General features: G+C 35.9%; 1 protein-coding gene and 2 long non-coding RNA genes across 26 annotated transcripts; 1 reads left to right on the top strand and 2 right to left on the bottom strand.

Moving 5' to 3' along the window:
• Positions 1 to 1,018: 1,018 nt before the first annotated feature.
• Positions 1,019 to 6,734, top strand: LOC110008322 (uncharacterized). Its single transcript, XR_002283114.2, has 2 exons — positions 1,019 to 1,199; positions 5,845 to 6,734. It is a non-coding gene; the product is annotated as an uncharacterized LOC110008322 (long non-coding RNA).
• An 864-nt stretch (positions 6,735 to 7,598) lies between these two features.
• Positions 7,599 to 8,151, bottom strand: LOC148779800 (uncharacterized). Its single transcript, XR_016044665.1, has 2 exons — positions 8,064 to 8,151; positions 7,599 to 7,957 (listed from the first exon to the last, which is right to left on the bottom strand). It is a non-coding gene; the product is annotated as an uncharacterized LOC148779800 (long non-coding RNA).
• A 20,621-nt stretch (positions 8,152 to 28,772) lies between these two features.
• On the bottom strand, positions 28,773 to 64,316 carry LOC148779799 (uncharacterized). Of its 24 annotated transcripts, none has more exons than XR_016044646.1 (7): positions 63,836 to 64,316; positions 63,398 to 63,634; positions 62,405 to 62,463; positions 39,770 to 39,841; positions 38,883 to 38,946; positions 37,650 to 38,148; positions 28,773 to 29,005 (listed from the first exon to the last, which is right to left on the bottom strand). XR_016044646.1 is itself a non-coding variant. In XM_088852139.1 (7 exons), the coding sequence occupies exons 2-6, from the start codon at positions 63,440 to 63,442 to the stop codon at positions 37,677 to 37,679; spliced, it is 273 nt and encodes a 90-aa protein (XP_088708265.1). In that variant the 5' UTR covers positions 63,443 to 63,634; positions 63,836 to 64,316; the 3' UTR covers positions 28,773 to 29,005; positions 37,650 to 37,676. The 24 variants fall into 24 exon arrangements, 7 of the variants coding, with proteins under 7 accessions (XP_088708265.1, XP_088708268.1, XP_088708264.1 ...); XM_088852139.1 differs by having other exon boundaries at positions 37,650 to 37,709; XR_016044645.1 differs by lacking the exon at positions 28,773 to 29,005 and adding an exon at positions 35,010 to 35,993.
• Positions 64,317 to 72,089: the final 7,773 nt, after the last annotated feature.

Raw genomic sequence — 72,089 nt, 5'->3', positions numbered from 1 at the left:
TTCATTTTCCCTCATCCGACATGAGTTGTATTTCTCGAATAAAAAGTTGAATATGGGTTTCAGATGTAGATCCATATTTTTCAATCAAAGCTTCCATCATTAATTTGGATGTTTCATAATCTTCAAAAACTCTTATCAAATCATCTTCTGTAAACGTAAACAATGTAGTTTTTACTAATTTGTCATCCCCTTCCCATTTCACAAGTTCTCTTCTACTATGGGCAGAGGGGTTTAAGGTTTAGTAGAAGTCAAAATGTAGTCGATCTTGTCTTGAATCAATATGTAGTTCATTTTTCTTTTCCACATAATGAAATTTGACCCATTAAGTTTTTCGGTTTTAGATAGTTCACTCATCACCAATACAGCAGCCATGCTATCAAAGAAATATAGGAATATCAACAAATTCAATATTTAGATCATCTAACTGCTTTCTTGATAAATGATTTTATCAATTTCTCGGATGATGATGGTGATGCCTTTTTGGTCGATGGTGAGTCACAGAGTTCCTTTATTGAGGGCGACAAGTCCAAGTCTTTTTGCTACACAAATAATCGAAGCCCTACATCGTGAGCTTGGCTGTGTGAAAGAATCAGCTTTTACTACGGAAATGTTCAGCGAAAATAAAACTTTGGGTCGATAGGGCTTTCACATGTCTAGAGAGCAGTGGATTAGCATTTGACTCAGGATGCAAACAGATATCCCACCCAAGAAGATTCTCAAAAGAGAGAGAGGGAGGCAATAAAAGTTAAAAAAAAAAGTGTAGAGCATGGACAAAAGTGTTGCTATTTAGGTGCGTGTTTGATAACAGGAAGTGTATTCCGGAAACTTGGAACTTCACTTTACTGTTCATGTTTGGCGTATGATAAAAAAATGGAAGTTAAATGGAAAACTTCACTTTACTGTTCATGTTCCCCTCTACTGTTCACTTTATGTGTTAAAAAGCGTTCCGACCAAAAGGTCGGAACTTGTAGTGGGAAGTTTCTATAAAACTTCACCCACGACAGTTTGCCCTTGCCCTGAGCCATCCCTTTCTTCGCAGCTGAGCCATCCCTTTCTTCGTAGCAGTCCCTCTCTTCGCCGCAGGCCTTAAGTTTCTCAACCTCGCTCGGCCCACCGAAGCTCAACCCTGCAACTTCTTTCCTCCTCACCTCTTGTCGCTCTGGCCATCCAGGACCCTAGCTCTATATAGAGGATACCAGGTACGCTCTTCTATCTTTCTCTCTCTCTCTTGGTCTTGGTCTCTTTGTTTCTCTCTCTAGAATTTCTGAGAGGCTTTTCTGAGCCCCATTATGTGTTGTCACTAGATATCATTGAATCTTAAGTTGGATTTGAGTCTCTCTCTAGAACTTTGAGATAATATTGGTCTATCTCTCGACATTGTGGTTGAAGGTTTCATTGGTCTCTCTCTAGAATTTTACAGGGTTTTGTTGTTAAGTTTGTTTTCTATAGAGAATACCCAAATATAATAGGGTTTTTTTATTAAAGTGATTATACGGAATATCGATACCCAACTCTAACACGGTCAAGTTGGTTTATTTTACTCATTTAACTGAAGAATCATTCTTAGGTTTGTTGTCTAGTTTCTTATTTTTTTTCTTCATTATTGGTCTTTTTGACGTGAATGGAATGTTAAATTGGTTTTTTTTTCACTATGTTGTGATTATTTCGTATTTCGTGGATTATTTGCATCTTTTGTGGTGCAATTCTTTTTTTTTTAATGCGTTTTGTGGTGGAATTCGATGATGTTTTGGTGCGATCTAATTCTGGTTTTTCATGATCTGCTAATAGTTGGTGACCTCGTTGATCTGAACTGTGAAGTTTATTTGTGTTTTATTGCATATTTCTGTGTCTGAATTAATATTTTGTTCTCTGTCCATAAATATTTTATTCAGTTTATCCATGATTTATTCATCATTAGTGCTCATCTTTTCTTCTGCACTTTTTTTTTTTTTGAAATTTCTGCTATGGTTATTTTGTTGTAGACCATCCCCTCCCCCAAAACAGAAATTCTAGACAGAGTTGATGTCACATCAGACATCGGCGCAGATTCGCACGTAAACATTTGTTCCACAATTTTTGTTGCTAATTATTGCTATTGTTATGTAGAATTGCTATGGGTGGACTCTGTGCTTCAAAATGAGTGGTGGGGTTGAAATTTGTTCTCCTTTTGTTTAGTTTTGTGGGATAAATTATTTGTCAATTTCATTCCTTGGATTAGAGTATTTTTTTGGTTGAGTTTATTCTTGGTTTTATTTTTTTGAGTTTATTCTCAATGACTTCTCTACTATTGAGTAAGAAGATGCAAACAGCGAGTCCTTGGATTAGAGTATTTTTTTGGTTGAGTTTATTCTTGGTTTTATTTTGTTGAGTTTATTCTCAATGATTTGTGTTGGATTAAGGAATTCTCTTGAGTAATTCATTCAGGCAATTTGTGTGTAATTTCTAGCTAATTTTAAAGTTAAATTTTTGTTTGTTTGTATTGTATACATGGGTTTCCACTCATTGTCAGTTAAGTTTTGAACTCTGGCATATAACTTTTATGTAATTCTATATTGAGCTTCTTGAGATTATTATTGTGATCTCTGCATCTCTCTATCATCAGCATTTTTGCTACCTCTTATGAATCCATTGACTCTCATTTCATCTTAGAGACAACAAAAACACAACTTAAGTGGAATTGAATATACGAATTGTGCTTAAGTGGAATTGAATGTAAGACATGCACTTTCTCCCATTTATTATGTGAAAATAGCAAAATCGATTGCATCATACTTTATACGTATCATGCTTCATTTGTATTATTTTTATTGATTGTGATTGCATCATACTTCATATGTATAATTATTCATATACATATCGACCCGGGCTGTCTGGCTATTTTCTTCAATTATATTTGGGATGTTTGCCTACAGGGTGATTGATTTTATTGATTGTGATTGCATCATTGAGAGGGCTTCCTTGAGCTACTTGGGATGTGTGGGTATTTTCTTGTCCATTTGATTATTTTGTCAAAATTGATAGAAAGTCTGTTTGGTCTTTAAAATTTGGCTATTTTCTTGGCCATTCATAATGTGGGTTTGTTTATATCTTTTTATGCAAACAAGATATGTTCGTTCTATTGCATTTTCAATTATTTTGTGGCCACAAATTTTGAGTCCTCGTCGAATTTTGTGTTCATTCTATTGCATCTTCAGTTACCTATCTACATGAAAAAAAGTCCATTCATCTTTGTTCTTTGATTGTTATTATACAGCAGCATAGTCACATGGTTTCTCATAGTTGCTCAAGGTGTAGGTTAGATGAAGGTAATAATATGGAATATTATCTTCTATACTATTGTCGTTTTTGAGGGCCTCTATTTTGTTTTGTGGCGAACCCATGATGCTAAATAAAATGGATTGCTTGCATTTTAGCAAGATGCAGTGACAACAAACAAATTGATAAAAGAGCTTATTGCTTGGAAAATTATTCAGGATGAAAATGGAATGTAAACACTTGGACCACTTTGAATTTGGTTGTTAGATACCTTCCTTTTTAGTTGTATTTATCAACAAGGCTTTAAAAATTCCTTACCTCGGATCAGTGACTCAGCTTGGCTTGGTAGGTTCCTGAGCTGAGTCATACAGGATCCATTTGGTTGAATCTAGCGATTAACCAATAAAAAGAGGCTTGACTCAGTTGAGTCTTGTGATATTACAAGACACTTGCCAAGGTTGTAAGGCAATTCACAAGTACTTCCTCAAATTGCATATTTGAATAGGATAGCAGATTTTTACTCGTGAATGTAAGTAGTGCTCAAGTTATTACAGGTTATTGTTGAATGGGCTGATTGCTTACTATTTGCATTTTCAATTTTGTATGTTTAAACTATTATAGGTTATTATTGAAATGTTGTGTTCATGCAATTGCATTTTCAATTATGTATGTTTAAACTATTACAGGTTGTTGTTGAATGGGTTGGTTTTGTACATTATATATGGATGCATGAATTGTGAATGTTGCTTGACATGCATCACAAATGTTTTAAGAGATAACACACAAATGTTGTATGCCATTATAATATTAGAGAGAGAGAGAGAACACACAAAAGTTTCAAGGGACAAACAACAATGTTGTATTATTGTTGAATATTTTTTAGGTTGGGATATAGATGCATCAATGGTGAATGTAAGTAGTGCTCAAGTTATTACTGGTAATGGTTGAATGGGGGCTGATTTCTTACTGCTTGCATTTTGTATGTGTGTTAGCTGATTTCTTACTGCTTGCATTTTCAATTATGTATGTTTAAACTATTACAGGCTATGTTGAATGGGCTGGTTTTGTACATGGTTATATATGGATGCATGAATTGTGAATGTTGCTTGACATGCATCACAAATGCCTTAGTAGATAACATATAAATGTTGTGTGCCATTATAATCTTAAGAGAGAGAGAGAGAACACACAAATGTTATGTGTATCACTTGTGAATGACAAATATTTTTGAATTGTGAATGACGTACATTTTTTAGGTTGGGATATGGATGCATCAGTGGTGAATGTAAGTAGTGCTCAAGTTATTACAGAAAAATAATATTGTACTCTGCTTTCAATTGATGTTGTATTCCAAAACATAATATTCTACAAATTAATAAAAAATAAATAATATCTAGGTATCAATTTTAACATTTACATCTTGCCTATTACTTAAAGCTAATACAATACTGATACCCAGTTCTTCTTTAACTTCTCAGGAGGTTATCAAACATAGAAACCATGAACTTCTTAAGTTCTCAAGAGGTTATCAAACACAGAAACCAGGAACTTCTTAACTTCCCAACTTCCCAGGGGTATTATCAAACACCGAAACCAGGAACTACTAATGTATAGTTATTCAGGAACTTCCAATTTACAGTTCATGAACTTGCTTCCAGTTATCAAATAGGCCCTAGGGGAAGAAAGAGCACACATAAAGACAAAATAAGAGGATAAAAAACTATATAAAGACAAAATAAAAGCTTTAGAGGGTAGAGAGAGAAACAATATTTTCCAGTTTCAATTAAGGAGATGACAAAAGTATATAAAGACAAAATAAAGATTTGGTATGAAGGGTAGAGAGAGAAACAATATTGCTTGCATAAATCAAGAAGACAAAATAAAAGCTTTGGTATGAAGGGTAGAGAGAGAAACACTATTGCTTGTGTAAAACTGCATGTGGCAATAGCGTGCCCCCTTATGGACTTCGGGTAGAGAGAGAAATTGAGTGAATCCTGTAAGTTTGATAGAGCCTCACAAAGAAATGAACCACGCTCTGATACTAGTGTCGAAAAATAATTATAAAAATAATTCGATTGAAAAATGATAGAAAAGGAAAGATTAAAAAGAATTTTTTTTTTTTCCTGTAAAGCTTGTGGATAACTAGAGAGATGGGCAATGACTTTGTGTTTGGGGAGTGAGCCCCGTTTATAAGCATGGGAGCTTATCCCCTTACCACATATGGAAGGTTTTGCATCTAATGGTCCATATTTCTCTATGTCCATATCAATTGGTTAGCGGTTATGGGTGGGTCATGTTTGGTCCCAAATTACATTAGTTAGACCCACCAAAAACCCAAATGTTACGCATTTGCATTAAACAAGACTCGTTTATTTTGGGAGCCTTAGATAGGTATACTTTCTAGATTCTCAAAATAACCGGTCTTGGACAGATCCTCTCACTCATCTTGAATACACGAGCACCAATGGTTTTAAGGACTTGTTTCCGAGGATTGGGTTTCAGAAGAGCCTATTAAGGGAATGACTCTTGGGCAGGCTCATAAATGAATTTTGATGGGGGCTTCTAATACATCTTTTGCTTGATTTTCAGAATCATGAGAAGAGAACATGAGAAAAAAGGGGATTGTAATGAGATGTTTTTCGAGGAAAGAGCAGAATCTCCTTTGGCTGTCGTGATTGTGCCCCAAAGCGTTCAAAGCTGATGCATAAGCAAGAGGACCAATAACTAGGAGACGTGATTGCGAGAAATGATGCACAATGGGCGAGTAGAAGCACAAAATTGGGAAGGACGGGTGAAATGGGGGCCGCGCCAAATGAGGAAAGAGTGATAATGGAGATGGTTTAAATTTATGAGGATGGTGGGTGAGAGCTCATGAAAGAGTGAGGGCTCATGAGAGAGTGAGAGTTTGAAAGAGCGAGAGAAAAGGGTCGGCACTGGCAGTGTTTATTGCCAGCCCGACGAAGAGAAAGAGAATGAGAGATGACACGCCAGGCACGGTCAGCATTTACCACCAGCCTGAAAGAGAGGGAGAAGAGTAGAGGGCCAGGGGCTGGCAGCATTTACTGCCAGCCCAAAATAGAGGGAAAGAGAAGAGGGCTGCCAGTCCAAAATAGAGGGAAAGAGAAGAGGGCATGGGGTCATTGGCATTTGCGACCAAGCCCCAAAAGAGAGAGATGGTGCCGATAGTAATACCAATGGCTTGGGGCAACCGGCATTATTACCACCGGTCGCCACCCTAGAGAGAGACCTGAGCCCGTCATCTGCCAGCACTTGTCATTTTTGCACGAATGTCATGGCTGGTGCCACCATCATCGGCTCAACCCGGGTTTACAAATGAGCCGAGCCATAGTCATATTTGAGCTCCTTTGGGTCTCAAAATGTCCAGTTTTCTTCTTAAATTCCAAGAAGACCCTTGTGGATAAATTTTACCCGCTATTTGAGGAAACATTCCAAATTTAACGAGGACATTAGTGGTCCAAGATATTTTCTACTTTTATATTCCTACCCTTTATCTTTGGGACAAGTGTATATAGAGCTTAGGCTTTAAACAATCAAATTAGTGCCTACCTCAAAACTTTCACTAGAATATGTTGTTTTGATGCCGAAGTATCATGAAATTGATCATCTCGACATCTACATGGACATGAGAAAACAAATGAATTTCAAGTTTTGGAAATAGTGCATCTTGTAGTACATTTTTCAACCGTCAATTTTTAATATTTTCAACTTTTCATAGATTTGTTCGATCTACACTATTTTTGAAGCTTTAAATTTTATAACTAAAGATGAATTATAATTTAAGACTATCACAAAACTTTCCAGTATTGAAAGCCATATTTCTCGACACTATTTGAAGGTGGGCTCTAAATTGATTGTTTAGAGCCTCGGCTCGATATAAACCTCACCCAAATTTAAATGACAAATTGGAAAACAAAATATACACTTGGCACTTCTTCCTCCTACATAATAGATAGTCGATATATTATAGATACGAGTGTGCTTCAATAATGTTTTCTTCTGGAATAACGAATGGACTAAATAATAACGTTACCACTTGCGCTGCCATACCAGTACGAGTTAGAAGTATTAAAGCAGTAACTTATATCAAACAAAAAGTGATACTAGAACTTAGCTCTAAAAGTTCCTTAGGTAATTAATTAACATTCCAAGTTAAAGTCCATGATTTAATGAATCAACTAAGGCACGGTCATTTCCTTGTTTTCAGGAATCCCAAGTGCTATAGATAATTCATAGTGAACTGTATCATAGCCTGGACAATCAAGACTACGAAACTAATTCCAACGTATAAACACCCAATAAAGAGTTTCAGGCCAAAAGCAAAATTTTCTTCCCGATAATTTTGTCCGCGAAACTTCTTTTCTGAAATTATATCTCCTACAATAGTTAAGAAAACCTTCAGAAATAACATGATTGAAAGCACATGCAATTCCCACGATTTCTGTTCCTTCCAAATAATAAATAGCGAACAGAATAAGTTCAGATTATGTAACTGCATTTTCAAGAACCTCTTTAAATACGTCGATAGTAACCCCAAAAAATCATCTTAATATTCCTTCCCAGAGATTGCAGGGATATCTTATGTTTAGTTACAAGTTCATCTCCATCAATTCCCATGAGACTGAAGTTCATATTCAGTTACGTGTCCTTTCCCCTTTTAAAGCACCTCCTGGGTAATCTTTGGCTGCAAAGAACCAACATCAAACAAAACAAAGTCAACAAAGAGGATACCTGAACTCAACCATGTACAAGTATCATGTAATACGGTGGCAACTGATTGGCAATCTTACAGTTCCAAAAGGCTTAAAAAGTACCATCCATCCAGCCCATGCAACTTTTGACTATTAGCACCTGAAAACAATGCCACAGTAAAATTGATGTATTCTATTCATTGTGACGACAAAAGAAAATAGAAATCGATTGAAGTTGGGTATGACGGTCTTCCGGCAGTCGCATAAAACCAGTTACCATGACTATTCCTCCATTTTGCAACAATACCATATGCAAAGTAAATCTACTTGATTCCGTTATCCAGATTCCAAAAACTTTACTGCCTTCGAAAGCCAATCTTCCCAACAGAACCCCACTGAAGACTATAGTGCCAAACCACTTGTTGGAGACAAACCTGTCAAGAGTAAATCAATAACTGGTTAATGCAGGACAAAGTGACAATAGGAAAGATGAGGTCGATCAACCTGCAATGAATCGGAATACATGTGCCATACTACTCAAAATGAAGTCATATGGATTTTTACATATATCTTGGCATCAGCCATGTATCATGTGGTATGCATTAAAGATGCCAAATAAAGTGTATTTATAAACATGCTCAGACACTCCCTTGCCAACGCATTTAGCGTTGACAACTAGCTAACCCAACATGTTCAAACTTTGAAAAATTAAAAATCTCTCAATGAAGAAAGCATTTTTTTTCTAGTGGTGGTATTCACCATCTCCATATTAAGTAATCAATAACACACTTTTTCGCAAGGACGTCACATCGGCATATATGTATAGATCCAAGTTTTGACAGCCAGACTCACGCCAGACTGGGCAAGAGTCTTAGTGAGTAAACTTTATGCCTTGGGCCCATATTCGGGGAATGTCGGGCAAAGCAACAAAAAATAGAAAAAATCCATAACAATGAAGGAAACAGAAAACTTCAAAAAATTGTAGAAAAAAGTAATAAACGATATTGAATGTCTTGGAAGAGACAAAGCAATAAACCATATAGTTGCTTTATGATAATTTCAATCAATGTTGTTAGATTCACTCTGGGGAGCTCTTCGTTTTGGTTGGGAAAGGAAGTGCTTTGGCCCTTCAGTTGATTCCAGGCAAGTCTTTCCATGTACTTCTTCATGGATACATATCTATATAATTATCTATTATTTAAATAAAATATTATAAACTAACATCTAAGTAGGCATTTATTTAGAATATTAACATATCATCATCATCGTCAAACCTTTTTCCCAACTAATTGGAGTCGGCTACACTAATCCGGGTCCACCATTCTGCTCTATTAATGGTCATACCCTTAGTGGGGTTATAATTCCCTGTATCTTTTCTCACTAATTTCAACTATGTCCTTTTGGGCTTACCCTTTGCCTTTTTTTAGCCTTCCCCATATCAACATATCCAGGTATATGTTCCAAATTTTAGATCTTATCGGGCATATTTGTGATATTTCAATAAATAGACGATATTTTAAAGTTCTCTAATATATTCAAAATATAGGGATTGGATTCACTTCATTACAGTTTACGGACTGAAGCCGAAGACATCAGCCGATTCCGCCCAAGTGCAGCAAGTCTGATAACATTAGTTTCAAACTCTTAAGGTTAGTAAAGATTCACACACTACTACAACTAAGTGAGTATTGATGACATAAGCTAAGAAAAAATTACAGTCAAACTATAAATCTTCTACATAGGAAACCCAAAGCCACTACTATAGGTGCTGAGCAGCCCTTCTAGTTTCCTGTTAAATTTCAGATTTTAGGTTCATAGACAATAACATGAGAAAACACCTTACTGATTTTCGCGATAAATCTGAAAGAGTCATGATATGCTTGGAAAGACAAGAAAATGCATCATTTAGCTGTAATGTAGGCCAACAAAAATGAAAGATGGCAATGTCCATGCTAAAGTAGTTGTACAAATAAATGAGCTCTTAACTATTCTAATGTTTGGTAAAACAGTAAAAGTACCATAAGCATGAGGTACAGATTATAGGACAGCATATCATAATAGACTCAGTTGAGTCCTCATCTCTAGAGACAATTGAACTAATTTCTGAGAGAAAACTTCCAACTCACCGAACCCTCTTATCGAGCTACATCAATACATGAAAAAAAAAAGCACACAAATGTGTGCCCATGCATAAACAACAAAATGGGAAGGGAGATATGCATACCCACATCCATGGCGATGAAGGCCGTTCTAGTCAAAAGAAACACCATGCACGGTCATCGACAGTCGAAAAGCTTGCTGCAGCCATAACTATGAAGACAGTAGCAAACAGAACTCATAATGCACCAACTCTCACTTTTTATAGAGCAGATGTTTGGATCATCTGACCAATGGATGAACAGGTGCTTCAATCAGAGTTCACAAGCAATGAAACCCGATGCCAGCAAAAGGGTATGAACAATGGGGAAGAATGAAAGTAAAACATAATCCTTTGAATCTATGTATGGACCCCAAAAAATTTGTCCCCATTCATGGGGCGCGCATGATGATAGAGTCAGTAGAGGGGCAGCGCCGTGTGTGCGGTAGAGGAGGCACGCGCCCGGCGCCAAGTAAGGGACTATCGCCGCGTGCGTAAGGGACTATTGCCGCGCACGTAAAGGACTATCGCCGCGTGCGTAAGGGACTATCGCCGTGCGCGTAAGGGACTATCGCCGCGCGCGTAAGAGACAATCGCCGCGTGCGTAAGGGGCTATCGGCCCGCACGTAAGGGATTATCGTCTCGTGTGTAAGGGGCTATAGCCACGCATGTAAGATACTATCGCCGCATGTGAAGGCAGAAAAGAGTTGACACCGCGTGTGAAAAGGAAGATGTGACCGTTGCCAGCGCCGCACTTGTCAGTGCCGTATGTGACAGCGCCGTGCCTGTCAGAACCGTGCACGTAGCCCTTCCCTCCCTTCTTGCCGCTGCCTCCCTCCTCTCAACTTCACGACTCTCACTTTCTCTCCCTCGAGCTCAAGCGTGAACCCTCTGCTGATGCAGTGTCTTTGAAAAGCCTTTGCTTGAAATTAAGGAAAGCCATTGAAGGCCGTGAGGGGAGGTCAAGAGCACCGTGAGAGGCAAAGTAAGTGGGTTTAACTCTTAAGCATCCATGGTGGGTAGGATGATAGAATGAAAATGCAATGTATAGGTTGATGGGAGGTTGAAATTTTGGATTCGTGCTTCTCAATATCATATGACTGTTTCAACTATGTAAATGATCTTGTTATTCATGAAAACTTATGAAATAGTTCATTGTGAGACTTGTTAACATGAACAAGGTTCCACGCCCCAATGGTACCTTGGCCATGAAACATTTGAGTGTTCTTTAAAGGCATGTTAACTTGAGAATAAGAATTTCCAGGACTGTGACTGTTTTTGCATCAAGGTGTTCAGTGGCCAAATGGTGTCCAAATGGGACCAAATCGGTCTCACATAGAAGATATGTATGTCTACTTCAAGTTTGCTTTTTATATCATGATAAGATTTCGTACGTATTGAAAGATGGAGCCTAAAATGTAGAGACATGTTACTGCTCACAATCGCTGTAAATTCCAGCAACTGTGACCCTTCTTGGGCCACGCTTTTGGCCTAGCAACGATGCCCAAAGACCTTCAAATTGCCACCATTGGAAAGGTCTGTGAATATACTCAAAGTTGCATGTTTTGAAGTTTTCGAAAGTCCCCTTAAATTGGGAGTTATACCCCGAGAAAAGGGGTAAGTCACTGTTGCACGTCACAGTGTTAATATCATGCTCGTCTCTTGTTGTTTCCTCCGAATTTCTCATATTTATTGAAACTTTGAGTTTTCCTTGTATAATTGCTATGTATATGCCACAAGGTTATGTAAATGATGCTCCGCTACATTGTGCTATGTGAAAAGGTGATGAGTGCAATAATTTCATGATGAAAGTTTCATGATAAGTGCCAAAATGCCGTCGATGATATCCATGTGTAAGTGCCCTGTAATAGTCCATGTAAATGATGCTTCTCGCTAAATGCCATATTGTTATAATGAGAATGCGATTTATCTGTTATAAAGAATTTAATTGGCATGAATGAATTGAATGCTCGCGCATGAGAAGAGGCCTTAAGGATAACCACTACGCAATGGGACACCCATTGGTAGTGGGTACTGATCTGTTATATCAATGTGAGACTGGCCACTACGCGATGGGACACCCATCGGTAGTGGAGACTGATGTACTGAGTAAGTGATGCCGGCACATCCCCTAATCACACAATGATAGGAACGGGTTAAGGGAGATAGGGGTCGCACCTTGAGATTCATGAGATGAGATATGTGATTGATGCCTTGCAAGGTAAGGGCATATTGAACCCCAATACATGTTGGGGACCGTGTGCGTGAATTACGAAGTGGATTACTCCACTTGTCATTAACCTTCCTCCTGTGAGATGGAAGAGGTCCCAGGTAACGGGATTGGCTTAGCCTGATGGATAGGGCTTCTAGTTCGAGTGTATGTGAACTAGGGAGTGAGTGGGTAATGACTGAATGGTGAATGACATGGCTTTTAATTATGATGGTTGGCTATGATGTCTATAATTGATGCACTGATATGATGGCTATTGTACATGATTGCTATACTGTAGCTTCTCATAGTTGAACAAATTGTTATATGAAATGGGTAGACTTGTCCCCAATGCATAACACTAAATCTACTTACTGGGCCTCCAAGCTCATTCCACTATACTTTTCCTTCTTGTAGATTGAGAGCAGCAGGTCCAGAGTTGGGAGTACAGGTTGTGGCCGAGGGTCAAAGGCAGCCACTTTTGAGGAGAAGTTTTAGAATTTGTATGTTGTCGGGCTCTCAACCCTGATTGTAACTATTTTCGTTAAAATATGTAATTATGGGCCCTGGAGGCCCGGACCTTTTTGTAATAATTTTTGGGATGAAAATGCAATGTAATATCTTTTGGTAGAATGGATTTACTAAGTTTTTAATTTTTTTTAGACTTATATAGGTAATTACTTTCTTTGGCTTGCTTGACTACCAAGATAAAAGTGTTGAGTCTACTTCTACTTGAGTGACAATCGCTACATTGGGATCATGAACCCGCGCTCATTTGCCCTCCGTCATGTAAGGTAAGGAGGTCGGGGACGGGGTCGTGACAATCTACCTCTCCATTATTTTCCGTTTACGGGGAGAACTTAATTTTGGAAACTTCAAACTGCCACCTTTGTTTGGAGGACCCCAAATCTGCCACCCAAGTTTATTGAACCTTTTATATGTGACACTCAAAGATTTTACAATTTTCTTCCCAAAAATCCCTTATTACAATCCCTCTCCAACAGAACCTGTAATCGCCATAACTATGAAGATGCAACTGGAAAGCATAATGCACCAGCTCTCACCTTTCATAGAGTAGAGCAGATGTTTGGATCATCTGACCAACGGATGAACAGGGGGTTCAATGAGAGTTCACAAGCAATGAAACCCGATGTCAGCAAACGGTCTCTCTCTCTCTCTCTTTCTTTGTGCATTAAAAGCAGTGGAGTGAAACATAGAGCCCCAGCAAGGGAAAGAGATCTTTGGATATCTTGGGAAGCGAAAATGAACTGATAAGGGAGAAAAGAGAATGTCGACGAAAGGGAAAATACCTGAAAGATGTAAGAAAGGAATGAAAATGGTCAAATTTTAATGAAACATTGAAAATTTATTTCAAAAATCCACTATTGGTAAACAAGATAGAAAGAAAAGTAGCACATTAGGGTTTTTGGGTAGCGAGTGATATAGAAATTCATGCGTTTTGATGGAGAGAATAGATTTTTCTGGTTTGGTAGATCATTATGATTTAAAAGGGTATTTGGTACTAAATAAGTAACAATGGTAAAGATTTGGCATTTTGGAAGTTTCGATATACATGGTTCACATATTTTGATTACTCCAAACAGTGGAGGCAACTTTTAAGGTTTTCAAAAATTATGGCGGCAGGCTTTGAGGTTTCCCTTCTTTTTCAGCTAAGACCATACACCATTCAGCAACTACCATTTCCTCTTTCTGTTTTTATTCTTTTTCATTTTTTAAATGTCTATTCTATTCAAGTTTGGTGCATGCAACCAGACCATAGTGTTCATAGACTAAAATCATGAGACCCCACAATTTCTCAACTAACCAAATACCAAAACCCTGTGGCCTAAAACATTCAAACCACTGACATCTGCTGCCTTTTACAATTCTTAAGTTTCCTTTCCAAAAACTTGTAAATAAGTTGAATCGGGTATATCAAATCTGTTATCATAATTGAGCCCTTAGAGAAGCATATGCCTGCAATAAAGCAAGATAGGTTCTAGCATTCAACCAATACCGATGACATAAATGTACCAAGCTTCTACATACAGACCTAGAACACAAGGTGAGAGGTGGTCCAATGTTCTTACCTCACAAAAAACATGAGTGATATTAAAAGGGAAAATTGCATCCAGACCCTTGAATGTAACTAATATCATAGTAACCCCATGCTTCGTTTAACTATCAGGAGGCATCGGAAGTGAAGGAAATATATTATTCGACCCCCTCCTCACATCCCTCCACTTTTCTGCTCTTTTCATTGTTGACTGCCTTGAACTAGTTGCTTGTTGACTGCCCTGAACTAGTAGCAAAAATCATGTGCAAGTACTTTAACTCCCTTTCATCTTCCTGTTTAATTCAGATAACTACCCTATCCCTCCTGGCACCCACCTTGAGCACTCTCCCCTTTCCCTTCTATTCCCCCCACCTTTTTCTTCTTTACTCCTTTCCTCTACATAATTCACCCTGCAACACCCCTAAAATTGTTTCTATCTGGTCCTCCCTCACGCCCCTCATCCCAGAACTCTCTCTCTTTCTCTCTCTTCAATTTGGAGATAATAGGTTCTTGATCCCTTCATTTGCCTCATCCCTAATCTCCTCCTGCATTCAAGGCCCATCAGACTTCTTCCCTTCTCTCTCTAAAACAAGGGACCAGAGAGAATAAATGGATCATGGGGTCACAGGGCATCCCAAAGCCTAAGCAAGTCGAGGAGCTCTATGAAATATTATTCTCTCAACATGAATGGTAGCCTCTACCACCTGGAGCTCGCCACCTCGTCTGCTATCTTGTCGTCAAACCAACGGGCAACCAATTTCACTCTCTCAAAACCAGTGACTGAAACTCAAATGCCTATTGAATTCAAAGTGCTCCACCAAGTCATAGCACTTCAAATGACCATGCCAACACATCCATCACTAAACCATAGCAAACTTCGTGATTTATTCCGAGCTTTTGATAGAGACAGCAATGGCAATATAACAGCGGCTGAGCTTCCCCTTTCCATGGGTCATCGTCTGGCCTTTCTGAGAGCTTAAGGAGATGTTTAGAGAGGCTAACCCCAATCAAGATGGTGCTATTAGTTTCCCTGGCGAAGTCGGCAGCTGACATATATAGTTCCTAGCCCCTCTCTCGACATCGTAACCCAACACTCACATATTTTTGCTTTTTCTTTCATTGATTCGGTTTTTGTCTGGACATAATGTAGGAATATTGATTGCAAGGAAAGCATGGATAATATTCAAACTCCTACGGATTGATTTTTTGAAGAAAACACACACTAATTGATTATGACTATGGTTTCTTGTTGTCCATTGACTGCGCTATGTGTCTTTCATTTCTTTTCATCCCAATGGTTTCCGTAATACAGAATGTGCAAAGAGAAGAATTTCAAGTTTGAGAAAATTTTATCTTAAAACAACTGCAGAGAGAGAGAGAAAGGTAATTCACAAATTTCATGGGCTACTTCATTTTGTAACTAGCACCAATTCTTATAATTTACACCTCAGTGCATATGAAGTTCTGAACTGCATTATAGCAATAATCCATACAACAACACAATCATCCAACAAAGCCATGAAACCAAAGGTGATCTCTCAGTACAATTTCTCTCAAACACCTTTGAAATTACAATTTCTTAGTCGCATGATGGTCCAAACACAACCTCGAGTTCTCAACAACACAAATGGGAGCTGGATCCTCAGTTGAAATCAACCCAAAAGCAATGGCGCCCAAGAACATCTTCCCTCCCTTCCTCATCTATATCAAACAACACTTGCTTAATGTCAGGCACATTTCCAGCATCTCTTAGCCTCCTCCCCACATGAATGGTGAATGGTAAGGGGGAGAATGGAGAGAGAATATAAGGGGGGAGAGAGAGAGAGGGAGAGAGAATAGCCAGAGAGAGCGATTAAGGTGTGTGTAGAGAGAGAATGATTACCGGGAGAAATGAAGGAGAGCAAAGGGTTAATGGCCTTTTTCGAAATAAAAGAGGAAAGGGAAAAGACTTGGACATGATTTCAAAATTAGGTTACGGCAGTTAGTGTGAAGGAAAAAAAGCCAAAAAGGAGGAAGAAATGAGAAAGGGGTGGAATGATATATTTTCTTGACTTTTAATGCTTGTATGATAGTAAAACAAAGGAGGGGGTCACAATGACATTACTAATATTTCAAGGGGTCCATATGAAATTTTGCTTATGAAGAACCCAATTTTGAAGATGGTCAATAATATCCAAGAATTACTTTTAAAATGTAAAATACCCATAACGACCAAAAATAACTCTAGAAATAAAAAACTAAAACTTTGGCATTGGCATTATAATTGTTTAGACTGACATTAGGGGACGTAAATAATGAACCTAGCAAAATCAATAACAATTGCCATCAGATATCTTGAAACCAACACCTGAAGATGACATCATGCCTCCTAGAACTAAGCCACACACAACACATACAGTTATGACCCTAAAAAACAGACCCAGAGTTTGCAGCAAACCCAACGACATCTCAATAGGCATTACAATGTTTGAATACTACACAACATTGGATTGAATCACAGCCTTTGAAAATGAGTGCTAAGTATACATGAGTAGGATATATTATAATGTATGAGGGTCAAAACGGGTTAGAAAGAGTTCACCTATTTCTTGACGAGAGCAAGGGCTACAAAGAATATGTGCTATCTAAACCAAAAATGCAAGGCAATGAGATAATTAGAGCACGGTTAGTCTTCTCAAATATATTTCTAAGGGTGAATTCTGTTAAGGTATTCTTACACAAGAAGTATTTATTTAATGTACTCAACCAATATTTCAAAAAAGTCAGATAGTGCTTAGGCGGCTGCCTAGAACCTAGGTGGCCTAGAACCATAAAAAAAGTAAAGAAAATAAAAGTAGATAAGAAAAAGGGTCAATAGTAGATAGTCCATAATCCATATTTCCATACAATGATACAACCAAACATGCATACACACAAGAGTAGATAGAAGAAACTAGAAAATAAGAAAAAAAAAAAAATAGTCTAAGACTCCATACCAAAAGTCGAGCGTCTTCAGTCGTCATCATCATTATCAGAAAGAGTAGGGTAAGCATCATCATATGCACCGATTTCAAGGCCATCATCATCAGAGTCATCGCCCTCTTCAATATAACACTCGTCCTCCTCTGTTTCTTTTGAATCTGCCTCTTCCTTTTTCTCTTCTTTTACCTCCTCTTACTCTATACAGATGACGCTTTAGGACTCTTGGCTGCTCTACTTGGTGCCTCTTCACCTTTATCTTGCTTTTTGTATTTCACTAAACTCAAATATTGTTTAATTGCGTCCCTGATAGTATCAGGAATATTTTTACATGAGCAACATTCTACTTAATATCAGCATGATCCTCCTTGAATCGACCCTAAACAAGCAAGGACCTTGAACATAATTTGGGTTTTTTTTGAGGAAGCACGCCGATGAAATGATAATTAAAAAGGAAATCCTCTAATACTAATGGAGATGTTTTGACCCTTTACTGATTCTGGGAAGGTTTAAGTAATATAAATAAGCACGTAGCCTTCTCAGTTAACTATAGAGGGAAAAAATATGAGTTCATCCTGATTCATTATCTCGACATATACTATATTTTTTTAGGATTTTTTGAGTACATATTGGGATAGACCTATGTATAATGATATCAACTCGCTTTGCTTAATATAAAATCAAAAAGCCCAGCCAATAGTTACACCTTACTGCCATTGGCTTTGCTAGTTGCTACCGCTGGCAAAACAAGAGCATAAAGGCAGGCAAACGTAGGTTTGAAAGTCAACAAGCAACGACTTATGGTGGTAGTAATAGATTGACTTGAACAATAAATTACTCTCCGTTTTTAGGAAGGGAAACACTTTTTTGAGAAAAATTATGTTGTCTTTATCAAAATTTTGAGAGTATATATTGGGATAGACTGGAGTATAAAGATATCAACCCAATCTTTAACCGTAAATTTTATGGATTTTATTTTTAAAGTATTCTTTTATATTTTGCCCTTTTTGTTCACGACAATGTAAAAGGATGCAGTTTTTATGTGGGCAGGCATGCCTGTGCACAATCGAAAATGAGGTTAAGATGTTTACTATTTAAGCAAATATGTTCAAATTCGGGAACAAGCTGAACCTGGTCCTAAATAGTAGGAATAAAGTTTGAATGATAGTTGAATGATGTTAAGACTTTAGAACAAAGGATTATGGAACAAGAAGAAGCGGTTTCATCCTATGTTATGATGGAGAAAAGGTTGCCATGAGGGTTACGGGGAAAAGGTTGCCGTGAGGTTTATGGGGAAAAGGTTGCCATGAGGTTATCAATGTCCCATGGTGATAGATAGGAACCCACCAGTTGGGCTGAGAATTTACCTGATCTAGATCCGAAACTTGAAATTTGGATCCTATAATTCGAATCGTATTTGGGTATAGGTGGATTTGGATTTTTACCTAGTTTTTAAAATAGTATATATTGTGTTATATTTAATTTTCTTCCCCTGTTTCTTCTCTCTTGCCTTACTCTGCGTTCTTTGTTGTTTTTCTCACTAAAATGTCTTCGAAGTGGGTCTTAGCTCTCTCACTCCTGGCCTCCATTATGGTCTCGTATGGGCAACGAATGACAATCAGCTCATGCCACATTTTACATAGAAAACCCTCCTCAGAACCTTGAAATGACATTCTACATAGAAACCTTCCTCAAAACCTTGAAACCCCATTTCATAAAAGGAGAAAAACATGCTCCAAACCAGATTTGGGGTGGTATGCTGAGTCCTCAAATTCCAAAGAGAATAAATAGGGCTTGATAAAGAGACAGAGAGAGTACCACCTGTTATTTGAGACCTCAAAATCCAAAGATAATATATAACATTTCCAACCTATTTCGGTCATTCATTTTCTCACCCTAAATAATGATATAAAAGTTCAGTTTAGTGGAAAATGGTGATTTTCGCATTAAATCTCTCCTTGGAAATCCTTCATTCACCCCAAATTGCTTGCGATACGCAAATGCCATATAAATAAGCATATTTCAACACTAGTATTATCGATTCCACACAAAGAAGGCAAGGTAGATTGCTCTCTCAAAAACTAGGGATTTCCCAATGAAGAAGCAAACGGGGACTTAAAATACAAGGATGCGAAACCTATGCGTTTGTTGTTTGAGTATTTGCAGAGTCATGGGATAGTGAATGAAGCTTTAGAGGTAAATTGTTATCGAGGTTGAGCATAATCATAGCTGTTGTATTTTATACGGTTGATATATGATTCATGTATCATTTGCTCCATTCATCCGAACTAACCAAGATCCGGATTTGGATCTGGATCTTATAGATAGTTGAATTTGGATCCAATCGGATTCGGATCTGAATCCTACTTATACTTTTTGAAATCGGATTTGGATCTGAGTGGATCAGACTCGATCAGGAAAATTCTCAGCCCTACCCACCAAACATGTTGTCAATATTATGATTAATCTCACTCTCCTTATCCTAAATAGCAAATTGGGGAATAACAATATATTGGTTAATCAAAAGAGTTGGTAACTTATTTCTCTTGGTTCAAATGATAGAGCCAAAAAGACCAGTGGAAAAAAAGGATAGCTAAAAATAAGGTTAATAACAAATGTCTAGGTAAGTACATATGTGAATAAGGATGGAAGTTTCAATTTTGAATTTGGGAGAACATGAACAAAGGGAGGTCCTTTTCCAAGGTTTTTATGACAAAAAAGAAAAAGAAAGCTAAATTGAGTTTTAGTATCGCTTTTTTTTTTTTGGATGATCTCCTATACAAAGTGAAATTTTAATTATTTTTTTAAAAAGGAAATTTTTCAGTAAGATCACATTAAAAAGGGGTATTGGTAATTGTGTCCTTCAAACGATACCCTATTATTTTGATAGCCCTTATGGCCTATAAACAATGTCGTACTTTTTAATTACAATCACAGTTGAAGCTTATGGCTCAACTAAAAAGGCGCTTTTTCCACCAACTTTGAGGTATTAATTTTGCTAATTCAAGTCCACTAGCATATCTAATAATAAAGCGCCTTTTTCCACTAACTTTGGGGTATTAATTTTGCTAATTCAAGTCGACTAGCATATCAAATAATAAAAAATGTTGTGAACCCTAGAAGTTGATAGAAATGGTGAATATAAACCTGTTTGATGGGATTTCGAGTTTCTGATGCCACTATCCTAATTATCTAGAAAATTTTGCCCCTTTTGGCCTTAAGAAATAAAAAAGAAAACTTTCAGCATATCGTAAAAAAATTGTAAAAATGGTTATTATCAATTAGAGAAGGTTGAAAAGCGCTTATTTTCATGATTGCCCACAAAAGCCTTTACAGATAAGATTTGGAATGACTATTAAGATGACCCAAACGGGACCGTACACTATGAATGCACCAAAAAGGTGCATTTGGTTGCATTTTTTTAATACTTGATGCTATTTCGTCATGTAAGAACATCGTCATCGTTTTCATCATCATTTAAATCTTATCCATAATACTATAAAAGAAAAGAATATAGAGTTACGATTATTAATTGCCGGTTGAATTTGCATTTGAACCTAGCTTGCCGTTCCAAATATCAAGCTACAAGCTTGATCAGTTAGCAGTTGATGACGGTAATTCTACATCACAAGTTTGAATCCTACAATTAAATTACCCTAAAAAAGGCTGCTGGTCCAAACCTGATTTGATTGGATAACTTGCCAACACTCAATAGTTGAACGTGTTAATCACAAATCTTATTCAAGTAATTGATCGATTGATTTGACACAAGTCCATAATGTTATGTACTACGGGTAACAAAGCCTATACATCCATGTTCATCATCTTTAACAAATTTAACAATTAATCTCCATTATCAAAATAACCGGAAGCAAAACTTAAAAAAATTGGCTAGGGTGGCCAAACTGGCCACCCACCAGGTCCCAGTCAACTCGGTGAACAAGTTGACTTAGATAAGTTCCTAGGTTCGGCACACTAATCTGGTAAATTTTGTAAAAAATATATATATAAAAAATAGCTGCCTAACGAAAAACTATAAAATATATTATGTTTTATTTATGAAATCATAGAAGACACATGAATTTCGAGAGTTAGGCTCTTGTTTGAGTGCCACATAGTTATTTCATTTTAAAATAATTAAATCTTAGTAATAACATCCATGTGATCAAATAAAATTTAATATTTTATTCAAGGGCAAGCTTTCTATGGTTTTTCTACGGCATAAAACTTATATACTTCCCTTTATCCAACCGTCCATTTTGAATGGAGCGCTAAGATTGCCCCAATCACAATGTCACGTCCCTACATTATTTATTTTTACTTTTTTTTTTATATAAACTATTTTGACACCAACTTTTGGACGTCCAATGCTCTATTAAACTCACATTAGCAAAAAATATAAAAAAATTATTTTCAATAAAACAAAATGATCAAAATACCCCTGAAAGTTTCAAAGGGTATTTTGGTTATTATATTTTATCAAAAAATTATTTTTTAATATTTTTTTATAGATACGCTCCAATGAGAAGATGGCACGTACCAAATTTCATATTATACCATTTGTATAAAGAAAACTAAAAATAAAATACTTTGAGATGTTGGATCTAGGATCAAATGGTGAGTTACTCTCTTGGTCAAAATTAGACGGATGGATGGTAGGAGAAGAATAAATCTTCTATGCTCTAGGAAAAGTATAAAGCTTTATCTTTATTCAAATGAGTCAATACACATCTAAAACCAAACGGAACGACGTAGCGGCTCATTGGAATCATGATGATCGTGACCCCAAACATCACGTTGTGGGTCAAAATGAACTTTTTGTTTTCAGAAAATACGAAATTGAGCAAAAACTATTTTTTTAGATTGAGCAAAATCATTGATTAAAACTCCAATCAAACTTTTTGGTATTCAAATCTCAGCCATCAGGCACTCACTGAATTAAATAAAGAATCCATAATAAGATGGATTACAATAAAACGAGCCCTATTTCTTGTGATGACTATGCCAGTTATAAAATGCAAAATGTTCAAAACTTTTGGCAACAATAGCAGGAGATGTGATTGAGAGAGAATACTAGAAAGTTGGGACACACACATAAAGCCAAAAGATTTATGCTCTTGCGTGAGCATACTGTGTATTTACTCATTTCGGTAAAATCTAATCTTGGAACAATTTTAGGATCCCAAAATTTGTAGACATGAGCTCTTCAATCCATAGGTTAACCTCAAAAAAGAAAAAAAAAAAAAAAAAACACTCTATACACTTTAAGAAAATATTGCCTCAAGATTAAAGAGATACAGTCCAATTTTTCGAGGCGGAGATCCAAGTGTCAAAAACTTAAAATTCATATTTTCTATTGTAAAAATAATCTAATGACTCTTTGCTTGTGCTTCCCGAATTTCATATAAAAAAAAAAACTCCGAACTAGGTCTTCTGCCTAATGGAGTATGCGTATGATATTGCCCTGTGTGATTGTTTAGTTGTCCTCTATCTTGATCTTCCAATCACATGTATTCAATTGTCTGGGCATTTTGGTTATAATCTATAACCAACATGGGTGGGGAAAATCATAATTATCCTAATCATTGCCATCTTGCCCATCTCCATAAATGATTAATGGTTTTGTAACTTGGTAGCCTATCCTAACCAAAAAGTCCCTAGGCCAAACCTTATACTCACCTCCACTATGCTGTTGTACCATATTAACATCATCTGCTTCAGTGGCCTTATCATCATCATCTTCTAACTACCCTTCCCCTCAGATTGTGTATCCTATAACTTGGGCCCCTTAAGGCCTACCTTCCTCTTCTTGCTTTGGAATGGGACTCGACTCTTCTTTTACTACCCTCTTATTAAGCCGTGATTCCACTTCCTCTACCTAATCCTCTGAAAGAAAGATCCTCTACAATGATGTGATCCAAATCGACAGGGTTGCAGTCCTCAGCTTCCCTACTTAAATTGTCTCTTTCAAAGATTTTAGTTGTAATGGACTTATGACGCTTGGCTGCAACCAACCTACTTTTTTTTGGCATATAAGATCTATTATAATGCTTTCAATTTCTGTTCAAACCCCATTGAGAATGGGTTTGGCTCATTGACTAGCAATACTTTATCTATGGTGAACTCTAGTGCCATGTAGTTCCCACCATTTAGCTGAAAAATAGGAAGGCACTCATAAGAAAAGGTCATTGGACAACAAAGTGCAATTGAATACTATATGTCGATCGGAACTTGAGAGCTAATCTAGATCTAGGTGACTATGAGGTTTACTAAGCAGGATTTCATGTAAATTTCCCCTACATAACCATAATAAATGGAGAAAGTTGAGAAAAAAGAAAAGAAAAGAGCATCAAGGTTAGCGGTTTACAAATGTTGCTTACCTCCTTCACAGCTTCAATGGCCTCCTTCACAGCTTCAATGGCCTGCTTTGCATAATCAAGTACTTCATACACAAACCTCTTAGCCGGCTCCTTATTGCAGTTCTAGCATCTTCAAAAATACCATCTCCACAATCCATGCATGTTCATCCTAGAATCTCCAGCCATTGATTATCCCTTCAGCTTCTCATGTGGTCAAATGTTAAAGAAAATTGTGTTTTCAAATATTTACAAAATAAGGGCCCAAAAATTTGATTTATTTATTTTATTTTCTTCCTTACTTCAAATATATTTTAAGATAAATTAATTCTTTGTGTAGAGAAAAAGAAAGACCCATGTGAAGAGAGGGACAAGTGGATATTGAAAAGCAATACTAGTCATTTCTCTCTTTACAGGTGTCTCTCTATTTTTCCCTTTTTGTAGTTATATTTATGGAAATGGGTTTTGGAGAGGTTGAGTACCAAGCACGAGCTTTCTTTCTCTCCCTAAAACCTCTTTCTCTATCTAATGCTTCTTTGTTAGCTGGGTGCAAGGGACGTGCCTCTCATCTCTGTGAGAACCCTCCAGTGCCACATAATCAATTCCAGCACCGTGTTGCATCTCGAAAAGCTTTCTCTCTTTAGATTATTTGCTAACAATTGTTTTACAGGAAATTTGTGTTCTATTTTGTACTATATATTGCTGGAAAACTCATTTTCGATCACATTCTCTTTCTAAAAAGCTATCCATACCTACAATTTCATACGAATTTGGTGAGATTGTTCCAACTTTCTTCTTCATCTTTTGCATCTAGAAATACTACAATAAAGTTTTGGAAATATTGTATGAGCAAGGGAAAGTGTGTTATGTATTATCTTATATTGTTGGAATGGTTTATGATGGGTTTTTAATTAGTGTATCCTTGCTGGAAATTCTATTGGGATGGCTTAAAAGAGCTTATCAATAACCGCAATTGATTTTTGGTTGAGATTCTTTAGTGGATTACAAGTTAATGATATTTGTACATCATCTTGAGTTCCAAAGAATTTACGGCAACTTTTTGTGGGTATTTTTATAAAAAATGCATGCCATATATGTTTGTGGATATTTTTTTGAGTTCAAAACCCATCTTGCATGTTGATATAGCTCTATGTACTTCTAAAAATCTTAAAGATCCACTGTATTTGGGCCAACACTGAGTCCTTGAAAATAAAAGTATTAACTCATTTATCCGAGGGGCCATCTTTTTAAGCACTTATTGGGACCCTAATATTGAATTGATGGACAAGAACACGAATCGTGTCATGATTAGACTAATTAGCTCCCTCCCCTTTTAAGTATTGCCTGATTAGAATTAGAACACTTTAAGAGTAATTGTACATAGATTTGGTATTGGTTTTCCCTTTCTCGACATAGTCATTTACTTGCTTAACCTATTTAATATCTTTGAGCATGCAGTGGACACGGAAATTCTCTCTTCCTCATCAGCTCTTTCCTATGTTGACATAATTCTTAGCAATTATCACTTATACAACATACCTCTCACCAGCTACCTTACCACATCATGAAGAAGCATGAACAATAGCTTCTTGCTCGTATAGTTATGAGGCATCCACAGTGCTATGTGAGAGTATCCCTTGTGAACAACATATCAAGAAACTAATCAATGTACTCTTATTGATGTCTTCTCAGCCATGTTGACATTATATTGGCCCCTTGTTCTCTCTTACAACTGCTTGTATGCATCCTCATCTAAGGAAGGTCCCCTAAGAACATATACAGTGAGAGCCCTGAATACAGGAACTGCAGTAGTTGTTGTGGATCGGTCTGGAAGTACACAAAAGACCGCACTTTTGATATCTGTGGTCGATAATCAATGAAAATAGAGAGATTGAGGAAGATATCGCACACAGTATTAGAGCTGGATGGGCGAAGTGGAGATGTGCAATTGGAATTGTATGTGATTGCCGCATACCAAAATAGAGTCGTAGGGAAAATTTTATGGGACAGTTGTGAGACCAGCTTTGTTATATGAGGTGGAATGCTGGGCGGACAAAAAATAATACACCCATAGAATGAGTGTAGCGGATATGAGGATGTTGAGATGGATGACTGGTAAGACAAGAAGGGATGGAATTTGAAATAAATCCATTTAAGAGAATTTAGGTGTGACACCAATGGGCGATAAGATGAGAGAGTGGATTTAGGTGGGTTGGCCATATGTGATGCCGACTAAGTACAACACTGAAAGTTAAACTATGTAATAAAGCACAGTGTATATATGTTTTAAATTTTCTTTTCTTATACTAACAATATCACTTACAATGTCCAATTATAAATAAATCACTCTTGAAATAAATAAACATAACGGTTTTCACTTGCTACTAGTTAAATATAACTCTTTTATTCAATAAATAAAAACACATTGCTTTATGAGAATGGAAAAGCACAACAAAGAAATAAGATAAAACAAGTAAAGTTATAGGAGATTACCTAAACCGGCCTTAGCACACCCCACGCTAAGTCTCGTCCTTCCAATGGTGCTTGGGATCAATGATCGGTCTATTGTTTGTACTATGTATAGCAAAACCCTCTAAAAAATATATAGATATCGATTTAGAATCAAATTACTAATGCTTCAATGCCTAGTCTTCCTCAAGCCCCCTTGGCTTTAACTTAGTGAGATGAAAAAGATATATCTGCTAAGTGGGCTTGACCCTCTTTCTACCCTTCTTATAAGAGAGAGGGAAACTAATCAAGAGAGATAAAATTCTCATAGTGGGGTGTGCCCCCCTTTCAAGCCACCAAAGAGAGAGAGAGAGAAAACCCTTGCTTGGGCTGTGGCCCCTTAGAAAAAGAAAGTGAGTGCTTAGAGAGAGAAGAGAGAAGAGGTATAGAGAATTATGAGAAGGAGAGCCTTTATTTATAGATAATCTATGTTTTAAAGTTTGTCATTTTTAGTGAGCTCAAATCTAGACCATTGATCTAAAAAAACTTATGAGGTAAGAGATGTGAGTCATCCATTCTTTAGATCTACTATTAAGATTCAAATGAATGTGCTAAAATCTTATCCTCCATTTCTTAAACCTATTCCCATGGGGTAAGGGAGGACCAGATAGAAACAATTTTAGGGGTGTTGCAGGGTGAATTATGTAGAGGAAATGAGTAAAGAAGAAAAAGGTTGGGGGAATAGAAGGGAAAGGGGCAAGTGCTCAAGGTGGGTGCAAGGAGGGATAGGGTAGTTATCTGAATTAAACAGGTAGTATCTGAATTAAACAGGAAGATGAAAGGGAGTTAAAGTACTTGCACATGATTTTTGCAACTAGTTCAGGGCATTCAACAAGCAACTAGTTCAAGGCAGTCAACAATGAAAAGAGCAGAAAAGTGGAGGGATGTGAGGAGGTGGAGGAACAATATATTTCCTTCACTTCCGATGCCTCCTGATAGTTAAAATAAGGATGGGGTTACTATGATATTAATAACATTTCAAGGGTCTAGATAAAATTTTCCCTTTTAATATAACTTATGTTTTCTGTGAGGTAAGAACATTGGACCACCTCGCACCTTGTGTTCTAGGCCTGTATGTAGAAGCTTGGTACATTTATGTCATCGATATTGGTTGAATGCTAGAACCTATCTTGCTTTATTGCAGGCATTTACTTCTCTAAGGGCTCAATCATGATAACAGATTTGATATACCCGATTCAACTTATTTACAGGTTTTTGGAAAGGAAACTTGAGAATTGTAAAAAGCAGCAGATGTCAGAGGTTTGAATGTTTTAGTCCACAGGGTGCTGGTATTTGGTTAGTTGAGAAATTGTGGGGTCTCATGATTTTAGTCTATGAACACTATGGTCTGGTTGCATGCAACAAACTTGAATAGAATAGAACACTAAGAAAATGAAAAAGAATAAAACAAGAAAGCGGAAATGATAGGTCCTGAATGGTGTATGGTCTTAGCTGAAAAAGAAGGGAAAACCTCAAAACCTGCCCCCATAATTTTTGAAAACCTTAAAAGTTGCCTCCACTGTTTGGAGTAATCAAAATGTGCGACACATGCTTATCGAAACTTCCAAAATGCCAAATCTTTACCATTGTTACTTATTTAGTACCAAGTACCCTTTTTAATCATAATGATCGACCAAACCAGAAAAATCTATTCTCTCCATCAAAACGCATGAATTCCTGTATCACTCTCCACCCACCCTTATGTGCTACTTTTCTTTCTATCTTGTTTACCAATAGTGGATTTCTTAAATGAATTTTCAATGTTTCATTAAAATTTGACCATTTTCATTCCTTTGCTCCATAAATTTGACCATTTTCATTCCTTTGCTCCATAAATTTGACCATTTTCATTCCTTTCTTCCATCTTCCAGGTATTTCCCCTTTCGTCGACATTCTCTTTTCTCCCTTATCAGTACATTTTCGCTTCCCAAGATGTCCGAAGATCTCTTTCCCTTGCTGGGGCTCTATGTTTCACTTGCCATTGCTTTTAATGCAGAGAGTGAGAGAGAGAAAGATACCTTTTGCTGACATCGGGTGAGAGTGAGAGAGAGAAAGATACCTTTTGCTGACATCGGGTTTCATTGCTTGTAAACTCTCATTGAACCCCCTGTTCATCCGTTGGTCAGATGATCCAAACATCTGCTCTATGAAAGGTGAGAGCTGGTGCATTATGCTTTCCAGTTGCATCTTCATAGTTATGGCGATTTCAGGTTCTGTTGGAGAGAGATTGTAATAAGGGATTTTTGGGAAGAAAATTGTAAAATCTTCGAGTGTCATATATAAAAGGTTTAATAAACTTGGGTGGCAGATTTGGGGTGCTCCAAACAAAGGTGGCAGTTTGAAGTTTCCAAAATTAAGTTCTCCCCGTAAACGGAAACTAATGGAGAGGTAGATTGTCACAACCCCGTCCCCGACCTCCTTACCTTACATGATGGAGGGCGACTGAGCACGGGTTCATGATCCCAATGTAGCGATTGTCACTCAAGTAGAAGTAGACTCAACACCTTTATCTTGGTAATCAAGCAAGCCAAGGAAAGTTATTACCTATATAAGTCTAAAAAAAATTAAAAACTTAGTAAACCCATTCTACCAAAAGATATTACATTGCATTTTCATCCCAAAAATTATTACAATATGGTCCGGGACTCCAGGGCCCATAATTACATATTTTAACGAAAATAGTTACAATCAGGGCTGAGAGCCCGACAACATACAAATTCTAAAACTTCTCCTCAAAGCGGCTGCCTTTGACCCTCGGCCACAACCTGTACTCCCAACTCTGGACCTGCTGCTCTCCGTCTACTAGAAGGAAAAGGACTGAGCTTGGAAGCCCAGTAAGTATATTTACTGTTATGCATTGGTGACAAGTCTACCCATTTCATATAACAATTTGTTCAACTATGAGAAGCTACAGTGTAGCAATCATGTGCAATAGTCATCATATCAGTGCATCAATTATAGACATCATATCCAACCATCATAATTAAAAGTCATTTCATTCACCATTCAGTCATTACCCACTGACTCTCTAGTTCACCTACTCTCGTAGTAGAAGCCCTATCCTTCAGGCTAAGCCAATCCCGTTGCTTGGGACCTCTACCATCTCACAGGAGGAAGGGTGATAACAAGTGGGGTAATCCACTTCGTAATACCCTCAACTCACGCACACGGTCCCCAGAGCGTATTGGGATTCGATATGCCCTTACCTTGCAAGGTATCAATCACATATCTCATCTCATGAATCTCGAGGTGCGACCCCTATCTCCCCTAACCCGTTCCTATCATTATGTGAGTTAGGGGATGTGCCAGCATCACTTTCTCAGTACATCAGTCTCTACTACCGATGGGTGTCCCATCGCGTAGTGGCCAGTCTCACATTGATATAACAAATCAATACCCACTACCAATGGGTGTCCCATTGCGAAGTGGTTATCCTTAAGGCCTCTTCTCATGCTCGAGCATTCAATTCATTCATGCCAATTAAATGCTTTATAACAGATAAATCGCATTCTCATTATAACAATATGGCATTTAGCGAGAAGCATCCTTTACATGGACTATTACAGGGCACTTACACATGGATATCATCGACGGCATTTTGGCACTTATCATGAAACTTTCATCATGAAATTATTGCACTCATCACCTTTTCACATAGCACACTATAGCGGAGCATCATTTACATAACATTGTGGCACATACATAGCAATTATCATATAACATTCACACTTATCACTTATTAAGGAAAACTCAAAGTTTCAATAAATATGAGAAATTCGGAGGAAACAACAAGAGACGAGCATGACATTAACACTGTGACGTGCAACAGTGACTTACCCCTTTTCTCAGGGTATAACTCCCAATTTAAGGGGAGTTTTGAAAACTTCAAAACATGCAACTTTGAGTATATTCACAAACCTTTCCAATGGTGGCGATTTGAAGGTCTTTGGGCATCGTTGCTAGGCCAAAAGCGTGGCCCAACAAAGGTCATAGTTGCTGGAATTTATAGCGATTGTGAGCAGTGACATGTCTCTACATTTTAGGCTCCATCTTTTAATACGTGCGAAATCTTATCATGATATAAAAATCAAACTTGAAGTAGACATACATATCTTCTATGTGAAACCGATTTGGTCCCATTTGGACACCATTTGGCCACTGAACACCTTGATGCAAAAACAGTCACAGTCCTGGAAATTCTTAATCTCAAGTTAACATGCCTTTAAAGAACACTCAAATGTTTCATGGCCCAGGTACCCTTGGGGCGTGGAACCTTGTTCATGTTAACAAGTCTCACAATGAACTATTTCATAAGTTTTCATGAATAACAAGATCATTTACATGGTTGAAACAGTCATATGATATTGAGAAGCACGAATCCAAAATTTCAACCTCCCATCAACCTATACATTGCATTTTCATTCTAACATCCTACCCACCATGGATGCATAAGAGTTAAAGCCACTTACTTTGCCTCTCACGGTGCTCTTGACCTCCTCTCACGGCCTTTGATGGCTTTCCTTAATTTCAAGCAAAGGCTTTTCAAAGACACAGCAGCAGCAGAGGGTTCACGCTTGAGCTCTTGGGAGAGAAAGTGAGAGTCGTGATAGTTGAGAGGAGGGAGGCGGCGGCAAGAAGGGAGGGAAGGGCTAAAGTACCTTGGGGTTAGGTGAAAGGTCACTGTAGTAGACGTATACGGTTGTGACAGGCGCGGCGCTGGCAGCGGTCACATCTTCATTTTCAAGCGCCGCGTCAACTCTTTTCTGCCTTCACGTGCGACGATAGAATCTTACGCGCGCAGCGATAGTCCCTTATGCACACGGCGACAATCCCTTACAAGCGCGGCGATAGTCCCTTATGCACGCGGCGATTGTCTCTTATGGGCGCGGCGATAATCCCTTACTCGCACGGTGATAGTCCCTTACGTGCGCGACGATTGTCTCTTACGGGCACGGCAATAGTCCCTCACGCACACGTCGATAGTCTCTTACGCGCGCGGCGATAGTCCCTTACAGGCGCAGCGATAGTCCCTTATGCGTGCGGCAATAGTCCCTTACGCACGCGGCGATAGTCCCTTACGCACGCGGCGATAGTCCCTTACTTGACGCCGGGCGCGTGCCTCCTCTACCACACACACGGCGCTGCACCTCTACTGACTCTATGGTCATGTGCGCCCCATGAATGGGGACAAATTTTTTGGGGTCCGTACATAGATTCAAAGGATTATGTTTTACTCTCATTCTTCCCCATTGTTCATACCCTTTTGTTGGCATCAGGTTTCATTGCTTGTGAACTCTCATTGAAGCCCCTGTTCATCCATTGGTCAGATGATCCAAACATCTGCTCTATAAAAAGTGAGAGTTGGTGTGTTATGAGTTCTGTTTGCTACTGTCTTCATAGTTATGGCTGCAGCAAGCTTTTCGACTGGCTATGACCATGCATGGTGTTTCTTTTCACTAGAACGGCCTTCATCTTCATGGATGTGGGTATGCATATCTCCCTTCCCATTTTGTTGTTTATGCATGGGCACACATTTGTCTGTTTTTTTTTTGCATGTATGGATGTAGCTCGATAAGAGGGTTGGGTGAGTTGGAAGTTGTCTCTCAGAAAATTGCTCATTTGTCTCTAGAGATGAGGACTCAACTGAGTCTATTATGATATGCTGTCCTATAAACTGTACCTCATGCTTAAGGTACTTTTACTGTTTTACCAAACATTAGAATAGTTAAGAGCTAATTTATTTGTACAACAACTTTAGCATAGACATTGCCATCTTTCTTTTTTGTTGGCCTACATTACAGCTAAATGATGCATTTTCTTGTCTTTCCAAGCATATCATGACTCTTTCAGATTTATCGTGAAAATCAGTAAGGTGTTTTCTCATGTTATTGTCTACGAACCTAAAATCTCAAATTTAACAGGAAACTTGAAGGGATTACTACTGCTCAGCACCTATAGTAGTGGCTTTGGGTTTACCATGTAGAAGATTTATAGTTTAACTATAATTTTTTCTTAGCCTATGTCATCAATACTCACTTAGTTGTAGTAGTGTGTGAATCTTTACTAACCTTAAGAGTTTGAAACTAATGTTATCAGACTTGCTTCACTTGGGCTGAATCGGCTGATGTCTTCGGCTTCAGTCCGTAAACTGTAATGAAGTGAATCCAATCCCTATATTTCGAATATATTAGAGAATTTTAAAATATCGTCTATTTATTGAAATATCACAAATATGCCCGATACATTCTAAAATTTGGAACATATACCCGGATATGTTGATATGGGCAAGGCTAAAACAAGGTAAGGGATAAGCACAAAAGGATATGGTTGAAATTACTGAGAAAACATGTAGGGAATTATGGCCCCACTAAGGGTATGACCATTAATAGAGCAGAATGATGGACCCGGATTCGTGTGGCCGACCCCAATTAGTTGGGAAAAAGGTTCGACGATGATGATGATATGTTAATATTTTAAATAAATGCCTACTTAGATGTTCTTTTATAATATTTTATTTAAATAATAGATAATTATATAGATAGGTATGCGTGAACAAGTACATGGAAAGACTTGCCTGGAATCAACTGAAGGGCCAAAGCACTTCCTTTCCCAACCAAAACAAAGAGCTCCCCAGAGTGAATCTAACAACATTGATTGAAATAATCATAAAGGAACTAGATGGTTTATTGCTTTGTCTCTTCCGAGACATTCAATATCGTTTATTACTTTTTTCTACAATTTTTTAAAGTTTTATGTTTTCCTTAATTGTTTTGGATTTTTTCTATTTTTTGTTGCTTTGCCCGACATTCCCCGAATATGAGCCCAAGGCATAAAGTTTACTCACTAAGACTCTTGCCCAGTCTGGCGTGAGTCTGGTTGTCAAAACTTGGATCTATTCATATATGCCGATGTGACATCCTTGCGAAAAAGTGTGCTATTGATTACTTAATATGGAGATGGTGAATACCACCTCTGGAAAAAAAATGTTTTCTTCATTGAGAGATTTTTAATTTTTCAAAGTTTGAACATGTTGGGTTAGCTAGTTGTCAACGCTAAATGGGTTGGCAATGGAGTGTCTGAGCATGTTTATAAATACACTTTATTTGGCATCTTTAATGCATACCACATGATACATGGCTGATGCCAAGATATATGTAAAACTCCATATGATTTCATTTTTAGTATGGCACATGTATTCCGATTCATTGCAGGTTGATCGACCTCATCTTTCCTAGTGTCACTTGTCCTGCATTAACCAGTTATGGATTTACTCTCGACAGGTTTGTCTCCAACAAGAGGTTTGTCACTATAGTCGTCAGTGGGGTTCTGTTGGGAAGATTGGCTTCCAAAGGCAGTGAAGTTTTTGGAATCTGGATAACGGAATCAGTTAGATCTACTTTGCATATGGTATTGTTGCAAAATGGAGGAATAGTCATGGTAACTGGTTTTATGTGACTGCGGGAAGACCGTCATACCCAACCTCAATCAATTTCTATTTTCTTTTGAGGTCATGATGAATAGAAGACATCAATTTTACTGTTGCATCGTTTTCAGCTGCTAATAGTCAAAAGTTGCATGGGCTCGATGGATGGTACTTTTTAAGCCTTTTGGAACTGCAAGATTGCCAATCAGTTGCCACCGTATTGCACGATACTTGTACATGGTTGAGTTCAGGTATCCTCTTTGTTGACTTTGTTTTGTTTGATGTTGGTTCTTTGCAGCCAAAGATTGCCCAGGAGCTGCTTTAAATGGGGAATGGACATGCAACTGAATATGAACTTCAGTCTCCTGGGAATTGATGGAGATGAACTTGTAACTAAACATAAGATATCCCTACAATCTCTGGGAAGGAATATTAAGATGATTTTTTGGGGTTACTATTGACGTATTTAAAGAGGTACTTGAAAATGAAGTTATATAATCTGAACTTATTCAGTTCGCTATTTATTATTTGGAAGGAACAGAAACTGTGGGAATTGCATGTGCTTTCAATCATGTTATTTCTGAAGGTTTTCTTAACTATTGTACGAGATATAATTTCAGAAAAGAAGTTTCTCGGACAAAATTTTCAGGAAGAAAAATTTGCTTTTGGCCTGGAACTCTTTATTGGGTGTTTATACGTTGGAATTACTTTCGTAGTCGTGGATGTCCAGGCTATGATACAGTTCACTATGAATTATCTATAGAACTTGGGATTCCTGAAAACAAGGAAATGACCGTGCCTTAGTTGATTCATTAAATCATGGACTTTAACTTGGAATGTTAATTAATTACCTAAGGAACTTTTAGAGCTAAGTTCTAGTATCACTTTTTGTTTGATATAAGTTACTGCTTTAATACTTCTAACTCGTACTGGAATGGGAGCGCAAGTGGTAACGTTATTATTTAGTCCATGTGTTATTCCATAAGAAAATATTATTCAAGCACACTCATATCTATAATATATCGATTATCTATTATGTTGCAGGAAGATCCCGCTTATTCTAGTGCCAAGTGTATATTTTGTTTTATAATTTTGTCATTTAAATTTGGGTGAGGTTTATATAGAGCCGAGGCTCTAAACAATCAAATTAGAGCCCACCTTCAAATAGTGTCGAGAAATATGGCTTTCAATACTGGAAAGTTTTGTGATAGCCTTAAATTATAATTTCATCTTTAGTTATAAAATTTAAAGCTTCAAAAATAGTGTAGATCGAGCAAGTCTATGAAAACTTGAAAATATTAAAAATTGACGGTTGAAAAATGCACTACAAGATGCACTATTTCCAAAACTTGAAATTCATTTTTTTTCTCATGTCCATGCAGATGTCGAGATGATCAATTTGATGATACTTCGGCATCAAAACAAAATCTTCTAGTGAAAGTTTTGAAGTACACTCTAATTTAATTGTTTAGAGCCTAGGCTCTATATAAACTTGTCCCCGAAGGTAAATGGCAGTGATATAAAAGTAGAAAATTTTTTGGACCACTAATGTCCTTGTTAAATTTGAAATGTCCACTCAAATAGCGGGTAAAATTTATCAAAAAGGGTCTTTTTGGAATTTACAAAGAAAACTGGACATTTTGAGACCAAAAGGAGCTCAAATATGACTATGGCTCCGCTCATTTGTAAACCCGGGTTGAGCCGATGATGGTGGCACCAGCCATGACATTCGTGCAAAATTGACAAGTGCTGGCAGATGACGGGCTCAGGTCTCTCTCTAGGGTGGCGACCGGTGGTAATACTGCCGCTTGCCCCAAGCCATTGGTATTACTATCGGCACCATCTCTCTCTTTTCGGGCCGGTCGCAAATGCCAATGACCCCATGCCCTCTTCTCTTTCCCTCTATTTTGGGCTGGCAGTAAATGCTGCCAACCCCTGGCCCTCTACTCTTCTCCCTCTCTTTCAGGCTGGTGGTAAATGCTGACCGTGCCTGGCCTGTCTTCTCTCATTCTCTTTCTCTTTGTCAGGCTGGCAATAAACACTGCCAGTGCCGACCCTTTTCTCTCTCTCTTTCAAACTCTCACTCTTTCATGAGCCCTCACTCTTTCATGAGCTCTCACCCACCATCCTCATAAATTCAAACCCATCTCCATTATCACTCTTTCCTCATTTGGCGCAGCCCCCATTCACCCGTCCTTTCCACTTTTGTGCTTCTACTAGCCCATTTCTCACAATCACATCTCCTGGTTATTGGTCCTCTTGCTTATGCATCAGTTTTGAACGCTTTGGGGCACAATCACGACAGCCGAAGAAGATTCTGCTCTTTCCTCGAAAAACATCTCATTACAATCCCCTCTTTTCTCATGTTCTCTTCTCATGATACTGAAAATCAAGCAAAAGATGTATTAGAAACCCACATCAAAATTCATTTATGAGCCTGCCCAAGAGTCATTCCCTTAATAGGCTCTTCTGAAACCCAATCCTCGGAAATAAGTCCTTAAAACGATTGGTGCTGGTGTATTCAAGATGAGTGAGAGGATCTGTCCAAGATCGGGTATTTTGAGAATCTAGAAAGTATACCTATCTAAGGCTCCCAAAATAAACGAGTCTTGTTTAATGCAGATGCTTAACATTTGGGTTTTTGGTGGGTCTAACTTATGTAATTTGGTACCAAACTTGGCCCACCCATAACCGCTTAGCAATTGATATGGACAGAGAAATATGGACCATTAGATGCAAAACCTTCCATATGTGGTAAGGGGATAAGCTCCTATACTTATAAAAGGAGCTCACTCACCAAACACAGAGTCATTGTCCATCTCTCTAGTTATCCACAAACTTTACAGCAAAAAAAAAATTTCTTTTCAATCTTTCCCTCTCTATCATTTTTCAATCGAATTATTTTTATAATTATTTTTCGACACTTGTATCAAAGCGTGGTTCATTTCTTTGTGAGGCTCTATCAAACTTACAGGATTCACTCAATTTCTCTCTACCAGAAGTCCATAAGGGGGCACGCTATTGCCACATGCAGTTTTACACAAGCAATAGTGTTTCTCTCTCTACCCTTCATACCAAAGCTTTTATTTTGTCTTCTTGATTTATGCAGGCAATATTGTTTCTCCCTCTACCCTTCATACCAAATCTTTATTTTGTCTTTATATACTTTTGTCATCTCCTTAATTGAAACTGGAAAATATTGTTTCTGTCTCTACCCTTCATACCACAGCTTTTATTTTGTCTTTATATACTTTTTTATCCTCTTATTTTGTTTTTATGTGTGCTCTCTCTTCCCCTAGGGCCTGTTTGATAACTGGAAGCAAGTTCATAAACTGTAAATTGGAAGTTCCTGAATAACTATACATTAGTAGTTCTTGGTTTCTGTGTTTGATAATTACCCCAGGGAAGTTGGGAAGTTAAGAAGTTCCTGGTTTTTGTGTTTGATAACCTCTTGGGAACTTAAGAAGTTCATAGTTTCTATGTTTGATAACCTCCTAGGAAGTTAAAGAAGAACTGGGTATCTGTATTGTATTAGCTAAGTAATACGCAAGATGTAAATGTTAAAATTGATACCTAGATATTATTTATTTTTTATTAATTTGTAGAATATTATTTTTTGGAATACAATATCAATTGAAAGCAAAGTACAATATTATTTTTCTATAATAACTTGAGCACTACTTACATTCACCACTGATGCCTCCATATCCCAACCTAAAAAATGTACGTCATTCACAATTCAAAAATATTCATCATTCACAAGTGGTACACATAACATTTGTGAGTTCTCTCTCTCTCTCTTAAGATTATAATGGCACACAACATTTATATGTTATCTACTAAGGAATTTGTGATGCATGTCAAGCAACATTCACAATTCATGCATCCATATATAACCATGTACAAAACCAGCCCATTCAACATAGTCTGTAATAGTTTAAACATACATAATTGAAATGCAAGCAGTAAGAAATCAGCTCATTCAAACACACATACATAATGCAAGCAGTAAGAAATCAGCCCCCATTCAACCATTACCTGAAATAACTTGAGCACTACTTACATTCACCACTGACCACTGATGCATCTATATCCAACCTAAAAAATATTCAACAATAAAACAACAATGTTGTTTGTCCCTTAAAACTTTTGTGTGTTCTCTCTCTCTCTCTAACATTATAATGGCATACAACATTTGTGTCTTATCTCTTAAAACATTTGTGATGCATGTCAAGCAACATTCACAATTCATGCATCCATAGATAATGTACAAAACCAGCCCATTCAACAATAACCTGTAATAGTTTAAACATACATAATTGAAAATGCAATTGAATGAACACAACATTTCAACAATAACCTAAAATAGTTTAAACATACATAATTGAAAATGCAAATAGTAAAAAATCAGCCCATTCAACAATAACCTGTAATAACTTGAGCACTATTTACATTCACCAGTAAAAATCTGCTATCTTATTCAAATATGCAATTTGAGGAAGTACTTGTGAATTGCCTTAACACCTTGGCAAGTGTCCTGTAATATCACAAGACTCAACTGAGTCAAGCCTCTTTTTATTGGTTAATCGATAGATTAAACCAAATAGATCCTGTATGACTCAGCTCAGGAACCTACCAAGCCAAGCTGAGTCACTGATCAGAGGTAAAAGGTCAAGTCTTTGGAATGTTTAAAGCCTTGTTGATAAATACAACTTAAAGGGAAGGTATCTAACAACCAAATTCAAAGTGGTCCAAGTGTTTACATTCCATTTTCATCCTGAATAATTTCCAATCAATAAGCTCTTTTATCAATTCATTTGTTGTCACTGCATCTTGCTAGAATGCAAGCAATCCATTTTATTTAGCATCAAGGGTTCGCCACAAAACAAAATAGAGGCCCTCAAAAAGGACAATAGTATAGAAGATAATATTCCAAATTATTACCTTCATCTAACCTACACCTTGAGCAACTATGAGAAACCATGTGACTATGCTGCTGGATAATAACAATCAAAGAACAAAGACGAATGGACTTTTTTCATGTAGATAGGTAACTGAAAATGCAATAGAATAAACACAAAATTCGACGAGGACTCAAAATTTGTGGCCACAAAATAATTGAAAATGCAATAGAATGAACATATCTTGTTTGCATAAAAAGATATAAACAAACCCACATTATGAATGGGCAAGAGAATAGCCAAATTTTAAAGACCAAACAGAATTTCTATCAATTTTGACAAATAATCAAATGGCCAAGAAAATACCCACACATCCCAAGTAGCTCAAGGAAGCCCTCTCAATGATGCAATAACAATCAATAAAATCAATCACCCTGTAGGCAAACATCCCAAATATAATTGAAGAAAATAGCCAGACATATGAAGTATGATGCCATCACAATCAATAAAAATAATACAAATAAAGCATGATACGTATAAAGTATGATGCAATCGATTTTGCTATTTTCACATAATAAATGGGAGAAAGTGCATGTCTTACATTCAATTCCACTTGAGCACAATTCGTATATTCAATTCCATTTAAGTTGTGTTTTTGTTGTCTCTAAGATGAAATGAGTGTCAATGGATTCATAAGAGGTAGCAAAAATGCTGATGATGGAGAGATGCACCGATCACAATAATAATCTCAAGAAGCTCAATATAGAATTACATAAAAGTTATATGCCAGAATTCAAAACTTAACTGAAAATGAGTGGAAACCCATGTATACAATACAAACAAACAAAAAATTAACTTTAAAATTAGCTAGAAATTACACACAAATTGCCTGAATGAATTACTCAAGAGAATTCCTTAATCCAACACAAATCATTGAGAATAAACTCAACAAAATAAACCAAGAATAAACTCAACCAAAAAAATACTCTAATCCAAGGACTCGCTGTTTGCATCTTCTTACTCAATAGTAAAGTAGTCATTGAGAATAAACTCAAAAAAATAAAACCAAGAATAAACTCAACCAAAAAAATACTCTACTCCAAGGAATGAAATTGACAAATAATTTATCCCAGAAAACTAACGAAAGGAGAACAAATTTCAACCCCACCACTCATTTTGAAGCACAGAGTCCACCCATAGCAATTCTACATAACAATAGCAATAATTAGCAACAAAAATTGTGGAACAAATGTTTACGTGCGAATCTGTGCCGATGTCTGATGTGACATCAACTCTGTCCAGAATTTCTGGTTTGGGGGAGGGGATGGTCTACAACAAAATAACCATAGCAGAAATTTCAAAAAAAAAAAAAAGTGCACAAGAAAAAATGAGCACTCATGATGAATAAATCATGGATAAACTGAATAAAATATTTATGGACAGCGTACAAAATATTAATTCAGACACAGAAATATGCAATGAAACACAAATAAACTTCACAGTTCAGATCAACAAGGTCACCAACTATTAGCAGATCATGAAAAACCAGAATTAGATCACACCAAAACATCATCGAATTTCACCTCAAAACGCATTAAAAAAAAAGAATTGCACCACAAAAGATACAAATAATCCACGAAATACGAAATAAGCACAACATAGTGAAAAAAAAAAAACCAATTTAACATTCCATTCATGTCAAAAAGACCAATAATGAAGAAAAATTGAAGAAAAAAAACAAGAAACTAGACAACAAACCTAAGAATGATTCTTCAGTTAAATGAGTGAAATAAACCAACTTGAGCACCGTATAATCACTTTAACAAAAAAACCCTATTAGATTTGGGTATTCTCTATCGAAAAAAAACTTAACAAAACCCTGTAAAATTCTAGAGAGAGACCAATGAAACCTTCAACCACAATGTCGAGAGATAGACTAATATTATCCCAAAGTTCTAGAGAGAGACACAAATCCAACTTAAGATTCAATGATATCTAGTGACAACACATAAAGGGGCTCAGAAGAGCCTCTCAGAAATTCTAGAGAGAGAAACAAAGAGACCAAGACCAAGAGAGAGAGAGAAAGATAGATGAGCGTACGTGGTATCCTCTGTATAGAGCTAGGGTCCGGGATGCCCAGAGCGACAAGAAGAGAGTGAACTATGGGTGAGGAGGAAAGAAGTTGCAGCGTTGAGCTTCGGTGGGCCAAGCGAGGTTGAGAAACTTAGGGCCTGCGGCGAAGAGAGGGACTGCTACGAAGAAAGGGATGGCTCAGCTGCGAAGAGAGGGATGGCTCAGGGCAAGAGCAAACTTTCGTGGGTGAAGTTTTATAAAAACTTCCCACTTCAAGTTCCGCTTTTTAACACATAAAGTAAACAGTAGAGGGGAACATGAACAGTAAAGCGAAGTTCTCCATTTAACTTCCATTTTTTTATCAAACACCAAACATGAACAGTAAAGTGAAGTTCCAAGTTTCCGGAATACACTTCTTGTTATCAAACACGCACCTAAAGAGCAACGCTTTTGTCCATGCTCTACACTTTTTTTTTAACTTCTATTGCCTCCCTCACTCTCTGTTGAGAAGCTTCTTGGGTGAGATATCTGTTTGCATCCTAAGTCAAATGCTAATCCACTGCTCTCTAGACATGTGAAAGCTCTATCGACCCAAAGTTTTATTTTCGCTGAACATTTCCGTAGTAAAAGCTGATTCTTTCACACAGCCAAGCTCACGATGTAGGGCTTCGATTATTTGTGCAGCAAAAAGACTTGGATTTGTCGCCCTCAATAAAGGAACTCTGTGACTCACCATCGACCAAAAGGGCATCACCATCATCACCCGAGAAATTGATAGAATCATTTATCAAGAAAGTAGTTAGATGATCTAAACATTGAATTTGTTGATATTCCTATATTTCTTTGATAGCATGGCTGCTATATTGGTGATGAGTGAACTATCTAAAACTGAAAAACTTAATGGGTCAAATTTCATTATGTGGAAAAGAAAAATGAACTACATATTGATTCAAGACAAGATTGACTACATTTTGACTTCTACTAAACCTTAAACCCCTCTGCCCATAGTAGAAGAGAACTTGTGAAATGGGAAGGGGATGATAAATTAGTAAAAACTACATTGTTTCCGTTTACGGAAGATGATTTGATAAGAGTTTTTGAAGATTATGAAACATCCAAATTAATGATGGAAGCTTTGATTGAAAAATATGGATCTACATCTGAAACCCATATTCAACTTTTGGTTTGAGAAATACAACTCATGTCCGATGAGGGAAAATGAATTCGTGGAAGAGCATGTTAACAAAATGCTTGTTCTTGCTAAAGACCTTGTTGCGACAAGAAGCCTCATTCCTGATCGTATGCTTTTGTCAGCTGTATCAAATAGTCTCCCACGGTCATAGGAACCTGTAGTCATAGGAACCTGTAGTCAATGCTCTAAATTACTCATCCCAAGGAATTACCAAGTGGAACTTACCCATGTATCTGAGTATAGAGAAAGAAATAAGAAATAAAAAGGGAAAGGCAGAATTGTACTTTGCCCAAAATTACTCTAAACATGACTACCCTAGACTTGACAACAATCACAACAAAAAGAATCGATTTAAAGCGAATGGTAAGGTTTTCAAACCACAAAGGCCTACAACAACTCGCCAAAATATTGCACCTGCGGAGAGATAGGGTATATTAAACCTAAATGTCCAAATAAAAAATATATCCAATGGCTACCACAGGAACAATGGATAACGGAGCAACCACAAGAATATCAAGAAATTCGACTTAGTTTGTGTGGTCTCCGAACATATAGTGGTTGATCATGATATGAAAGGATGATGGGTGGACTCTACATCGACCAGATATGTTTCAAAAACTAAGGATGGTTTTGTCGATTTGACGGAAGTCAAAACCAGTAGACCCTCTTTCAAAAGCATCAAGAGGATTGAGACAAGGGGACCCACTTTCACCTATATTACTTTGATAGCTGAGAGCTTTAGTGTCATGCTTAATGGATTGACAGTGCAAAGGATCATATCAGGTGTTAATATTGGTACAAATGGTCTTATAGTATCACATTTACAATATGCTGATGATACTATTATATTCTGTGATCCAACAGTTACTGAAATCACTTGCCTATGGATTTTTTTTTTAAAGCGTGGAACTTTCAATCTGACTTAAAGTTAATTTGAGTAAAACCAAGCTCATTGGTATTAGCTATCCGCAAATGGTAGTATCAAGAATGGCACATCTATTAGGTTGTGGTGTTGAGTCCTTACCTTGTACTCATTTGAGAATTCCCTTAATGGATTCGAGGCCCTTAAGATCAATTTGGGATCCGGTGGTGGCGAGATTTGAGAAGAAACTTGACACTTGGAAAGCTAAACCTCTTTCTATAGGAGGAAGATATACGTTGATTAAATCCACTTTGTCTAACCTCCCAGTATATTTTATGTCTTTATTTAAGATGCCAAAAGAAGTTGAAAGACAACTGGAGAGAATATGAGAAATTTCTTGTAGCGAGATGACATAAGAAGGAAGAGATTTCAACTGGTGAGTTGGGAAAAGTTTATAGACCAATGAAGGAAAGGGAGTGGGTGTTAAGAGACTAAAACATATGAACTCGGCACTTTTAGTAAAATGGTGGTGGAGGATCCATACACAACCTAAGTCTTTCTGGGTGCTTGCTCCGTGAGAAAAATAAGGAATGGATTTGAATTTTGGTCACAATAAAAGTCCAAGAAACATGACAAGTTTGTCCCATGTTTAGAGAGGTATTGACTATGAGAGATCTGTGTATCTACGGTAATTTCGAAAAATAGTGGGGAATGGAGAATCCACGCTCTTTTGGTTTGACAAATGGATTGGAGATGAACCGTTGAGATACCTTTTCCCCGAGGTCTTCTCAAAAGCTTTAAACCCGCTAGCATCTGTTAAGGAGGCTAGTAGGGGTGTTTATACTAATATTGTTTGGTCCATTCCTTGCAAGTACAACAGAGGTACAGACAGATTCATTGAGGAGTATTAGGCATTGTTGGAATTATTGAATGACACATATTTGACTCCAAATATGGATGATAACTTTATTGGGGATCTTACCCCTTCGGGAGACTTTTCAGTTAAGTCAACCTACAACCTATTATTTTCTGATCATTGGAGAGAATTAGATACTGGTTTATTCAAGATTAAAAAATTGCATTGGCCTCTTAAAGTACAGTTATTCTTATGGATCTTGTGTCAAGATAAACTAGCAAATGTTGACAGCTTGAGAAAGAGGGGGTTTATTATATCACCAATGTATGTATCCTGTGCAAAGCCAGTGATCAAACTTCGCAGCATCTTTTCCTCTCATGCCCTTTTGTTACTTATCTTTGGGATTTGGCTCGCCAGTGCCTCAATCTATCATTACCTTTGCCCCAAAATGTCCGAGCTCTTCTTGACCAATGGATTACACCCGATATTTCAAAGATGGGAACTATCCTTTGGAGATCTATTTGGGTTAGCCTTCTTTGGAATGTGTGGAAGGAAAGAAATAGAAGAGTCTTTGATAGTATAAGTGCAAATCTGTCTACATTAAAATCGAATATTTTGGCAGTTGCAGTTGATTGGCTCCTTGCACATAAGGATAGTGGCTTCATTCTTAAAAGTCTTATCATTAGCAATCCTTCCGGAGTGGCAACTATGGTGTTACCATCAATACTCGTAGTGAGGTTGTTTGGATACCACCACCAGTGAATTCCTTCAAACTTAGTTTGATGGAAGTTCACATGGCAATCCAGGGCCAGCCGGCTATGGGGGACTCATCAGAAATAATTTGGGTCACATTATTTTTTCTTACTCGGGTCATTATGGTATCACAACAGCAAATGAGGCGGAACCACGAGGTTCATTAGAAGGTTTGAAATTGCTATGCACTTTGGAAGGGGACAGAATTATCGAAGGACGCAAATGTCATTGCCTGGAGTAAGAGAATGGCCAAAATCCCCTGGAGTCTATTTTTCATGAAATTTGGGATATTTTGTCAACCTCTATGGCGACGGTCCAACATTGTTATAGAGAGGCGAATGAAGATGTCGATATTCTTGCTAAAGGAGGAGTACATATTCCCTCTCTGTTGGTTACTTCTTTTCTGTAATATTGTGTCATTGCTTGAACATCTTGTATTTTACATATGAATTAATAATAAGTCAAACGTTACCGTTCAAAAAAACAAACCAGCGACCAGCAAATGCACATTGGAAATGACACCTTTCACATATTAGCTAGAGTTGCCAGAGATTGTAAATTTCCTCCTTACTAATACTTTACATGCGTCAAATATGAAGTGCAACCTTATTTTTGTCCCTAGGTTAGATGAAAAGGGCAATGATATCTATTTCAGGTCTAGGAAGGTGTCTATTTGAAAACATGGAGAGTATAAGTTTGGGGGGAGGAAGTTGAAAATTTGTATTATCTAAATAATGTTAATAAAATGAATAATGTTACTTCTTATATCAATATGGCAATGAATGTGGCTGAAAATGATGAATATATGCCACTCGAGATTATGACATACTAATAAAAGGGAAATTATCTCTTTATCCCCTATTTTTAACTTCTATATCTCATGAGACCCAAGAATTGAAAATATTACTTGTCAGCAGAGGTCTCTATCTTATATATCTTACAACCCCCTGGACCCCTTTGACCTTAAATTTTTTACTACAAGAAACTACAATGACACCCTATCCAAACTTTTTTTCTTCCACAAAACTCCATCTCTCTCACACTCTAAAACTCAAAGTTGCAGAAAAATTCCCCTCTCTACATCATCTCTTACTCCTCTCTCTCTCTCTCTAAACATTATCCAGCATCGTGGCCACAAAAAATGGAATCTGAGAGATATGTGTCGTATATCCTCGGAAAGGGTACTCAGATCAGTTCTTCGCCTATGTTTCTTGGGGAAGATCAAAGAGTTCCTTAATAGCAAAGGACATTTCCTTCTGCAGAGACTCAGGGACCGCAATATCGTACACAACCTCGAAATACCCGGGGCCTTCCAGAGCATCTCGCACCTCTCGTGTTAGGGTTTTCCATCTCAATCTCTCAATGCATGGTATCAAATTACCTAAGAAATCAAGTACTGCTATTTTCATGCCCAAATCAAAGCCCATGTTCAAGACAAATGGAGCTGATGTTTTTTGGGTTGAATGGGGATAGATTTGATTTTTTGGTGGGTTTGTTTGCAAGAGGTGCGGTGTATATATAGAGCAGGTCACAAGCTCTTTCCCTTTTGATACAAGCACAAATATTAGTTTCTTAGTAAGAGCCGCTGGAGAAGAAAGTGACAGGAATTCCTTAATTAGATTTCCCATATCAGTCAAAAATGGCCACTGGTTCCTCTATTACCCTAGGAAAACAGAAAGAGAAAAACCCAAAGTTGCTAGAGAGAGAAAATGGCCACTGGTTCTTCTATTACCTAAGGAAAGAGAAAATCAAAACCTGTAGAAGTGATCAGAAGCCCTTAATAGTTCATGTGTCAGAGAAAAGGAACGATTGGAGACCAAATCACATCCAAAAAGAAACTCAAATTTTTTTCTCTTTCTGTTACAGTTAACTTTGAAGAAGCCTGCAAAGATCAGTTTCAGAGAGAGAGAGAGAGAGATTCTGGGTTTTTGGAGTCGACAGTTACAAGAAGACGAAGAACTAGTGCTGGATGAAAAGGGAAGTGGTACTCGAGAGAGAAAATGGCCATGGGTTCCTCTATTACCCTAGGAAAATATAGAAAGAGAAAATCAGAACTCGAAGAAAGAGAGTGCAGAGAGGGGAAAGAGAGATAGAGTTTTGAGGAAGAAGAAAAGTTTGGATAGGATGTCATTTCAGTATTTTGTTGGGTCAAAAATTTAAGGTCAAAGAGGGCCAGGGGGTTGTAAGATATAAAAGATACAGACCTTTTGCTTACAAGTAATATTTTCAATTCTTGGGTTTCATGAGATATAGAAGTTAAAAATAGGGGACAAGGAGATATTTTCCCTTAATAAAAATAAAATGAAAAAAATAGTTAAAAGAGCAAATATCCATAAAGAGATTTAAATGGAAAATGGCAAACTAGTAAAAACTCCTATTTGCAAAGGAGCATGAAACTAACAAAGAAAGAATGTCCAATTAATGACACAGATAAGGCTGAAATGGAACATATTCCATATAAACAAGCCATTAGGTCTATTATGTACATTATGCTTTGTACAAGACTTGACCTTAGTTTTGCAATAAGATACGTTAGTAGATTTTAAAGTAACCCAGGTATGACTCACATACAAGCAATTAAAAAAACACTCATATATATCCATGGAACCAAACATTATAAATTATGTTATCAGGTTGATAACCTACAAATTCAAGGATTCTCTGATGTAGACATCATAAGGAGATCTAGATGATAAAAAATCCACTTCTGGAAATCCTTTCCTCTTTGGAGGAGGTTTTGTTTCTTGGTTTAGTACGAAATAGGAATGTATTGCCTGGGGTACAATGAAAGTGGAATACATCTCTTGTAGTATAGTTTCTACTTTTGCCATCTAGAAGCCGCTTCTTTAGAGATTTGAAACTGGAAATAGCCGACAAGCCAGTTCATATATTTTGTGAGAATCAAGCTACAATTTTTTTAATTAAAAATGAAGCAATTGGCTCTAAAGGAAAACACATAGAAGTTGATTATCACTATATCCTAAACAAAGTGAAAAAGAAAGAAACTGCAGTAAGTTATTTGCCTTCCAATGATATGATAGCAAATCCTTTAACAAGGGATTGCCTAAATGTTCTCCAAGCATTTGACTATGATGGGATTTAAAGAAACATATTTTTTCTTCCCAAGAGGCTCCTTTTGAATGCTACAAAGAATGAAATCCTATGGGTAGAAAAAACCTTGTAACGAAGCATGTCACATTAGATAAAACCTTAAACGGGTAAAACCTTATGGTTTAGCAACGTTGGTGCATTCGGCCTTTTAGCAAAGTTGGTGTGCTTTAGTTAGACCCCTAAAGCCTCATGACCACCATAGTGTTCATGGTTCCTCTCTTACCTTCTATTTTAAATGCATTTAGTTTAATTAAATTATATCATATGTTTGCTATAATAGTCTCATTGCATTCAAATCCTTTGACTATCTTTTGTGGTAGATTTCATTCTCTTTCTTTTTCTTAACCGCCCATTAATGATAGTCTAACAATCACATTAAACCAAACATTTGTTCTTTGGGGTAAGAGAGAGAATGATAAAAAAAATGAAGGCTTAGCTATCGATATGGGTAGCGAGAAATCTAAACTATTGAATGCAAATCCTTCCATATGTGGCAAGAGGATAAGCTCCAATGCTTATAAAATGGGCTTACTCACCCATTAAATAACAGAGAGAAAAATCTCATAGTCATTGCCCATCTCTCCTCTCTAGTTATCCATAAGCTTTACAGCAAAATTCTTTTTTTATCTATATTTCTCTCTCTATCATTTTTCAATCGAATTATTTTTATATTTATTTTTCAACACTTTTTTGTATAAAAATGGATGTTCTGTTGGGATTCGAACCCTGATTATAAGAAATCTACAACTACTCGAACCGTTAAAAAATCATTGATGGGTGGTTAAGCAAAGAAAAGAAAGAGAATGAAATCTACCATAAAAGTGAGACCATTATAGCAAGTACATAGTCTAATTAAATTTAGTTTAAAAAGAAGGTAAGAGAGCAACCATGAACACTATGGTGGTCCTGAGGCCTTAATGGCCATATTCCAACACTCTCACTTGGCCAAAAAGCTGAATGCACCAACATTGCCAAGCCACAAGGTTTTGCCCGTTTAAAGTTTTACCCAATGTGACATGTTTTGCTACAAGGTTTTGTTCATCTACAGGATTTAATTCTTTATAGCATTCAAAAGGTGCCTCTTGGGAAGAAAAACTATATTTCTTTAAGTCCCATCATGGACACATGCTTGGAGAACATTTCAGCAATCAATCTTTTTATTAAAAGGTATATTATCATATCACTGAAAGGCAAATAATTTACTGCAATTTCGTTCTTTTTTGCTCTGTCTAGGATATAGTGATAATCAACTTCTATGTGTCAGCCCTTAGAGCTCATTGCTTCATTTTTAAGTAACAAAATTGTGGCCTGGTTATCACAAAATATTTGAACTGGCTCGTCGATTATTTCCAGCTTCAAATCCCTAATGAAACGACTTATCCAGACAACAAAAGTACAAGCTATTCTACAAGAAATGTATTCTTCTACTATTGTGCACTGCGCAACACATTCATGTTTTTTACTAAGCCAAGAAACAAAACCTCCTACAAAGAGGAAAAGATTTCTAGAAGTGGATTTCTATCATCAGGATCTCCTGCGAAGTCTGCACCAGAGAATCCTTGAATTTTTAGGTTATCAGCCCGATAACATAATTTACACTGTTTGGTTCCTTGGATATATCTGAGTATCTTTTTAATTGTCTGCCAATAAGTCATACCTGGGTTACTTTGAAATCTACTGACATATCCTATTGCAAAACTAAGGTCAGGTCTTGTACAAAGCATAACATAAATAATAAACCCAATGGCTAGTTATATGGAATATGTTTCATTTCAGCCTTATTTGCATCATTAGTTGGACATTCTTTCTTTGATAGCTTCATGCCTTTGCAAATAGGAGTTTTTATTAGTTTGCAGTTTTCCAACTTAAATCTCTTAATGACATTCTCTAAAGATTTTTCTTGAGATAAACAGCGAAGCCTAGAATTTCTATCCCTTGTAATTTTCATTCCCAAAACATATGATGATTCTTCCATATCCTTCATTTCAAAATATGAATTAAGCCAAGATTTTTATTCATCATTTTCATATCATTTCCAGCTAATAGAGTATCATCCACACATAGAGATAAATCACAAATTTACTCCCATTGTTTCAAACATATACACAGTGATCCAATCTATTAGCTATATAGCCAGTTTGGGCGATTATCTTGTGAAAAGTTAAGTACCATTACCTAGATGATTGGTTTAGATCATATAATGATTTCTTCAATTTATATGTTTATTCTTCTTGACCTGCAACTACATATCTCTCTGGCTAATTCATATAAATATCTTTTTTTAATTCTCCATTTAAGAATATTGTCTTAATATCTAATTGAAATTATTCCAAGTTATAATGCTTACTAATGCTAATGTTATTCTTATAGATGTAAATTTTGCTACAGGAGAGTATGTCTCCATATAATCTATTCCTTCTTTCTGAGTAAATCATTTGGCTACTAATCTAGCCTTATATTTATCAATGGTTCCATCAGCTTTAAATTTCTTCTTAAGAATCCATTTACATCAGCCTTCATATCTTCAGGAAGGTCTACAAGTTCCCCTACTTGATTTCTTTAATTAGAGTTAATTTCATTATCTATCGACCCATTCAAACAATTCAAGTGAATTGATAGCATCACTATAAGTACATTCATATATCTCATCATCATGTAAGAATATATAATATTCATCTAAATGGAAAGGAAGAGCTCTAGACCTTTGATTTCTATCTAGATTTGGGGACCTTTGATTTCTATCTAGATTAGGCGACTCAATAAGGTCAAAATCACTAGTTGTTGGTATAAGATCCATGGAATTTACTTGATCTTTATTATACCCTTCTTCAAATAAGTCAACTTCTTTATTTTTATTTTTATCGTTATCTAAAGTTTCTAGAAAATGGGCATCCCTACTCGAAATTAAGTTCGTCATGATCATAGAACTTATATCCCTTAGAATTATCACAATATCCTATAAATGAACATTTAATTATTTTATTGTGAAGTTTGACTCTTTGGTGATATGGGATGAGCACATGTACAGGCGATCCCCAAATTTTTAATATACGTAGGTCTAGTTTTCTTCATGTCCAAAGTTCATAAGGGGTCAATTCTATCGACTTCATTGGCAATCTATTTAAAATTAATATACCTATACTAATGGCTTTTCCCCAAAAAATTTTAGCTAGGTTGGCTTGGCTCATTATAGACATAACCATTTCCATGAAAGTCTTATTGCGCCACTACACTACTTCATTTTATTGTGTGGTGTATGGTAAGGTCGTTTAATGTATTATACCATAATCTCTACAAAATTGGTTAAATAATTTTGATGTGTATTCTCCTCCCCTATCGGTCATTGAAATTTTATGTCTTCCTAATTGATTTTCCGCTTCTGTTTTATACTTTTTAAATGTTTCAAGGCATCAGATTTTCTACTAATAAAGTACACATATCCATACCAGAGTAATCATCTATGAAGGTTATAAAATTCTCCAACCTCTATATGTCTTAACATTCAACGGTCCACAAATATCTGAGTGGATTATATTAAGAAATTTTTGTGATATTTATCCTTGAAGGAATGGTTTTCTAGACAAATTTCCTGATAGACAAGGTTCACAAGTTTGGAACTCAATTTCTTTAAGATTAGGTATTATTCATCTTTTTACTAATATTTGCATTCATAGATTCAAAAAGCAGACAGCCCAGTGCCTAGGGGCAGCTCCATAAGGCCTAGGCGATCCATAAAACCTGGGCGCATCGCCCAAGCCTAGGCGACCAAACTAGGCGGTCGATCTCTAGGCGGCCGCCTAGGGCCTGCGCCCTGCATAGAGGCAGAGAAAAAAATCGTGAGGGCATTTCATGTCCTTTTTCTTTTTTCTTTTTTTTTAAGGCCCAAAAATTAGGGTTTTAGGTTCATTTGAAACCTAAACCTTGTTTGAGCCAAATTTAGAGAGAGAAAACCACCAAAAAACTAGATTGTTGTGAATTTTTTAAGATCGAATGGTTACTCAAAGTTAACCAAAATTGATCAAAACATCACTCATTGGTATTATATTTACTTTTTGATGTTTTGTAAAGTTATTAGGGGGTGTTTTAGAAGATTTTGAGTATTTAGAAGCATCTTTGAGGTGGAACTTTGAAGATTGAGCAATCAAACTCAAAGTAAGTGATTTTTTTTTATTGCTTTAGTAATTTGCAATATTTTTTAGATGTCTTCTTTGGGATTAATAAGAGTGGTGATCCCGGTTGGAAATACAACTATAACCCAGATCCTAATGATAAAAATTGCAAAAGATGCAAGTTTTGTGAAAAGGATACAAAAGGGGGAGTAAACCGGTTCAAGAAACATCTTGCCGGTATCAGGGGGGATGTTGCCCCATGTAAAAAGACTCATGATGTTGTTAAAGAGGAAATAAAGAATTTTTTGAACATTGTGAAAATGAAAAAAGATGAGAGAATTGCAACTATAGCATATATTGGGTCTGAGGTTCGGGTCAATTTTGATGATGATGATAGTGATGAGGAAAGGATTGGGGAGGGATGTCAAGAGGTTGAGCAATCTATTATTAAGAGAAAGGGGAAGGGAGTTGTAGTTGCTTCTGGTTCCGGGACTAAGAAGCCTCGAGTTAGAGGCCTTATGGATAGTTTTTTACTTCGGCCTGACCCTAAAATTGCAGGAGAGAACAAAAAAGCAAACCACCATTGAAAATAGAATCAAGAAGGAAGAGAGAGATAGAGCTGCATATTATCTTGCTACATGGTTTGATAAGGTGGGCATTCCTTTCAATACCGCTCGCTTAAGCAGCTTCTATGTTGCGATAGAGGCAGTTGGCCAATTTGGCCCTGGGATCAAACCCTCAACCCCATATGAGCTTTCAGAGCCTTTTTCAAAAAAGGCAGTGAGTGCCACAAAGGAAGCAATAGAACTTAAGAATCATGCATGGGCTCAGTATGGGGTTCTATTATGACTGATGCTTGGAATGATAGAAAGAGAAGAAGTCAGATGAATTTTCTTGTCAATTGTCCTGCATGGACTATTTTTTTGAGGTCTATTGATGCCTCTGATCATATATATGATGCCCACTACATATTTCAAGTGATAGAAAAGGGAATCAAGGAGGTTGGGGAGCATCTTGTTGTACAGGTCGTCACAGACAATGCTTCTCCTAATGTTGCTACATCTAATTTGTTACGCATAGCTTATCCTAGAATCTTTTGGACACCATGTGCAGCACATTATATAGACCTCATGCTTGAGGCTCTTGGCGGTTTAACCGAGATATCAAGTGCAGTGAAGAAAGCCAAGTTAGTTACAAATTTCATTTATAGCCACCATCTCACCCTCAGCATGATGCGTACCTTTACAAAGAAAAAAGAGATTGTGAGGCCTGGGGTCACGAGATTTGCAACTTGATACTTATGTCTAGATAGCAACATTCGAGGAGAGTGCAGTTAAAGCAAATGTTTATCTCGGACGAGTGGAGAGCATGCAAATGGTCTAAGGATCAGGTTGGGAAGAAGATGAGACATATTATCCTTTCTAAGGCTTTTTTGCAAGAGGTGAAGGGCGCTCTTAAGGTCTTCTTTCCTCTTGTCAAAGTCCTTCGTATGGTTGATAGTGACAAGCCTTCTATGGGCCACATATATGATGCTATGGAGAAATACAAAAGAGAGATAGCCCAAAATTTCAATGATGAAGAAACCCGCACTACAAGCCTGTTTGGGATATTATTGATGAGAAGTGGGATAGACAGCTACATCGGCCATTGCATGCAGTTGGTTATTTTTTAACCCAGCTTTGTTTTATTTTGACAAGGATATACGATCAAATGAAACAATTATGAATGGATTTAATGAGTGTGTAGAGGTCCTAGTCCCTGATGTTGAAATTCAGGATATTATATGCGCTGATGAGCTGATAAATTACAAGTGCTCATTAAAGTCTTTTGGGACTCCAATGGCGATGAGGCAAAGGACCAAAACTGGACCAAGTATTAATAATATTTTTAAGCTCATCTTTATCAAGTTCAAGTAATCAAGTAATTCTATTATTTATTTATGATTTTTTTTAATATCTTTGCAGCCCATTAGTGGAGCCACCATGGGTGTAGTTCTCCAAATTTCCAAAAGTTGGCCATTAGGATCTTAAACCTAACCACTTCTCCATCCGGTTGTGAGCACAGTTGGAGTACTTTTGAAGGGGTAAGGGCGTAAGGGTAATTTGTATAATTTTATAAATAATACATGAACCATAGATATTCGATTTTAATTAGAGTCATTTGATTTTGTTAGATTCATACAAAGAAAAGGAACAGACTTGAATCAAAGAGGCTCAATGACCTAGTTTATGTCAAGTACAATCGATTCCTGAAGGACAGGTTTGCTAAGAGAGATACGATAGACCTCATCAGATCAAAAAATATGGACCATGCTATGGAGTGGTTAGTTGATGATGATGAGGTCGAGGTGCATGAAGGATTGATATGGGACATGGTCATGGACGCTTCAGAGACATCAGCTGACCCTACTAGGGCCACTAGATCTTCTGCACAAAGAACAAGGATGGAGGAAGAGGAGGAAAAAGAGGTTGATTCAGAAGAGACGGAGGAGGACAAGGACGACCAATATGTCGAGGATAGTGACGACTCTGTCGACTCCGATGTATATGATGCCAATGCAACTAACCCAATATTTTCTGATGATGAATGAATGATGATTGATGAATGTTGATTGTAGACTAATTATTAAACTTTGAAATTTGAACCTTGATTGAAGTAATGTGTATTGATTATTGAACTATTGAATATTCTTTTGAGGCTTCAAGTATTACTTTCATAGTTTGATAGTATCATAATTCAATTTTGTTGTCTTCCTCATGGTGGTCAGGTGGTGAAATGCAGTACTAGTATGATACTATTTGATAACTTGGTTTGATAATTTGGTTGGTTGGAAAATTTTAAGTTTTAATTGAATATAGAGTATGAACTAACTTATGGACTATGGTTATGCTTATGGAGTGTGTGTTAAATGCTGAATAATATATAGTATAATTTGAATTATGTATGGCAATACATATAACTGATACTGACAAAACTGCAGAATGCCATAATCCTTATTTGGATTCAACCAGGCCACCCATGTTCTGGGCGCCTGCTTAGGAGCTGGGCGGCCTGGACCTCCAGGCTGCCTAGGACCCACCTAGCGCTTTTTGAAACACTGTTTGCATTGTATTTTTATTAATATGTCTAAATCTTAAGTGGCATATATATGCATCATTTTCAGCCACATTCATTACCATATTGATATAAGAAGAAATAACATCATTTATTCCATTAACAACATTTAGATGATACAAATTTTCAACTTTCTCCCCCTAAACATAAACTCGACCATGTTTTCTAGTAGATACCTTCCCAGATCTGAAATAAATGTCATCGCCCTTTTCGCCTAACCTAGGGACATAGATAAGTTTGCGCCTCATATTAGGCGCATATAAAGTATTAGAGAGTAGAAAATTTACATTCTCAGGCAACTCCAGCTTCTATGTGCCAACACCTAGCACATCACAGAAGGTGTCATTTCCCATGTATATCTGCTGGTCGTCGGTTTTGGCTTCCTTCAAATCGACAAAACCATCCGTAGTGTTTGAAATATGTCTAGTTGATGCAAAGTCCACCCACCATCCTCTCATATTATGATCAGCCACAATAGATTTAGAGATCACACAAACTAAATCGAATTTTTGTTATTCTTGTGGTTGCTCCTTTGCCCATTGTTCATGCGGTAGCCATTAGAAATATTTTTACTTGGACATTTAGTTTTAATATGCCCTATCTTCCTGCAGTTGCAATATATTGGCAGGTTGTTGTAGGTCTTTCCCCCTTGTGGTTTGAAAACCTTACCCCTCCTTTAAATCGATTATTTTTGTTGTGATTGTTGTAGGGTTTAGGGTGGTCATGTTTAGAGGAATTTTGAGCAAAGTACAATTCTACCTTTCCCTTTTTATTTCTTCTGTATTCCTTTATACTCAGGTGCCTGGGTAAATTCAACATGGTAATTCCTTGAGATGAGTAATTAAGAGCATTGATCACAGGTTCTCATGACTGTGAGAAACTATTCAATACAGTTAACACTTGCATAAGATCGAGATGAGGTTTCTTGTCGCAGCAAGGTATTTAGCAAGAACAAGCATTTTGTTAACATGCTCTACATGGATTTATTTTCCCTCATCCTACATGAATTGAATTTCTCAAGCAAAAAGTTGAATATGGGTAGATCCATCTTTTTTCAATCACGCTTCCGTCATTAATTTGGATGTTTCAAAGTCTTCAAAAATTCTTATCAAATTATCCTCCACAAATATAAGCAATGTAATTTTTGCTAATTTGTCATCCCCCTCCCATTCCACAAGTTTTCTTCTACTATGAGCAGAAGCGTTTAAACCCAATTAAAGTTTAGTAGAAGTCAAAATGTAGTCAATCTCGTCTTAAATCAATATATAGTTCATTTTTCTTTTCCTCATATTGAAATTTGACCCATTGAGTTTTTCTGTTTGGATAGGTCACTCATCACCAATCTAGCAGCCATGTTATCAAAGAAATACAGGAATATCAACAAATTGAAGTTTTAGATCAACTATCAAAGAAATATAGGAATATCAACAAATTCAAGGTTTAGATCAACTAACCACTTTCTCGATAAATGATTTTATCAATTTCTCGGATGATGATGGTGATACTGTTTTGGTCAATGGTGAGTCACATATCTCCTTTATTGAGGGCGACAAGTCCAAGTCTTTTTGCTATAAAAATAATCGAAGCCCTGTATGGTGTGCTTGGCCGTGTGAAGGAATCAGCCTGTTGCTTTACTATGGAAATGCTCAGCGAAAAATAAAACTTTTGGTCGATAGAGCTTTCACACGTATAGAGAGCAGTGGATTATCGTTTGACTCAAGATGCAAAAAGATATCCCACCCAATAAGGTTCTCAACAGAGAGAGAAGGAGGCAACAAAAGTTAAAAAAAAAGTGTAGATAATGGACAAAAACATTGCTCTTTAAAGGAAGAGAGAGCACACATAAAGACAAAATAGTGTTGCATGCGTAAACTTGCAAGTGGCAATAGTGTGCCCCTTATGAACTCTAGACAGAAACAAGAGAATCTTGTAAATTTGATAGAGCCCCACAAAGAAAAGAACCACACTATGATATCAGTGTCAAAAAATTATTATAAAAACAATTTGACTGAAAAATGATAGAGAGAGAAAGATAAAAAAAAAAGAAAAATTGCTAAAAACCCCCAAATATGGACTATCTAGGCACTCTACCCCCAACCTAACTTTTCCTAACATATTTTTCCCCAAAACCAACTTTTCTAGTTAATACCCCCAATACAAAAGTTCATTTTTTTAACGAAAATACCCTTCCAGTACATAAAAAATCATTTTCAGATCCCAATAAAAAGAAACGTCAGACTGCACTTGTACAATGCCAGACTGCTCATTCAAAAACACCGTACCGCCACTTTAAAATGCCTGACTGCCCTTCAAAATGCCGTGTCGTCACTTCAAAATGTCGAACTGCCCCTTCAAAATGCCGGACTGCCTATTTCTCCAATAGCATAATCCCCGGACCGTCACAATGAAATGTCGGACCGCTATTTCAAAACGCCGGATCGCTATTTCAAATCACTGGACCGCCTCTTCTCAACACCAGACCGCCTCTTCTCAACACCAGACTGCCTCTTCTAACTGTCGGATTGCCCTTTTCCAGTGAAAACTATCGTTATGTGAGGGAAGGGTATTTTTGTCAAAAAAAAGTGAACTTTTTGTATTGGGGGGCTATTAGCTAGAAAAGTTGGTTTTGGGGAAAAATATGTTAGGAAAAGTTACGTTGGGAGTAAAGTGCCTAGAAAGTCTATATTTGGGGGTTTTTAACAATTTTCCCTAAACAAAAAGAAAAAAAAGATTTTGTTGTAAAGCTTATGGATAACTAGAGAGATAGGCAATGGCTCTGAGATTTTTCTCCTGTGTTCTGTAATGGGTGAGAGAGCCCCTTTTATAAGCATTGGAGCTTATCCCCTCACCACATATAGCAAATTTTGCATCCAATGGTCCAGATTTCTCTGTGCCCATATGAATAGCTAAGCCTTCCCATTTTTTATCACTCTCCCTCTTACCTCAAAGAAAAAGTGTTTGGTTTAATGTGACCGTTAGAACATCATTGATGGGTGGTTCAGAAAAACAATGAAATCTACTATAAAAGATAGTCAAAGGATTTGAATGCGATAAGACCATTATAGCAAGTATACGATATACTTTAATTAAATTAAATACAGTTAAAATAGAAGATAAGAGAGTGACCATGAATACTACGATGGTCATGAGGCCTTATTGGCCATAATCCAACAAGTAGAGAGTTCTACAAAATAAAGTTGTGCAAACTTCCAATATACCCAAAGATATCCTCAAAGTACTGGCCCAAAACAACGTCGGATGGAACACATAACGAGAAAATAATTTTTGGACAATGGTCAATGGGCTGTGGAGCAGGGAAAAGTATCAAAATTACAAAGATGCCTACTCAAAACTCATGCAGATGGACAGTGGAAGAACCATAACCTCAAAATTTCATGCCATTTGGACACTGTTTGATGGGGTTTATTGAAGTTTTTCCCATTCAAAATATTATTGAAAGGACGTGGTTAGCATGCGGCAAGCCCGAATATTGTATAAATGTGGGCTTGGCAATAAATATATTTTTAATTATAATTTGATCCTAATTTTTAGAGTACATATAATTTTTAATATGGAGATCAAGAATATGAAAAATAAATAAATTTTGAAAACTAGAAATAATAGTTATATTAAAAAAGGGTGCGGTTTGTATAGAGCCTAGGCTCTAAACAATCAAATTAGAGCCTCCCTTCAAATCGTGTTGAGAAATATGGTTTCAATATTGGAAATCTTTGTGATAGCCTTATTTTCATCTTTATTTATAAAGTTTAGAGCTTCAAAATACTGTAGATTGACAGATATTTGAAAACTTAAAAATCTTGAAAATTGACGGTCCAATGCATTACAAAATACACTAGTTCCAAAACTTGAAATCCATTTTTTTCTCATGTCCATGCATCTTGATGTCAAGATGATCAATTTGAGGATATTTGGGCATCAAAACAATATTTTCTAGTGAAATTTTTGAGGTAGGCTCTTATTTGATTATTTAGAGCCTCAGCTCTATATAAACTTTTCCCATTAAAAAACATTTGGACCGTTAATTACAATTGTTTTTAGATGGACCACCTATTTGCATCCATCTTTAAGATGGATGCTTTATACCTCTGGACAGCATATAGTAGAAATGCGGTCCAGCCCGCATGAAACAATTGTTTTTATTGAAAAGTAATTTCTTTTATTATGAAGAGGGGCAAATTTCTTGCAAGGTTGCGTAATTTTCAGCGAACTTCTCGCCTTGATTTCTCACAAAAGCCATGGTGGATCGATAATAAATATGACTATATTGTTTCTTGAGATGAGAGCTTTCTCGAAAGTTATGATTTCTGGGGTATTTTGTCTCCTTGTGATGAGAACTTCCCCACAGAGTAGGATGATGTGGCGTTTCGAGGATACTCTGGTGAAACAAATGCCCTCCAACCATTACGTATTAGGGAAGGAAATATTAAAAGTTGTTGTAGCTGTCTACCTCCAAGAACAAATCTTAATTCCTAAATCCTAAAATTCCTATAAACCCATAACCCTGAACTATAGGGACATAAAAGCCAGTACATCCTAACCAATAGCCCATAACTCCTAAAAACTACAAAATCTTCTTAAACAAGTCGAATCAACCCAAATTTGTCCACATTCTGATTGATTTAGACTTATCCAAAACAAAAAATAGAGTCCTAAAGCGCTAAGAAAACCTATATCAGACATCTCAAAACCCATTTGATTGGTACCAAACTAGCACTTCTAAACTCAACAGGTTTTTATACCACCCAGAAAAATTTAGGCCGGATCTAAGCTAGCAGTGAGATGTGCATCGCTCGACTCTTTTTGCACCAGATTTTTTGAGAGACTCTTGTTAGCCTAGATAAATCCATTACTATATTGGACCAACTTCGGTTCAGTTTCTAGAAGGTATATTTCAGGAATTTTCTAGAGCCCTAAAACCTTGTAGAAGACAAAATTCTTTGACCAATCAAACCCTATCATGAAGCCTAAAGATAGATCTATAACTCCAATTCTGGATTGAATTAGAACCAAAGTAGAGGTCTATATACAACTACCTCTAGTTTCTCTCCATTCATAATAAAAAATAACGTAAAATCCTAGGGAAGTTCCTTAAGGGCCCGTTTGATAACTGGAAGCAAGTTCATGAACTGTAAATTGGACATTCCTGAAGAACTTTAAATTAGAAGTTACTTAAGAAGTTCATGGTTTCTGTGTTTGATAACTTCTCTGGGAAGTTAAGAAGTTCCTGGTTTATGTGTTTGATAGCCTCCCGGGAAGTTAAGAAGTTCCTGGTTTTTATGTTTGATAACCTCCTGGGAAGTTAAAGAAGTTTTGGGTGTCTGTATTGGATTAGCTTTAAATAGATAAGATGTAAAATGTTAAAATTGAGACCTAGACATTATTTATTTGTTATTAATTTGTAGAATTTTTTTTTTAAATTTTATTAATTTGTAGAATATTATTTTTTGGGGATACAATATCAATTGAAAGTAAAGTATATTGGATTGAGAGAGAGAGGGAGAGAAAGAGAGTGTTATTGATGAGTGAGAGAAGTGTCCTAGAGAGATAAATTTGTACATAAATTGAAGCAAGATGTTGCATAATAAACTTCATTGCACCTCAAAATTGAAGCAATCTATAGACAATGTCAAGCAGAACCTCAATTCAATATTATGTACTAAATCACTAGTTTCCTAATCAACTGTCTCAAAATAGAAATCAACATATTTTCTTAACTATTGTGGGTATACAATCTATTGAGTCTTTTTACAAATATGCAGTGGAATAGGTGTTTAAATTTCATAAGTAGGTTGTCGATGACTTTCTTCTTAAACCGATTACAAACTCTCTCTTGCTCTCTCGTTATTCCTCACACACACGTGCACACACATACATGCACACTCATTATCTATCGGCAGCCATGGCAATTGTGGATTTGGTTTCCTGTATTCTATTGGATTGTGCTATAATAGCTTCAGCACAACATACAAACACACATGCACAATTAATGCATCCATATACAAGCAATAAGAAACCAGCTCATTCAATAACAACTTGTAATAGCTTGAACACCACTTTGACATACATTCACAACTGATGCATCCATATCCCAACCTCAAAAATATATCTCATTCAACAATAAAACAACATTGTTGTTTGTCCCACAATGTTCCCAACATTAATGAAAAGAAAGACTAGATGCTTAGGAAGACAATCTAGAGATGCCGAGATCCCTTGAGGAAGACATCAATACCTATTTCTTCCCCCTTCCACATGGCCTCAATGAAGCATTTGTGCCAAATATCTTCTCCAATTTGTTGAAGTATATAGGCAAAGATTTACCTCTGTACTTTGTCATATAAGTAAACTCCAGTAAGAAGAACACACATATGTATTGAATTTGTGTGAACATTGCACCTAAACTTGCAAAACCACAAAGAAATAGACAACAAATGCATTTCAACTCACAGCTGTATACCGATCCCATATGGCTGGTTCGGCAGTCACCATTCGATTAGCCTTATCCCAGCCAAAACAGGGTTGTCTCAAAATGTTTCTTACGTACTTCCCTGTACATTTCTACAGACTGCTTGACCTTACTCTTCAACAGTTCCAAGTCATAAAAGTACCCATAATTGCTTACCATATATTTTGTCATCTGATTCCGTACACCTTTCTTGAAGTCCCCCTTTCTTTACCTCTTTCGACAAGAGATCAATGAATTGGGCCTCCTCTACAGGGTTCCACTGGCTCATATTGTTATGGTAATCTTTAGCAGTTATAATAAAGCCTCATTAGGTTGATTTCTTTAAACTAGATGGCACTTAATATTAAGTATAAATAAACAATAAAAAGTACAAGGCATTATAGCTCAAACATAAATATTTAACAAAAGTTGACATTTTCTCCAAAAATATAGGCACATTTAACAAATAACCCTGCCTAACTATATAGGCAATCCTAAATAACTGTAGTCTTAAGCGATCATAGTCACACCAAAGAAGTCCAACTTCTGGAGGAATGGAGGACAAGCAAGTTTTTGTGTATTGTAGTTTTACAAGAATCTAGGCTGTGTTTTGGGAAAAGGGGGGGGGTTACAAGTAATAGCCTTTCCCCATAGATTATAACGGACCACACTACGACGCCAACGAATCTTAAATGGGTACAAGAAAAAAACATTGGCGTTGCTGAAAAAATGTACGCCCAAATGAGGCCTCAGTCACAACCATTCTTCTACCGCTGAAAAATTCATCGGCTCTCTCTAATAGACAAAAACGTCCAAAGAATCATGATTATGATATATTATGGGAGTACCTTTACTTGGATATTCATCAGGCAGATGTAGTCAAAATTAGATATTAGCAGACTACTTAACAAACCAACCACATAGCATGATACTTCCATTTCATATATTTGACCAACAATGTAAAACATACGGCCTATCCATATTGTTCTCATGCGACTTTGGGGACAGCATACAATGCTAAAAGATTAATACAAGTTCGATAAAGAAATGGCATTACATTCACAAATTGAAAAAGAAATGACCATAAACAAAAATTTCTTCCACAAATGCTACACATTCAGGAAGCATCACACATACTGGAATTTTCAGGAATCAATTACCAATTAGTCGATAATCTAATCATGAGATTCTAGATAATCAAACCAAAATTAATAGTTAATAGCTACTACAGCTCCTGATATGAGAAAACAGATGCATGCAAACAAACAGTCATAAGATGTATTTTCTTTTCTTTTGTTTTCTTTTTCAAAGGCTACAGTCTCACTTGTTTTTTCAGAAGTGTGACCAGATACTTACTTGCTCTTACAATCCACACATTCCCTGTTCTCTGGCAGTTTTAGAAGCCCCTCCAATATCTAAAAAGAACAATACCCAAAGAATAATTAATTCTAATTTATTCAACTTAAATTTGTAAATTAATAAGCATTATCTGCTCAAAAGTACAAAAAGCTCTCTCCAAAAACCTCCGAACACCATGAAATATGAAAATAACAAAAACATAGAAGATTGACAACTTCCCATAAAGAATCGAATAGTAACCCAGGAAAATGAAACTGGCCAACATAAAACAAATTAGTAACAGATGCGGGCTTCTAAGATGACAAAGTTAACAACTTGACCTGAAAGATCCCTGTTTCAAACTCCTATTTAAGACCCTTCTCATCTTTTGGAACTTTACACATCAAACAAATCTTGACTGGATCAATAACTAGCAAATCACAAAAGCTCACATGTAGATTTGATTCATGTGTTCACCAATCTTAAATGAGAAACCTTGAATGCTATATGATATGTGCAATATTTCATAAACCCGCACAAATTCTTTCAAAACATCATAAGATGAGATCAATAGACTTAAGAAAATCACCAACTAACATCAATTCCATTTTCAAATAATTTCAGCTCAGGCAATTTTACCGAGAGAGAGTGGCAAAGCAAATGCAGTACTAACAATAATACTAAAACCAAAATGTTTTAACAGAAAGATACCACAATTTCCAATCTTTTTGCTAATGCTTAATACATGAAGACTAAAAAAAAAACCAACCTAATACATAAAAACTAGATAATAACAGTATCTGTCACTTGATTAGATTTTAAGACATGCATGCCTTCCACCCATATTTCAATCAAATTCAAAATGAGGGGAAAAAATAGGAACCCAAAATGATCAAATAATTCAATTCACATTAGTAATATTGGGAATGAGAAATGTGAAAATAAAGAAGAAAATAATACAAGGGAGAGAAATTTTACAATAATTGAAGGGAAAGGTAAAATAGGGAATACCTTCTTGTGTTTGGCATTAAGCTCCTTGGATAAGACCCGTTGCATTCACTTACAACAAGAAACAAGCACCTGCGTTTGGTGCAGCAGCTGCATTTTGGTGCATTCTTCTTCCTTTCCTTCGTCCTTCGTTCCGTCATATTCCAAAAAACTTATCCAATTACAACGTATTAACCGCTAATGCACCTTCCTTTTATCAAATCTCAGGGGGCCTTCTCGGGCCTTCTCGTTCATGCTTGCCTGAAATACATAGAGATTTGGCAGCTGAGGACAAGCGAAGAGAGAGAAAGAGGAAAAATAAATTCACCTGAGCTCTTTGCTTCAAGAGCTCAAAAACAAACACAGAGATCAATAACACAGAGAATAAGAGCTCTTTGCTTCAAAAGCTCATGAACAAACACAGAGATCATCAACACAAAGAGAATAAAGTCAATGGCGTACCTCAAGATCAATGGCAAGGATCAGAGCTCAAGGATAGCTGAGTAAACACTAGCGGGCTGCAAAGAGAGGGGTTGGCATGCTGCGAACAGAGGGCTGGTCAGCGGCTGAACTCGAAGAACAGAAGAGAGGGGTCGTGCTGCGAAGAGAGGGGTGCTCAATGGCAAAGATGGGAAGTTGCAAAGAGAGGGGTGCTCAGCGGGGTGGGTGTTCAGTGGTGTAAATGAGAAAAGAGGCTAGGGTTATCGAAGAAGAGGAAGTTACAAACTTCCAATTTTAAGTTCGCCCTTTGGGTCGGAACTTCTTTTGCAAAGAACGTAAGAAAATGAACAAAGGACGTAAGAAAATGAACAGTAAATTGAAGTTTTTATTTAAAGTTCTCGTTTTTTATCAAACGCGATAGTTGGACGGTATTAAGAAGTTCTCAACTTCAAAGACACTTCCTGTTATCAAACACGCTTTGAAAATTATGAAGAGAATCCTTGAAAATCCTATCCATAGATTTTTTATTTTTTAATATAGATAATATTTTTTTATTTTTTAAAATCTATTAAACCAGTTTCGTTATGTTTTTTAATGCTCTTTAGGCAAGAATTGGGTAGCCATGCAAGTTTGCACTCCTGCCTAGCTTTTTTGACACTTAATGCAAAAAATCAAAAAATCGACTATTTAAATCAGAATTGCTATAGTCGGCTCTGAATAAGCATAGTACATAGCCCAAACTTGGGTGAGTTCCCCATACCCCCATTTTCTTAGCCATTTTTGGCATTTTTTGAATCAATAATTGATCATCTATTTTAAAACCCCCAATTTTATCAATTTTAACACTCATTATTCGTTATTAACTCCAATTATATCCAAAACAAATTTAGGTATTCATCAAAATCTTGTAACTTTTTAACCCTTAAAATATGATATGCTATTCTTACATTTTCTCTCATTTCTCATGCGGCCCCAAGTCACATTTATTCGTCACCAAGTGATATGTTGATCCTTAGGTCTTTTATAGATGTGAAATCCCTTCGAAGTTTTTGATGCAGGACAATTCCCACTGTAGCAGTTTGAGAATAAACCTATTAACGTGCAAACTGTTAATAACGATTAAACCATATGCTTATAACCATTAACTCTGATTGAATTCAATTTATTATAAAAAATATTTATTAAATTAATAAAACAAGTCTTTTAATAATTTTGTTATTATAAAAAATATTTATTTAATAGAACGAGCCTTTTATAATAAATTACGCTTATTATAAAAAATATACAAGCAATTCAAAATATACATACAAGAGCTATCTTGTTTTTTGAATCACGTTTATTATAATATTATAATTAATAATTATATTAATTTCATTGATAACCAAATCTTATATGTTATTTATTAATATATTTTTATTATAAATTATATAATTTAGTATCTTTTGTTATAGTTGTAAATTAGACTTTAAAATTAGATGATATTACAAGACAAATTTCAAATTTATTCTTATTATCATAAACGGACTACTACACTTTATATTTCATCGATAACCAAAGATTTCAAGTTCAAGTTTAATAAATTATGTCTTTGTTTGAGTTAGAAGAAAACATGGTAGGCTCTAATTCGAATTATAGTTATTTTTTTAAAAAAAATTCCTAGTTTTTTAGGCTTTTTTAGACAATAATTGAATGAAATTATTAATTTTATTATATAAAGGCAAAAGTTTATATAGAGTCGAGGCTCTAAACAATCAAATAATAGCCTACCACAAAATTTTCACTAGAAGAGGTTGTTTTGATGCCCAAATATCCTCAAATTGATCATCTCGACATCAAGATGCATGGACATAAGAGAAAAATAGATTTCAAGTTTTGGAAATAATGTATTTTGTAACGCATTTTTAGACCGTCAATTTTCAAGATTTTCAAGTTCTCATGAATCTATCGATCTAGGCTATTTTTTAAGCTTGAAACTTTATAAATAAAGATGAAAATACATTTTAAGGATATCACATAGATTTCCAGTATTGAAACCACATTTCTCGAAACATTCGGTTTGAGAAAAAAAATTAAAATTGAGTTTTTCTTGGCTGTTATTTGTGTGTTCTTCATAATTTTGAAAAAAAATATGCAATCTACAGATCTTAGCATTGTTTTTTATTTTTTCTCGATCAAAATGAGGGGCTTTTGTAGATGATAGATATTCTGACTACCACACTCTTGATTTCATTGAAATCCAGATATTTCTGGTTGGATTTTGATAGATTACAACTTCATTTAAATTGAAAGAAAAAATGGTAAGCTCCAACCCGAATTATAGTTATTTTTTAAAAAACAATTCCTAGTTTTCATGTTTCTTCTAACAATAACAAACGAAATTATTGATTTTATTCTATAGAACATTCAATTGTATAACAAAAAGTACATCGAAATTGAATTTTTCTTGGCCACAATTTATGCGATCTTTAAAATTTTTAGAATAATCTACCAATCTACAGATATTTGCATCATTTTTTATTTATTGTCGATCAAAATGAGGGGCTTTTGTAGATGACCGAGATATTCAGACGGCTACACTCTTGATTCCATCGAAATCCTGAGATTTCAGGCTCGATTTTGATAAATTAAGGCTCCATTTCAATTGGAAAAATACAGGATAAGCTTCAACTCGGATTATAATTATTTTTTAAAAACATTTTCCTAGTTTTTCAGATTTTTTTAGACAATAATTGGATTAAATTATTGATTTTATTCTATAAAACTTTAGATTTAAGAATAAAAATACACTGAAATTGAATTTGTTTTTGACGTTATTTGGGTGTTTTTCATAATTTGGAGAAAATCTACCAATCTACAGATCTTGACATCATTTTTTTTAGTTTTTGTCCATCAAAATGGAGGGAATTTGTAGATGACATAAATATTCGGACTACTACATTCTGGATTTCATCGATAATTAGAGATATCGAGTTAGACTTTGATAATTACAGCTTCATTTGAGTTAGAAGCAAACATGGTAAGCTATAAAATGAATTATAGTTACTTAATAAATTTTTTTTTTCCCTAGTTTTTCAGTTTTTAAGGTAGTAATTGAATGGAATTATTGATTTTATTCTATAAAACATTAGATTTGAAAACAAAAGCACACGAAAATTGAACTTTTTTTGGCTTATATTTGTGTGCTCTTCATAATTTTGGGAAAAATCAGCCAATTTACGTATCTTTGCATCATTTTCGAATTTTTTCTCGATCAAACTGGGGGGCTTTGGTTGATGACAGAGATAATCAAACTACTACACTCCTAATTCCATAAAAAACGAGAGATTTAGAGCTCGATTTTTATGAATTACGGTTTTATTTGAGTTGGAAAAAAGAAGGGTAAGCTCTAACCCAAATTATAGTTACTTTTTTTAAAAAAAATTCAAGTTTTTCAGGCTTTTTATACAATACTTAAATGAAATTATTGATTTTATACTATAAAACATTTGATTTCAGCATAAAGACACACCGATATTGAATTTTTCTTGGGCGTTATTTATGTGTTCCTCATAATTATGAGAAATATCCGCAAATCTACAGATCTTTGCGTTGTTTTTTATTTTTCTCAATCAAAATGGGAGAGTTTTGTAGATGACAGAGATATTCAGAGTACTACACTTCTAATTTGGTCAAAATCCAGGGATTTCAGGCTCGATTTTGATAGATTACGGCTTTATTTGAGTTGGAAGAGAACATTGTATGCTCCAACCCGAATTATAGTTATTTTGTTTAAAAAAATTTATAGCTTTTGCAGGTTTTTGTTTTAGAAAATAATTGAATGAAATTATTGATTTTATTATGTAAAACATTCAATTTCATAACAAAACACACTAAAATTGAATTTTTCTTTACCGTTATTTGTGTGTTCTTCATAAATTTTAAAAAATCTGCCATTCTACATATCTTGGCATTGTTTTTCATTTTTCAGGATCAAAATGTAGGACTTTTGTAGATGATAGGGATATTAAAACTACTACACTCCTAATTTCATCGAAATCCAGATATTTCGGGATATATTTTGATAGATTATGGCTTCATTTGAGTTAGAAGAAAACAAGATAAGCCCCAACTCGAATTATAGTTATTTTTTAAAAAAAAATATTCAAGTTTTTCAGGCTTTTTCTGACAATAATCGGACAAATTTATTGATTTACAACATTCAATTTGAGAACAAAAACACATCGAAATTGAATTTTTATTTATCATGATTTGTGTGTTCTTCATAATTTTGGGAAAAATCCACCAATCTACAGATCTTGATGTCGTTTTTTATTTTTTTCTAATGGAGGGTTTTTGTAGATGCCTAATTTCATCGAAATCTAGATATTTTGCTTTCGATTTTGATAGAATACGGTTTCATTTCAGTTGAAAAAAAACTGGGTAAACTTCACGCTGAATTATAGTTATTTAAAAAAAAAAAAAACAAATTCCTAGTTTTTCAGGAATTTTGAGACAATAATTGAATGAAATTATTGATTTTATTTTATAAAACATTCGATTTGAGAACAAAAATGCACCAAAATTGAATTTTTCATGGCTGTGATTTGTGTGTTCTTCATAATTTTGGATAAAATCTTCCAATCTAAGAATCCTAGCATCGGTTTTTATTTTTTCTTGATCAAAATAGGGGTTTTGTAGATGACAAAGATATTCAAACAACTACACTCTGATTTCATTGAAATCCAAAGATTGAAAGCTCAATTTTGATATATTACAACTTCATTTGGGTTGGAAAAAAACATGGTAAGCTCCAATCCAAATTACAATTATTTTTTTAAAAAAAAATTTCTAGTTTTTTAGGATTTTTTAGATAATAAGTGATTTGAATTTGATGTTATTCGATAAAACATTCTATTTGAGAATAAAAACACACCAAACTTGAATTTTTCTTAGCCTTTATTTGTGTGTTCGTCATAATTTTGAAAATCACAGCATAATCCCCAACCCTATAATGATGATAATGAAGGAAGGATTACCATGATGATTATGATAATCATTAATAACATTCTATTTTTTGGGTCTTTGCTTAGTTTCATTCTCCTAAATAATCACAATTATTTTTTTATAGGGACTCATACTGCATTGATAGTGAAGAAGCCAAATGATGCAGAATCCAACATACCTGAGCAGCTATACTGGCAATGACTCCTCGAAGTCATCAAGGGGATTGTGAAATTGGGAAAGTCTTATTTTACATCCACTCAAACTCGAAGTCATCAAGGGGATTGTGAAATTGGGAAAGTCTTCTTTTACATCCACTCAAACTCAAAGTCATCGAGGGGATTGTGAAATTGGGAAAGTCTTCTTTTACATCCACTCAAACTCAAAGTCATCGAGGGGATTGTGAAATTGGGAAAGTCTTCTTTTACATCCACTCAAACTCGAAGTCATCAAGGGGATTGTGAAATTGGGAAAGTCTTCTTTTACATCCACTCTGACTGCATTGACAGTGAAGAAGCCAACTGATGCAGAATCCAACATACCAATTGGGAAAGTCTTCTTTTACATCCACTCAACTTCGAAGTCATCAAGGGGATTGTGAAATTGAGAAAGTCTTCTTTTATATCCACTTAAACTCGAAGTCATCAAGGGGATTGTGAATTGGGAAAGTCTTGTTTTACATCCACTCAGCTTCTATACTCAACCAAGTAGGTAATGTATTAAAAAACTAGTGTTTGAAAAATCGTTGATTCGATTCTAAATCAGGCGATCTGAATCGGATATCGTAATACTCAACCAGATAGGTAATGTATTAAAAAATCAGTGTTCGAAAAATCGACGATCCGATTCTAAATCAAGCGATCCAAATCGGATATCGTCCCAATCGTCTCGGATCATGGCCGATTCAAAATCAAGTGATCCGAATCAGATATCATCCAAACTGTCCCGAATCATGGAGAAAATGGGATTCAGTCGTCCGTATCATTTTATCATAGCCGTCCTGTATCATTTTGTCATTAAAAGTTTACATAAATCGTCAGCAACATCAGAGTAGTGGAGGAACGTCCCTTTAACGTGATGACCACACGTTGCATGGAAAACCCTCACAAGTTATGAACACCCTCTTTTCCCAAATGCTCTTTTGCCTGGCTGTTCGTCCCACATCCCTTTGATGTGCGATAATTATCATAGCCCTATGATAGCATTGCTCCAAATTATGGCGCACTTCATTTTAAATGATGGTATTGTTTCAAATAATTTAAAATGATAATATGTTCCAAATTATTTGTGGTATTTGTAGTACGTAGGGATGGTTTCTCTCTTATACAATGATATCTATAAAATGAAATGGCATATAACTCTTTTCAAGATTAATTATATTTATTTATTTTTAATATTTATTTTTTTAAGATTAATTATATTTATTTATTATAATATACAAATATAAAGTACATATAATTAATCTTTAATTACATAAAATTAAAAAAATAAAATTTCATAAAATAATTTACACATATTAACATAATTATATGAAATTGTTGTACTAGCTCATATGATATTAAAAAAACCAAAAAAATAATACTAATACTAGCTTATTGAATAATAAAAAACTACTAGTTTATGGAATATTTTAAGAGAGAAAAATAAAACTAGTTCATACCACTTTAGAATTTATTTCAAGTTGTTTTATCAAATACCTCACATTGCAAATATGAATCTTTTATTCATTTTTCTAATTTTATTATAATATGATTGGAATTTTATGTTATTAAATTCTATAGTTCTATCAATACTAATTATTATACATTAGATTTATTTGAGGGTCATACCTTTGTTTTTTTAATCACGTTTATTATAATATTGTAATTAATAATTATACTAATTACAATAATAATCAAATCTTATATTTTATTATTAATTTATTTACATTACAAATTATGCAATGTATTAATTTTTTGTTATAGTCGTAAATTAGATTATATTATTAGATAAATTTAAAATTTATTCCTATTTGTGTAGTAAAATGATGATAAAATAATAAAATACAGACCATTAATTCTAATTTCAATATATATTATTGTATTCAGTTATGTTTTAATAAATGTTTGATGAGAATCTTCATACAGAAAAAAAAAAACATCTTAATATTCACATATTGATGCAAAAAATAAAAGTTATTAATGTAGTACCGTCATTTCTTATTGGATTTCTAAAAAGCAACATTTATAATGATTTTTAATAATTTTTTTGAATTTTTATTAAAACCGAATCCAACCTATTTGGCCGATTCACTATCCGAACCACCAATTCACCTATCTAGATGGATTTTTGGGGTGCCCGATTCGGGGCACCGATCTGTTTTTTAAACCACTAATTAAAACATTAATTTTCACCCATTTTTTAGTATATATAGAGGTTGACGTCATCTCTAGGCATGTATGCCTACACAAATACATGCCTATGTTTCGAGGTCCACATCATCTCTAGGCATGTATGTGTGACAACCCTAAAATTTGTGAAATTAAAACATAATATTAATAGTATTGATAGATATAAACAATAAATAAATAAATAAAATAAAATAAAATGCTTACAACTAGCTGGCCTAGATTACAAGCTTTGGTAATGTTGTGCTTTAACAAAATATTTCCAACCAATTGGTATTATGTTTATTTAAATTGGTGCTAGTCTACTTTTATAGTGTAGACCTTATGGTCTACACTTCCTTTGCACTATGTTTTATTTTAAACGAGATGTTTACCACCCGTGGCAACCCAACAAACCAACGTTCACTTAGTTAAGAAGCCTTTTATAAAAGGTGTTAACATTTTAAAAGCTCTCTCTCTAATGCTATACTCTTTCTCTCCCTCTAAAAATGTATTTTAACTTTAGAAAGTCTCTCTCTTATACCTCTCATCACACTCTTGCTTGCACTGCTGCACCTCACGCTCTCTCTCTCTAGACCTCTCACAATCCCTACCTGGCCCTGCCTTTTCTCTTTCATAGCATTAAGCTTCATGGCCTTCCCTGTTTGGAGTGAAAACCCTGTAAATAGTTGGGTCATAGAGGATAATGAAGCTAGCCTTTGTATACACTACTCATGGCTGTCATTGGGTTTCAGCAATGAGAACAAATTTTACTTTTCTTTTCCAGATTTCAAGAAGATTTGTTATTGGATAGTCAGAGTAGCTTTAAGAGTGAAGGTATCGTTTCTAGCAGTTCCATTAATGGCAAATCTATCATCTTGTCTTCTTCCTGGTTATGCACTGTGCCTAGTCCCTGTAATGCCAAGGGG

The sequence above is a fragment of the Amborella trichopoda genome, chromosome 11 (genome assembly GCF_054954075.1).
Source record: "Amborella trichopoda isolate Santa Cruz 75 chromosome 11, AtrichopodaSantaCruz75HAP2 v2.0, whole genome shotgun sequence".
NCBI lineage: Eukaryota > Viridiplantae > Streptophyta > Magnoliopsida > Amborellales > Amborellaceae > Amborella > Amborella trichopoda.
Note: the sequence above shows the minus strand (reverse complement) of the source record. Positions and strands in the feature narration are given on the sequence as shown.

What these genes read in the sequence shown, in the direction of transcription:
- LOC148779799 (XM_088852137.1), bottom strand. Translation starts at nt 63,442, where the DNA reads ATGCAACGGGTCTTATCCAAGGAGCTTAATGCCAAACACAAGAAG. An exon ending in TTAATGCCAAACACAAGAAG is followed by an intron (nt 62,464 to 63,397) that starts GTATTCCCTATT and finishes TGTTCTTTTTAG; the next exon opens with ATATTGGAGGGGCTTCTAAA. An exon ending in TGTGTGGATTGTAAGAGCAA is followed by an intron (nt 39,842 to 62,404) that starts GTAAGTATCTGG and finishes ATTTTGTTGTAG; the next exon opens with ACCATCCCCTCCCCCAAACC.